General features: G+C 32.9%; 4 protein-coding genes across 17 annotated transcripts; 2 read left to right on the forward strand and 2 right to left on the reverse strand.

The window, feature by feature from the left end:
* The first annotated feature begins 19,122 nt into the window (after nt 1–19,122).
* Nucleotides 19,123–26,437, forward strand: LOC107887219 (uncharacterized). 2 transcript variants are annotated; one of them, XR_005904474.1, is made up of 9 exons: nt 19,213–19,576; nt 19,653–19,719; nt 19,807–19,846; nt 20,004–20,136; nt 25,237–25,308; nt 25,426–25,500; nt 25,630–25,691; nt 25,780–25,934; nt 26,169–26,437. XR_005904474.1 is itself a non-coding variant. In XM_016811397.2 (8 exons), exons 1-8 carry the CDS (start codon nt 19,292–19,294, stop codon nt 25,844–25,846), a joined length of 801 nt encoding a protein of 266 aa, XP_016666886.1. In that variant the 5' UTR covers nt 19,123–19,291; the 3' UTR covers nt 25,847–26,160. The 2 variants fall into 2 exon arrangements, 1 of the variants encoding a protein (XP_016666886.1); XM_016811397.2 differs by lacking the exon at nt 26,169–26,437 and having other exon boundaries at nt 19,123–19,576; nt 25,780–26,160.
* A 743-nt stretch (nt 26,438–27,180) lies between these two features.
* Nucleotides 27,181–32,992, forward strand: LOC107887211 (phospholipase D zeta 2). 2 transcript variants are annotated; one of them, XM_016811387.2, is made up of 19 exons: nt 27,181–27,686; nt 27,786–27,901; nt 28,002–28,143; nt 28,267–28,434; nt 28,559–28,732; nt 28,878–29,120; nt 29,207–29,323; nt 29,417–29,556; nt 29,704–29,853; nt 30,062–30,218; nt 30,312–30,836; nt 30,959–31,069; nt 31,167–31,313; nt 31,393–31,590; nt 31,700–31,801; nt 32,117–32,248; nt 32,389–32,454; nt 32,529–32,590; nt 32,681–32,992. In XM_016811387.2, exons 1-19 carry the CDS (start codon nt 27,360–27,362, stop codon nt 32,928–32,930), a joined length of 3,327 nt encoding a protein of 1,108 aa, XP_016666876.1. In that variant the 5' UTR covers nt 27,181–27,359; the 3' UTR covers nt 32,931–32,992. The 2 variants fall into 2 exon arrangements, with proteins under 2 accessions (XP_016666876.1, XP_040935826.1); XM_041079892.1 differs by having other exon boundaries at nt 27,185–27,686; nt 32,529–32,992.
* A 5,945-nt stretch (nt 32,993–38,937) lies between these two features.
* LOC107887186 (probable protein phosphatase 2C 73) lies at nt 38,938–41,496 on the reverse strand. Of its 12 annotated transcripts, none has more exons than XM_016811380.2 (6): nt 41,192–41,496; nt 40,172–40,484; nt 39,782–40,090; nt 39,594–39,711; nt 39,280–39,503; nt 38,938–39,173 (listed from the first exon to the last, which is right to left on the reverse strand). In XM_016811380.2, the coding sequence occupies exons 2-6, from the start codon at nt 40,412–40,414 to the stop codon at nt 38,985–38,987; spliced, it is 1,083 nt and encodes a 360-aa protein (XP_016666869.1). In that variant the 5' UTR covers nt 40,415–40,484; nt 41,192–41,496; the 3' UTR covers nt 38,938–38,984. The 12 variants fall into 12 exon arrangements, with proteins under 12 accessions (XP_016666869.1, XP_016666842.1, XP_040935827.1 ...); XM_016811353.2 differs by having other exon boundaries at nt 39,280–39,506; nt 41,192–41,495; XM_041079893.1 differs by having other exon boundaries at nt 41,173–41,494.
* Nucleotides 41,497–59,807: 18,311 nt separating this feature from the next.
* LOC107887178 (CST complex subunit TEN1) lies at nt 59,808–63,975 on the reverse strand. The gene is made up of 3 exons (XM_016811343.2): nt 63,561–63,975; nt 61,023–61,176; nt 59,808–60,926 (listed from the first exon to the last, which is right to left on the reverse strand). The coding sequence occupies exons 1-3, from the start codon at nt 63,662–63,664 to the stop codon at nt 60,807–60,809; spliced, it is 378 nt and encodes a 125-aa protein (XP_016666832.2). The 5' UTR covers nt 63,665–63,975; the 3' UTR covers nt 59,808–60,806.
* Nucleotides 63,976–72,089: the final 8,114 nt, after the last annotated feature.

The raw sequence follows: 72,089 nt of genomic DNA on the forward strand, positions 1-72,089 counted from the left end.
TCAATTTAGTCCCTAAAATCGAGACAAGCATAACTTTCAAACTAAAGCTTTGGATTAAAATTTGATTCCATATATACAATTAAGGACCTCTACTTTTTATTCCTACCTCAATTTCATAATGGTTTTTCATTTTATTCAATTTGATCCCTAATGTACGAAACTAACAACTAAGTTTTACAATTTAGTCATTTTCTTAATCTAAGCTTAATTTCTAACAATTTCTCATTAATTTAATTCAATTATCAATAATGAAAACTTTCAAAACTATAATAGTTTTGCAAATTAGTACATGAGCTAGCTAAATCAAGTTTCCATGACGTCAAATCTATAAAAGTTACAAGAAAATGACTTGATTGCACTTACATATTTAATAGTCGAAAGCTTGAAACTAAAAAAATGGTGTTTTCCTTTTTCTTTTCTTCTTTGGCCGATTGGATAAGATGAGTCTTTTATCTCTCCTTCTACCAATTGCTATTTATACTATGATTTTACTTTAATTAAAGTTAACCTTAATTATTTAAGCTTAATCACTAATTAAACTAAGTAAATGACACCATCCATCACCGCCCACTAACATCCTTTTAGAAATGGTTTAATAACCATTTTGGCTCTTTGAATAATTACAATTCAAGTTCCCAAGCCATATCCTAATTAAAAACCTATAGTGATTAAACTTTTACAATTTATTCATTGGGTCTCAATTAAATGCAATTTCAGCTAAATCACCTAGTCATTTTCAATTCAACAATATATTAACCCCGTAAATATTTACAGACTCGATTTATGAAAACGATGTTCTAAAACCGTAATTTTCGACACTAGTGGAAACTAAGTTGTTACAGTTTTAATCCATAGACAAATAAAATGTATATATTCTCACCATGTTGATTTTATAGAGAATATTTTTCCATATACTAACCTTGATCTTCATTTTACTCGTCCTTCTGAAGAGTCTTTTTATGAGTGGGCTCCTCGCTATATTTTTCCTATGACATCCACTTTTTCATTTTTAGCATAAGTATCTCATGCACATCCATCTAATGAGTTTTCAACTATTAATGATTTTCTTGGTACAGTCCCTCAATCAAATGACTTAGATAACCATCAAGTTTCAGATTTAGGAAAACAATCCCTTGTATTATCTATTGTGCCCCAAGATAATCCCTATATATTGCCTTTACCTTAACACCATAAAGCCCCTTCTTACTCCACTGAAAATTTATCCTCTAATCTTTCCCATAAGCTTGCAAGCCAAACTAAGATAAGTGGAACCACGAATAGTTACTCAAGCATTGAAAAGTGAGAAATGGCATCTAGCTATGGCTTAGGGGATTAATGCACTAAAATCTCAAGGTACTTGGTATCTTGTTCCTAGAAAAATGCCTAACAATATTGTTGGTTCTAAATAGATTTTTAGGATCAAATATAATCTCGATCATACAGTTAATAAATATAAGGTTTGACTTGTTGCTCAAGGGTTTAGTCAAGGTCATGGCATTGACTATATTGAAAGTTTTACTCAGGTGGCTAAACATATATACAATTGTAAGAGTTGTTCTTTATTTGGTAGTTTCTAATGATTGGCCATTTCATCAAATATATGTTAATAATGTGTTCTTGCATGGAACCTTAATTGAAGATGTTTTTATGTCACACCCCATCATGTTTGCAAACTTTATAAGTCACTTTATGGTCTTAAACAAGCTCTATGTGCTTAGTATTCAAATTGTGAGATTATCTCATATCATTAAAGTTTACTCTTGCTACCTCTGATAATTGTCTTTTTATTTACTAGGGGGATAATGTGACTATGTAGTTCTTTATTGATGACTTGGTTGTTACTAGTAATAATTTTGATGCCTTAAATCAATTTTTCATTACTTCTGGCCATCGATTTTCTATTAAGGATATTGGTGAGCTTTATTACTTTCTTAGAGTATAAGTTTCAAAACATAAATATGGTCTATTTTTTTCTCAAGGTAAATATATTAAAGATATTATTGAAAAAGTTAATATGCAAGGAGATAATCTTGTTACAACACCTTTAGCCACTAATAATAATTCTTCCTGAAGATAGTGCATACCTTGATGATCCTAAAGAGTATCGTACAAATCTTGGTTGTTTTCATTATCTTGAACTTACAAAACCAGATATTGTTTTTGCTTGAATAAATTGACTCAATTTTCACATTGACCAATGGTAAATCATTGGGAAACAATTAAAAGGATAATTTGATATCTTTATGGTACTCTAGATCATGGTGTGTTTCTTCACCGATCTTTATGCATTTTTTAGATGTTGATTAGGTAGGTAATAAGATGGTCACACATCTACTATTGTGAACATTGTTTTTCTAGGAAAAGAATCCAATCTCTTAGAGCTCTAAAAAGTATGTTTTGTTGCTCGATCTTAATATAATCTAAGTATCATTCTTTAGTATCCACGGCAGCTAAGTTATGTTAGATTCAAAATCTACTTCAAGAGCTATCAATTTTGTCCTCTTTTCAAATTTTTATCTACTATGACAATTTTGATGCAACTTATTTGTGTACAATTCTCAAGTTCCATTCTCGAATGAAGCATGTTGCAGTGAATTATCATGTTGTGCGAATATTGGTCCAAGAATAGAAGTTCCGTGTTACTCATATATCTACTAAACATCAATTTATTGATTAGCTTACCAAGGCAGTTTCACGTTTCTATTTTGAACAATTGTGAGTCAAGATTGGTGTATCTAGGAGATCACAATCTCAGTATGGCATATTAGTAGAGTTTATCTTTATCTATTTGTAATACCCTTAACTTGTATCCATACCAGAACAGGGTTACGGAGTATTACCGGAATAAACAAATCAAATACAAACATTTCATATTCTTTAACTTTCATGTCAGATAATATTCATAAAGTCCCATATATTAGTCCTCAACGCCCAAAACATACATTAGAAACAAGTTAGGACTAAACCAGGTACTCAGAAAACTTTTCGTGAAATTCCAAAATTTTTCCTAGATGCAAAGTACACACACCCGTGTGGTTAGGTCGAGAAATGCCCGTGTCTCTGGCCATGTGGGTACTCGAAATAGGGCAAACGGCCATGTCCATACCCGTGTAACTCTCTGACTTAGGTTACACGGCCAAGTCACACGCCCGTGTGCTAGGCCATGTGTAGGTGCAGGGGTCACACAACCAAGCCACACGCGTTGTGCCAGGCCGTATGAAAAATCCTGAGCATTCTGTTTTGAAATTTTTAAGATATAGCGAACACACGGACAAGATACACACCCATGTGCTAGGCTGTGTGTTGCACACGGCTGAGACACATGCCCGTGTCTCTGCCCGTGTGAACAAAATAAGGCCATTTCCTAGCCATATTTCTCACCCCTTTATAGCTTCAACCTAAACACATCAAATAGCACATATATAATCCGTAACCATGCAACCAAAACAAGCCAAATACATTTCTTAAACATATTATATTACCTCATTCATCCAAGTATTCAACCTTACCAAATTGATCAATAATATATAACTCATTTATATTAACTATACCAAATCAAACCATACCTATTAGTTAATTATCATTTAAACATACCAAAACACATACCAATTACAAGCCATACTAATGGCTTGTTTCAATTATACATTTACATGCCATTATTGGCCAAATTTAGCTTATACATGTCATTATAACCTAAAATTTAATTTATTTTTTATACCGAAACGAGCTATTGGATAAATTGGTAGTATGAGATATCTTCACCAAGCTTCCAACCCAACGAGCTTCCGAAGTACTATAAAACAGGAGAAATAAAACAGAGTAAACATTTAATGCTTAGTAATTAATGTATATTTATATTCAATTCAATTAATGTATATTTACATTTGCCAAACATTTAATGCTTAGTATAAAACATTTAATGCTTAGTAATTAATGCTTAGTAATGACGGATCATATTCAATTCAATTCAATTCACATCCTAGGAAAAATTACCATTTTGGCCTTATACTTTTAATTAATGACGATTTCATCCCTAGGCTTGGAAAATAAAATTCATGCAATCTAATCCTTATTCTAATCCTAGCTGATTTTTACATATAACATTTGCAGCCCATTTAATTCATAAAATTTAAAATTTTTCCATATTTTTACATCTTTACAATTTAGTCTCTAAATCACAATTTCATCAAAATTCATTTTACAAAAGTTGTTTATCTATCAACAACCTTTCATTTTCTACCATAAATTTCATAACTAATGCATATTCATCATTGAAAAAACCCTAGTAATTTGATAACTTTACAAATTAATCCCCGAGATATCTAAATTAAGCTATTACGATCTCGGAAACATAAAAATCATTAAAAACGAGACAATGATGTTTTCCCAATTAAGCCAAGTAAGCTTGCTTGAGTTCTCTTCTCTTAGCTAGGGTTCCCATAAAAAAATTTGGGAAAGATGATAGTTTCATTAGTTAATTAACTTATCATCTTTTATTATTTCAACTTTCCAATTTAGTCCTTTTCTTTATCAAATTTTCTATGGATAAATCATCATACTTACTTCTCTTAACGGTCTATTTTTCGTATAAGAACCTCTAATTTTGAATTCCAAAGCTATTTGATCCCTTTAGCTACTAGAATTCAACTTTTGCATTTTATGCAATTTGGTCTTTTACATTTAATTAAACATGAAATCGGTAAAATTTTCTTAATGTAATTTTTATACGATATTCCTATCATACGATAGACCAATAAAAATTTTAAAATAATTTTTCTTACGGGCTTGGATTTGTGGTCCCGAAACTACTGTTTTAATTTCACTAAAAACGGGTTGTTACAACTCTTCCTGTTAAAGAATTTTCGTCCTCGAAAATCTTACCAATAAAGAGGTTCTGATATTGTTTTCTCATTGTTTCCTCCGATTCCCAGGTAGCTTTTTCTATGCCGTGTCGTTGCCAAAGAACCTTTACTAAAGCTACCTTTTTTATTTCTTACCTCTTTCGTCTCACGTGCCAAAATTTTGATCGGTTCCTCATATAAGTCATGCCAGGCTGAATCTCAACTTTTGTCAGATAAATAACATGTGAAGGATCTAATTGATACTATCACAACATAAACACATGAAAAGCATTATGAATTCTGTCAAGCTCTAGTGGTAATGCTAACCAGTACGCAACAGGTCTGATTTTTTTAGTAATTTCATATGGTCCAATGAACCGTGGGCTAAGTTTTTCTTTACGACCAACCTAAGAACTTTCTTCCAATGCGATACTTTCAAGAATACCTTGTCACCAACTTGAAATTCTATCTCTTTTTATTTAAGATCAGCATAAGATTTTTAATGATCAGAAGCTGCTTTCAAGCTATCCTGAATCACTTTCAACTTTTCTTTATTCTTACGGATCAAATCAATTCCGTGTATCTTTTTCTCATTGAACTTAGTCCAATAAAATGGAGTTCTAAATTTACGACCATACAAATCCTCGTATGGTGCCATTTTAATGCTGGAATAATAGTTGTTATTATATGCAAATTCAACTAAAGACAGATACTTTTCCTAGTTACCTTCGAATTCTAGCACGCAGCACTGAAGCATATCTTCTAGAATCTGTATCACACGTTTGAATTGACCATCAGTCTGAGAATGGAATACGATACTGAAATGTAATTGTATACCTAGAGCTTCTTGTAACTTATTCCAGAATCGAGATGTAAACTGAGGATCTCTATCAGAAATAATGGCAACTGGTACAGCATGTAATCTAACAATCTCAGAGACATATAAACTCAGCCAATCTATCTAGGGAGAAATGCATACATACCAAAATAAAGTGTGTCGGCTTCTTCAAACGATCGACGATTACCCAAATGGCATCTTTCTTTTTTGAAGATAGGGGTAACCCCGATACAAAGTCCATAATAACTCTTTCCTATTTCCACTCCGGTATCGTGACTGGTTGTAATAATCCTAAAGATGCCTGATGTTCAGCTTTGACTTGCTGACATATCAAACATATAGATACAAATTCAGAAATATCACATTTCATCCCCGACTACCAATACATCTTTTTTAAATCATTATACATTTTAATACTCCCTAGATGAATAGACATAGTACTACTGTGAGCTTCATGCAAAATTTTCTGTATAAGCTCCAAATTCTTCGGTACATAAACTCTACCTCTGAATAACAGATAGTCATCAGGTCCAATCTAAAATTCTGAATCAAAAGTCGATTCACATTGTACTCGTTTAACTTGTGACTCATTATCACTTTTTTTGAGCTCTACAGATCTACTGTAGAAATGTCAACTTAGCTTTTAACTCAGCTAAGATTGAACCATCATCTGAAAATGACAATAGGGTATTCATTGCTCGTAAGTCAGAGCATCTACCACCACATTTGCTTTTCCCAGATGATAATCAATAACCAAATCATAGTCTTTCAACAATTCAAGCCACATGCGATTTCTTAAATTTAAATCTTTTTGTGACATTAGATACTTAAAACTTTTATGATGTGTGAATATATGACATTTTTCAACAATCAAGTAATGTCGTCAAATTTTCAGAGCAAAGACAATAGTTGCTAATTCAAGATCATGTATCGGTTAATTCTTTTCATGCGGCTTTAGTTGTCTCGAAGTATAGGCTATTACTTTACCTTTTTGCATCAAAACACAGCCTAAGCCATTCAATGATGCAACACTGAATATTACAAATTCCTTACTCGATTCAGGCTAAACCAAAACGAGTGCTTCAGTCAACAGGACTTTCAATCGGTCAAAACTTTGTTGACATTTATCAGTCCATTCAAATTTCACATCTTTTTGCAACAACCGTGTCATCAGAGAAGTTATCATCAAAAATATTTTTACAAATCTTCAATAGTAATCGGCTAATCCAAGAAAACTTCTGACTTCAGACACGTTTTTTGGTGGTTTCCATTTAAAAATTGTTGAAATTTTATTCGGATCCACTTTAATGCCTTCAGCGAATACTATATGTCCAAGAAAACCAAGTTTTCGAAGCCAAAATTCACATTTTCTAAATTTGGCATACAATTGTTTCTCACGTAGAGCTTGCAAAATAATTTTTAAATGATCAGCATGTTTATTTTCATCTTGGGAATATACTAGGATATCATCAATGAATACCACCACAAATCTATCTAGATACGGTCTGAAAATCCTGTTCATCAGATCTATAAATACTGCATGTGCATTTGTCAAGCCAAACGACATCACAAGGAATTCATAATGCTTGTACCTGGTTCTAAAGGCTGTTTTTGGTACATCTGAGTCTTTCACTCGTAATTGATAGTAGCCAGAATGGAAATCAATATTTAAAAACACGGTAGCACTTTTTAACTGATCAAATAGATCATCAATACGAGGGAGTGAATACTTATTTTTAATTGTGACTTTGTTGAGTTAACGGTAGTCAATGCATAATCTCAATGGTCTGTCATTTTTCTTAACAAACAGAACTTGTGCACCACAAGGTGAGAAACTAGGTCGAGCAAAGCCTCTGTCAGTCAGTTCTTGCAACTACGCTTTTAACTCTTTTAATTCAGTAGGAGCCATTTTGTAGGGTGTTATAGATACCGATGTTGTTCCCGATACAAGATCTGTAGAAAATTCTACTTCTCTGGCCGGCGGTAACCTAGGTAACTGCTTTGAAAATACATCCAGATACTCACAGACTACTAGCACTAACTTAATCTTTGACTCAGATACTTTAGTATCCAACACATAAGCAAGATAAGCATCATAACCCTTTCTGACATATTTCTATGTTGACATGGCTGATATCACATTAGATAACCCATTCAAATTATCAGATTCAATACATATCATTTAACCATTCAAGCATTTCAACACAATATATTTTTGTTTGCAATTTAATATGGCCTCATACTGAATTAACCAATCCATACCTAAAATCACATCAAATTCATCAAATGGAAATAACATTAAATCAGCCGAAAAATAGAAACCTCGTATTATTAGTGGACAACTCCTACAAATTTTATCCACCATCACATACTGGCTCAGGGGGTTCGATACTTTAACCACGAATTCAGTGGACTCTTAGACACTAAATTTGTGCAAATGTATGAATGTGTCAAACCAGGATCAATTAAATCAATTATATCAACATCAAAAAGAGAAAAAGTACCAGTAATAACATCGGGTGCAGAGGCATCCTCACGTGCACGAATAGCATATGTTATTGTCGGTGTTCTTGCTTCAGATTTGACAGTTGAATTTTTTATCGTACCTCGACTACCACTGACATTGTCGAGATTACGAAGTGGTCTACCTCTTGTAGGGGAGTTGCTCAGCTTTGAAGTCTGTATAATATATTTCTCAGGCTTTTTCGGGCAGTCTCTGAGATAGTGGTCAAAAGAACCACATCTAAAACATGCTCCACTTCTCATGCGGCACTCACTAAAATGGAATTTATTACAGTGCTTGCACCTAGGTTTGGTGTTTCTTACACTGCCTACAATTGCTACAGACGTAGCTTGAGATCTCGAATTAGAGCGTTGAATCCTTCTGTCTCTCCCAGAAAACCCCGTAGAGGTGGCAGAACGGTCATGATATCTTTTTTATTTCTTTGAAACTGACTGTTATGACTTCCCCGTAAATATTTTACTTGTAGTTCTGGCTTCCATCTCAGCTTATTTCTTTACTTTACTAAGCTCTTCGGCTTTGTATGCCCGGTCAACTAGTGCAACAAATTCTTTTAGCTCAAGAATCCCAGCTAGCAATTTTATATCTTCATTTAAACCCTCTTCAAACAGCTTACACATAGCAATTTCACTCGGGACACATTCTCTGGCATATTTACTCAGTTTGACAAACTCTCTTTCATACCCAGATACAGTCATATTCTCCTTTTTAAGCACTAAACATTCCTTCTATTTCTGATCCAGGAATCTCTGACTGATATACTTCTTTTTGAATTCAGTTTGAAAAAATTCTCATGTAACCCTTTCTTTTGGTACAACAAAAATCAAGGTATTCCACCATTGATAAGCCAAATCTTTTAACAGAAATACAACACGTTTCAGACATTTGACCACTATGTAAGATAATTCATCCAGAACCTTGATAGTATTTTCCAAACAGAATTCAGACCATTCAGGATCATCTTCAGCTATAACTCTGAATTCTTTTGCCCCATATTTACGGATTTTATCAATAGGAGGCTTACCAGTTCTAATAAGTTCTATACCTTGAAGCGTTTCGGGAATCGGTGGATGAATAGGAGGGGGAGGTTGTTGTACAGTTGGATCTATTCTTAAAAATTCTGTAAACCACTCATTCATCATTTGTAAGAAGGCTTCTTTTACCTCTCCTCCTTGGCCTTCAGATACGGGCCTTCTACTACTAGATGCTACCATTTGTACTGTAGCTTGAGCATTGCTCTCAGCTTCTTCGTATTCAACTCGATTGGATGACATTACTATATGAAAAATATGTTTAAAATGGTCAGGAGATATCACACTATCAGAGGTTACATAATGGCATGTATAGCTATACTCGTATACGCTACGTTAGTCTGAGAATCAGCTAAACTGTAGCTATGACACCAATAAATATAACATCCCTAACCTGTATCTGTCGCCAAAACAGGGTTACCGAGCATTACCAAAATAAATAGATCAAATACAGACATTTCATATTCTTTAACATTCATGTCAAATAATATTCATAAAGTCTCATATATGAGCCCTAGAGGCCCAAAACATACATTAGAAACAAATCGGGACTAAACTGGGTACTCAAAAAAATTTTCGTGAAATTTTAAAATTTTTCCTAGATGCAGGGTACACAAGCCCGTGTAGTTAAGCCGTGTGGGTATTCGAAATGGGACACACGACCATGTCCTAACTCGTGTCCATACCTCTGTAACTCTCTGACTTAGGTCACACGGCCAAGTCACACGCCCATGTGCTAGGCCATGTGTAGGTGCAGGGGTCACATGGCCAAGCCACAAGCCCGTGTGCCAAACCATATGAAAAATCCTGAGCATTTTGTTTTAAAATTTTTAAGATGCAAGGGACACACGGCCAAGACACACGACTATGTGCTAGACCGTGTGTCACACACGACTGAGACACACGCTCGTGTCTCTGCCCGTATGGACAAAATAAGGACATTTCCTAGCCATATTTCTCGCCCCTTTTTAGCTTCAACCTAAACATATCAAATAGCACATATATAAGCTATAACCAAGCAATCAAAACAAGCCAAATACATGTCTTAAACATATTATATTACCTCATTCATCCAAGTATTCAATCTTATCAAACTGATCAATAATATGTAACTCATTTGTATTAACTATACCAAATCAAACCATGCCTATTAGTTAGCTATCATGTAAACATACCAAAACACATATAAATTACAAGCCATACTAATGGCTTGTTTCAATTATACATTTACATGCCATCATTGGCCAAATTTAGCTTATACTTGTCATTATAACTTAAAACTTAATTTAATTTTTATACCAAAATAAGCTGTTGGATAAATTAATAGTGTGAGATATCTCCACCAAGCTTCCAAACCAACAAGCTTCCGAAGTACTATAAAACAGGAGAAATAAAACAGAGTAAGCATTTAATGCTTAGTAAGTTTGTATAACAGGAAATGAACTTACCATTCATTTACATTTTAAGGTAAGCATACAAAAATTGCATTCAAGCAATTTGGCTTCATCAAACATGTTAGTCATGTATTTCGTGTGAATATCAAGAGTCAGGGATGAGCTCATCAAATATTAAATTTCCATGTGTTTTCAGGTGTATACAGGTAGTATCTCATTTAGAATTCATCTTATCAGAACTTTGTCCATTGAACCATTTGAATATCAATGGATACACGGTAATACTGTAACATCCTGAAATAAGGCCTAGTCAGAATAGTGGTTACAAGACCACAAATCTAAAGTAGAAATATTTATTTTATGACTATTTTAGAGTCCATGATATGTTTGAGTGATTGTGTGCAAATTGTGTTAAGTAAATTTTATTGATAAAGTGCCCAATTTTATTATTGGGATTAAATAGCATTAATTGCAAAATATGAGTTCTAGAATATAAGTACTTGTTTGAAATGGGGGTTTAAACTAGAGATGTTTAAATGGAAAATAGAACATCAAATTTTGGTATGGACAAAACTAAACATGGAAGGGTAAATTGAAGGGTTAGCAACAAGAGCATTTTGGTTATTTGGGTGTTTAAAGGCATAAAAGACAAAAAAAAAAGCCCAAAAATCTGCTCATCTTCTTCATATGGCTACCAAATTTACATGGCTCCATGGCTAGGGTTTCAAGCTTTTCAAAGCTCAATTGTAAGTGCATTTGAGCCCCGTTTTTAATGTTCTTCGTATTTTTGAGATCCTAAAAGCTTAACCTTTCTATTTCTACCATTTATTTGCATGAAAAATGAAGTTTAAAAAAATTGACCCATGCTGGATAATTGTGGATTTTGATGTTTAATGGTAGAATAAGGATGCTTGAGGTTAGGAGAATGATTTTTGTTAAGTGATTTTCGTTGAAAATGGTTAAAACGGGTTAATTAGTAAAGGTTGCTAATGTTTATAAAAGCATGAAATAGTGAGAATTTGAGGTTTCCATAGAAGAGAAAAATGTTCAGAATGTCTTAAATCTTATATAGAAATCTAATAAATTTCAATTTCTGAGCCTTGGGGTAAATTCGTAATTATGCAAAAGTTTAGGGGTAAAAATGTGATTTTTTCCAAAATATGTTTTAGGTCTGAAATGATTAGTGCATTAATCAAATGAGTGAATTTCATCATTTTAAATCAAGAAAATTGAGATTTGGGCTTAAATCGACAAAGTACGTGGTTGAAGACAAAAAGAGAATAATTAGCCAAAATTTCATTTGAGGTAAGTCCGTATGATTAAATGAGCATGATATTTATGCTATTGTTATTATACTTGAAAATCTATCTTGTCATGATTGTATTAAAGTTTATGTTGATGATATTGTATAGGAGAAAGTGATGTCAAATGTAAATGATATTTATGTGTTGATTGAATGCTTGGAGATTTGATGGAATATGATATTCAGTTGAAACGACTAAGTTGTATGTAAATAATACAATTACATTGTTATTATTATGTGCTGAATTGATAAAGCATGAAATGCTTGATTGTGGAAATGAGAATGCATAATGATAATTGAGATAGTAGAATTCCCTTTTGAACCATAGGGAATAAATTGGATATTCATGCCATGACGTATGGGTTATTGTGAGCTAGTGTAAGACCATGTCTGGGACATGGCATCGGCATTGAGACAAGTGCTAGTGTAAGACATGTCTGAGACATGCATCGGCCTCGAGATGTAAGCTAGTGTAAGACATGTCTGGGACATGCATCGGCTACGAGATGTGTCAGTGTAAAACCATGTTTGGGACATGGCATCGGCACAGATATGTGAGAGCTAGTGTAAGACCATCTCTGGGACATGGCATCAGTCTTGATTTCGATAGTCAGTGTAAGACTATGTCTGGGACATGGCATCGACTTGATGGATGAGCCAGTGTAAGACCATGTCTGGGACATGGCATCGACATTATACCCTATGTTTGAGGCTTAGTGAATATTCGATAGCTTTCTGAATGGTTCAATGATGAGAGTTATGGTTTAAGCTAAACGAGAAAGGTTATGACCATATTGTGAGTGGTACAGGTACTTACATGAAATTGATGAGATGTGAATTTAATTCATGTTATATGATTAGTAAGAAATGAAAATGAGCATGTTGAGTAACACAGGTATGTATGCCAAGCTCATGAGAAATGATTTCAGTTTATGATGCACCTTTAGTGAAGATGTAACTAGGTAATTCATGCTTATAAGAATTATTTTGTGATGACCTTGTGATTATAGGTCTATACTTATGATGTATGAATATGTAACCTTACCAACATGGTGAAAGTGAATTAATACGGTGTGATAAACTTAGTATCGTTAATTTACACTAAAATAGTTTTGGACAGCAGCCATAGTCCGACTTTTAAAATCCACCAAAAACTGTGGAATTTGAGTTATAGGCTTAATGAAATATAAAATTAAAGCCTAATTAGTCTAATTTCACATAGAAGAAATGGTGTAAGCAAAAGAGTTTCATATTATGAAATATTTAAATTGTTGTGACACTGAGTCAGAATGAATTCGAAATCCCCTATTCTTATTTGAGAAAATCATTTAAAATTGTAAAAAAATATTTATGAGTTATGATTTATATTTTATAATTCATAATGAGTCTATTTTCAAGAGAAACAGACAGGAATATCATCTGAATCTCCCATTATGAGATAATTAATTTTTAGTGAAGAAGGGTCAGAACTGTCAGATAGCGAAAAAGGGTAACTTTAAGGAATAAAATGTACTAATTGGCTAAACCAAAAATTTTAAAAATTTTATGGTAAAAATATACATGAGTCTAGTTTTAGGAAAATTAGTGGAACTTAATTTGGATTTCCGTAACTCTAGATATAAATAATTTAGTGACTGTGACTTGAGAAAACAGCTTGACTAGAACATGAGTAAAAATGCAAATAGGGTTGCATAACCATGAAAAGCAAGTTGATAAGTTACTTATTATTTTCATACGGTCTTACTAAGCTATAAAGCTTACTCCCTTCCTTTCCTTTCCTTTAGTGTTTTCAGGTTAGTTCGGAGTTGGAGATCATCGGAGGCAGCATCACACTATCAAGTCGCTACTTTTGGAAAAAATGAAGTATATATATTGGAAATTTTCAAGTGAGTGGCATGTATAGGGATCTAGTTGATTGACATGCATTATTTTGCTTTGGCCAAATGTGTTGGTTTATATTGAGTTATATGCATATGGCCATGAGATGTGGCTCATATTGATTATGGCTTGTAAGCCTAGTTATTTATGTTATGTCTAATGTTTATAATGTGATTATGTTTGTTTGTCATGCATGGTTAGTAATATGACATGTGTGTTAGATGTATGCTCTATGACCAATTGAGGTAGTCATAGCCATGTAGTAATTGCACTTTATATACACAACGTGATAATGATTGAACATGAGTGTTTGATGGACAAGTTGGTCACCATAGTATAATGGTGAAAATGGTCATCAAAATGACTAGCTTTATGAATGTGAAGTAAGGAACCTAAACTTGGTATTGCATGAGTAGATGCATTACTTGTAAGAGGACTTGTTAATGTTAAGGATATATCTTAATAAAGAGTGTTTAATCACTAAAATGATGCCATGAATTGCGATTTTGATGTGCATAAGGTTGTAAGAGATTATAGGCAACATAAAGGCTTGGAAAATAGCCTAAGTGTTGGCCACACGGGCTGAGACACGGCCGTGTATCTCAACCGTGTGAGGGACACGACCTAGAGACACGGGCGTGTGGCCCGGCCGTATGGTTCAATCTGTATGCTGACATCATAGTCAGAAAGTTACATGGCCTAAGGACACGGGTGTGCCTTTGGCACACAGGCGTATCCTTATGTCCACACGGGCGTATGACCCTATACCATGGGAAAATTTTCTAAGTTTTCCTGAAACTTCTCAAAGTTCTCAGTTTAGTCTCAAATCAATCCCAATATATGTTTTGGGCTTCGTAGACCCAAATAAGGGATGACATGCATGTGTTTAAAAAGTTTTGAATTAAAAGAAATTTTATGGCTCGGTTTTTGAATGTTTGTGAACGAGTAAGTCCGGTAATGCTTCGTACCTTGTCTCGGCGTAGGGCATGGATACGGGGTGTTACAAATACATATGAAGTGTATGAATCTATAATCTGTCAATTCATATTCGGGAGTGCTCATTAAAGCACATAACTGAGAAGCCCTCTCTAGAGCCATATAACAAGAAGCTCATGTGAGCCATGTAATGGGAAGCCTATCCAGGCTGTATAATAGGAAGCTCATAAGAGCCAATAATGGGTAGCTCTGAAGAGCCATTAATCGAGAAGCTCTAGATAGCCATATATCAGGAAGTTCAAGCGAGCTCTATCAGGAAAATCCAGAGAGCCATTAATTAGGAAGATCACAAAAAGCTTTTAATCGGGAAGCTCACGATGAGCCATATAACAGGACACTCATAAGAGCTGTGGTGTGTCTACAACACATGTAGAATTACAACCAATCAGAATGCTTCGAAGAGCTATTAACGGGGAGCTCGCAAGAACCATATAACGGGAAGCTCGAGAGGGCCAAATATCAAGATGCTCATGAGAGCTAATAACGGGATGCTCTTTTGAGCTGTAGTGTGTCTACAACATATGCAGGACCACAACCAATTAGGAAACCCTGTATCCAATCGAATTTCATGTGTTCAAACAAGATTTTATCCTTATCGATCCTTGTCGAAGATGTGAATACTTTCATACATGGTAATCATACATTTCACAATCATAACATTCAATTCAAAAATATAAATATACAATTTAGTTACACGAACTTACCTTGACAATGTTCGTGAACTTGTATGCTACTAATCCGTTACTTTTTCTTTACCTCGATCTAGCTCCATATTTGGTCTACCCGGATCTATACCAGTAAATTTAGCTCAATTTAATACAATTCATATTCAATTCAATTCAATTCACATCCTAAGTAAAATTACCATTTTGCCCCTATACTTTTTAATTAATGACAATTTTATCCCTAGGCTCGGAAAATAAAAATCATGCAATTTAATCCTTATTCCAATCCTAGCCAATTTTTACATAACATTTTCATCCCCTGTAATTCATAAAATTTAGAAATTTTCCATGAATTTTACATCTTTACAATTTAGTCCCTAAATCACAATTTCATCAAAATTCACTTTACAAAAGTTGTTTATCTATCAACAACCTTTTATTTTCTACCATAAATTTCATAATTCATGCATATTCATCCTTGGCAAAACCCTATTACTTTAATAACTTTACAAATTAATCCCCGAGATAGCTAAATTAAGCTATTACGATCTCGAAAACATAAAAATCATTAAAAACAAGACAAGGATGCTTACCCAATTAAGCCAAGTAAGCTTGCTTGATTTCTCTTCTCTTAGCTAGGGTTTCCATAAAAAAACTTGGGAAAGATGATGAAAAAGATGATATTTTCATTATTTAATTAACTTATCATCTTTTATTATTTCAACTTTCCAATTTAGTCTTTTTCCTTATCAAATTTTCATGGATGAATCATCATAATTACTTCTCTTAATGGTTTATTTTCCATATAAGGACCTCTAATTTTGAATTCCATAGCTATTTGATCCCTTTAGCTACTAGAATTCAACTTCTGCATTTTATGCAAATTGGTCTTTTCCATTTAATTAAAAATGAAATCGGTAAAATTTTCTTAACGTGATTTTTATACGATATTCCTATCATACGATAGACCAATAAAAATTTTAAAATAATTTTTCTTACGGACTCGAATTTGCAGTCCCGAAACTACTATTCTAATTTAACTAAAAACGGGTTGTTACACTCTTTCACTTTGATTTTTTTTTATCTTTTTTATCTTTTATCTTAGAATTTTCTAATTTAATGTATTTACTTAATGTATAAATACCATTGCAATATCATTAATGTTTGATGAGTTTTTACCCCTTTAATAAACTCTTTCACCAACAACATCTTAATTAGAAGTGTTCGTAGGCCGGACTGAAATCTGATTTCAAAAATTTTGCATCACCTTAAAATTTTATATATTTTAATAATTAAATTTAAAAAATGAAATTTAAATTCGAACCAAAACGAACCGAATCAACAAAAATTATCCAAATCGGCCCAAGTCGGCAGAACAAGCCACCCAACCTTGAACAGCTATAATCTTGATTTAGTTACAAGACATTTGTAGTGGTGTCATATGTGAAATTGGATACATATGCTATATGCATTATAATACAAAGCTGCAAAGCCTAAAAAATTTGGAAGCAAAAATCAATTTTAGTTCATCCTTGGTCCCTTCATGCAAGCTATTCTGCTGGCAAGTAACCAACTGGCTTTGTCTTTGATTTTCATATACCAAAGAATTAGAAAATAATAAAATATATTTGGTGGCCTAAAATTATGGTGCCGTCGTTGATTCCCTTAAAGTGGAGGCTGGCGGTGGATGACTACTATCTTAGCTCATATATCTGGTTCATGTTACATGCATCTACGTCAATATTTTTAATCAAGTTGGTTCCCTTTACTTGTTATTATTTAGACCAATGATTTGACATTGAATGTCAACTGAGGGACATGTTCCATTTTCGTCGGCCGTAAGTCCTTAAGGCATATGGTCCATCTTTATCAACAACAAATTCCACACAATATCAATTCAAATTTGGGCTGGTTTTATATAATCTAAGAGAAGATTGTTTCTAAGACACAACCATGATTTCATTGAAAATATTTGTATAAAAATTTATGTTAAAATCAAATAAAGCTTTGATTGATTCATTGATTGTGGATTTACATTGGGTTTTAACTGTTAGGTTTTATATAAAATATAAAAAATACAAAAATACCTTTATAATAATTGTTACTTTTTAAATAGGAGGGTTTTGTGTTCGATTAAATATTAACTTGGTTGGAGCCAGTGTTGAGACGCATTTATCCTCATAGTTAAAAGTTAGAAAGGGTTACGAGTAGTTCTAAGTATTGTATCAACTTAGAAACTTTCAGATATTTTCACAATTGAATTAGATGTTCAAATAAAAAAATAGAATGGTTTTGTAATTATTTTGATATTTTTAAAATTAATAATTTAACTTAAATCTATTTAATTTTATAATTTTATCCTAATTATTGTATTTTTTATGCGATGCCTAAGACTGTCCATAACTCCTCCTCAACCCATAAATAGCACGATAATGCACTCCAACACCCTATATTAACAACAATACCTATATAAATCAAGTTAAAACTCAATCAACCTAACCATTAAAATTTACCCTATATAAAATACTTATACCTTCATCATCAAAGAATATATTGCATGGGAATAAAAACATCCAAAATTTTAAAATATAAAATAGTTACCGAGGTAGCAGATGTCAAGATTTAAACTTCACCTCCAAATAATTTCGCAATTTTGAAATTTAATTTTTTATTTTTAATTTCAATAATTTAACCATTTTATTTTTTACTTAATAATTGAATTCCATATGATAACATTCTTGTGGACTTCATTAAATTAGATTAAGTGATATTTTTAAAATGTTAAAAATAAATAAATAAAATTGTTACATCTACAGTTATAAAATTTTCGATTTTAAATATGAGATTGTAAGATTTTTTCACAATGGTTCAAAGTAATACACAACTTTCATAGAGTGAAGGCTTTTTTTTTTTTTGTCTTTAAAAATGCAACATAATTTAATGGAAGTTTTTTTTAATGTTATCAATTGATTAATAGTAAAATTAAAAAATTCTTAAAATTAGAGATGATAATGGAGTGGAACGAAGATAGATAATGTTAAATTTATTATCGCTCCACAATTAATATACTCTGCTCCACCACCCGCCTCACTTTAGTATGGATATATAATCTTGAAAATCACTATCACCTCTATATATGTTGGATGTATCTATTCCCGCCCCACCTTGCTCTGCTTCGCTTCAATTTAATTTTGCTACTTTTCTTTAATTTTTTCAATATTTTTAAAATCAAGTAAATATTTAAACATAATTCTTCAAAAAAAATATTTAAACATAAAATATATGATTTTTTCTATATTATTATTACATTTTGACCCTTTTAACAGTTTATATATACAATGATAAAATAATAATTTTATATAATGGAATAAGTCGGGGTAAAACAAGCAATTACTATAACATCTCCACATCCACTATCCAAAAGAAAGAATCCACACTACCCGTCTTGCATCCACTTTTCAAACAAAAATCCACTCCATTTAAAAGGGGTCAATTCAGAATTAACTGGTGGATTCAAATTTTGCCATTCCTACTTAAAATGAATAAATTCTTAAAATTAAAAAAAAAAAACTAAAGTTGAAGTATGGTAACTATACCTCTTGAGCCGAAGCCCAGAATCGCTTTATTTATTTTTCATGTTTAGCCCAACAATCTTAACTACTATTGGTCCATAGCCTAAAAGCAAATAATTTTTCAACCTTCCGTTACCTTTGGCGCCTTATCTGTCAATCCCCTTATAACCCACTAAGCTAAAACTCACTGCTTTCCATTTGAAAGTTTTGTTCTTTGCTACCAAATCTTAAAGCTTTTGCTTTTTAACATCCATGGCTTTAACTCTTAACTTAAAACCCACCATTTCTGTATCCTCTTCTTCATTTCATCACCATCCTTCTTCTTTCTCTCCCTTTTTTTCTCTCAAAACCCAGACCAAGCCTTTCTCTTTCACCACAAGAATCCATAATCTCCAATACCCATCTCTCAGTCTCACATTCTCCAGGAGGTTCTTCATTCTTCCTTCAGTTTCTGGAATCTGGGATGCTTTAACTGGCAATAACAATCCCAAAGATGCTGTAATTGCTATAAGACGTGGAATGTTACTATTTAGGCAGGTAAGCTGAATCTTTTCATTTGATTCTGTTTGGTATTTTTGTTGTATATGATTTGTAATGATTTTTTGTTTTAAAGGGTGATGTGCCAGGTTCTGTAGTGGAGTTTGACAAGGCAATTGAGTTAGATCCCCGACAAAAGGCATGTAAGTTCCTGAATTAAGATTGTCCCTTCATTTGTCTTTTAAAAATACCTTTCTGTAGTAATGTGGTTTTTACAATGTTTATTATAGATCTTTGGCAAAGGGGATTATCATTGTACTATCTTGATAGGTAAATAGTTCTATATCTTTTAATCTTTTGATGGTTAATTGAGTTGTAATTGAGCTTGATGGCATTGACAACTCAATTAAGCTTAGGTTCTTTCTTTAGGTTTTATTGCAAGAAGATCAATGATAATTCTCATACTTATGGTTTTGGTTCTCTTTAGGTTTGAAGAAGCTGCAGAGCAGTTTAGAATAGATGTTGCTGAGAACCCTAATGATACTGAGGAATCAATATGGTGCTTTCTCTGTGAAGCTCAATTATATGGAGTCGATGAGGCAAGGCAACGCTTTCTAGAGGTAAGTGATATAATAGATATGGCTAACAAGATAGTAAGTAAGCCAACATAGGCTCACCTTATAATGAATGACCTCTCTAATGAGTTGAGAATGTTTAAATACACAAGTGAGCAAGTTTGTTAGATAAAATGGCAGCAACAACCAAACAATGAAACACTAAGAGCATAAGCTCTTCAAACAGCAAGCAGAAAAACACAAAGCATCAAGAGCATAAGCTCTCGGTTGACAAGCAAAAGGAAAAAAAAATATGTTTGATTGAAACCGAATGATAATACCATTTTCATTTCATTTCAAAATATAGAGTTACAAAAGTGGAATGTTTACCTAACAATTTCCACTAAATTTGGCAACTTGCCAATTAATAATTAAAAAGATGAAAGCATTATAGCTATCATTATGAAAGCATATTAGCTATTATTATGAAACCAAGTTGCATATCAACTTGTTTCAATTATAGCTATCATTACAAATATTAAAAATAAACAAAATAAACAAAATAAACAAAATGCACCAAGTTGCTCCTTTGTTGCTTTACAGTCCATGTTCAACACTCCTCCTTGGACTGTAGGCAACAAACACCAATTGATTTCCTTAGAAATTCAAACCTGATTGTGCCAAGAGGCTTTGTCAAAATGTCAGCCAATTGATCTTGTGAGCTGCAATGTATTAGACTCACTTCTTTGGATTGGACAACTTCTCGAACAAAGTAAAACTTGAGCTTAAAATGTTTGGTTTTGCCATGAAAAACAGGATTTTTAGAGATGGCAACTGCTGACTGGTTATCCACCAAAATTTCAGTAGGCTCGAGCTGTTCTTCATTCAAATCACATAGCAACTTCCTAAGCCAAATGGCTTGATTCACTGCTGCAGCTGCTGCTATGTATTCGGCTTCAGCAGTAGACTGAGCAACAGTTTGTTGCTTCTTTGAACTCCAACTGAAAACTCCCGAACCAAGTGTAAAGAAGTAGCCTGAAGTACTTCTCATATCATCAACTGATCCACCCCAGTCACTATCTAAGTAGCCAGTTAATTTCAGCTCACTTCCTTTCTTGAACATTACACCAAACTTCAAAGTACCTTTGACATACCTGAGTATTCTCTTTGCTGCTTTCAAATGAGTTGTATTGCAACTGTGCATGAATCTAGACAGTAGACTAACTGAATGCATAAGGTCAGGTCTGGTTGCTGTCAAGTAAAGTAAACATCCAATCAGGCTTCTATACTCCTTTTCATCTACCTTTTCTTCATTTCCAAAGCTGCTTAGTTTCTCTCCCACAGCTAATGGTGTGCTCACTGGTTTGTTGTTTTCCATATGAAACTTAGTGAGAATTTTCAAGGCAAATGCATGCTGGCTAATAAAAATGCCTTGATCAGACTGGTCTACTTCCATACCAAGGAAGTAAGTCATGATTCCCAAGTCTGTCATGTCAAACATGTCTTGCATATTCTTCTTGAACTCCTGAATCAAATCGACCCTGCTTCCAGCCACTAATAGATCATCTACATATATTGAGACAATCAGCAAAGTCTCATCTTTGGACTTCTTTATAAACAAAGTTGGCTCACTCAAACTTTTCTCGAAATTGAGCTTAGACAGGTAAGCATCTATCCTGTCATACCAGGCTCGAGAAGCCTGTTTTAGTCCATAGAGTGCCTTCTTCAGCTTGTAAACCTTGTCCTCCTTTCCTTGGACTTTAAATCCATCAGGCTGTTCAACATAAATCTCCTCTTTAAGGAAGCCATTCAGGAAAGCTGACTTGACATCAAGCTGATAGACCTTCCACTGTTTCTGTGCAGCCAAAGCAAACAGGAGCTTTATGGTGTCCAGCCTTGCTACTGGAGCAAATGTCTCCTCAAAATCAATGCCAAACTGTTGATTGTACCCTTTCACCACAAGCCTTGCCTTGTGCTTGTTCAAAGAGCCATCAGCATTGAATTTGGTCCTGAAAACCCATTTGACACCTATGACCTTCTTCTGATCAGGTCTGTCTACCAGATCCCAAATGTCATTCTTATGGATCATGTCGATTTCAGCCTCCATAGCCTTCTTCCAGCTCCTGCTTCTTGCAGCTTCTTCATAGCTTGAAGGCTCAACAATGGCCACATTGCATCTTTGGTAGATATCAGCAATAGACCTGGTCCCTCTCACAGGAGTATCATCTACATTGGCATTACTGACTTCATTTTCTGCCAATTCCAGATTGTTGTCAATCTGCTCTTCTTCAAACTGACTTGTGTTAGAGCCATCTAGACTCCAAAGCCTTCCTTCATCGAATTTGACATCCCTGCTTACCAAAATCTTCTTGGTTGAAGGATCAAATACTCTGTAGCCCTTCTTGCAGCTACTGTAGCCAACAAATATACCAGGAACTGATCTCTTCTCAAGCTTGGTTCTTCTTTCTGCAGGGACAAGTACAAAACACATGCAACCAAACACTTTTAAATGGGAAACTGTTGGTTTAAGATCATACCATGCTTCAAAAGGATTTTTATCATTTAAAGCATGTGTTGGCAGCCTATTGAGCAGGTACACTGAGGTGTTGACACCTTCAGCCCAAAAAATGTTTGGAAGCTTGCTTTGAAACAACAAACACCTGGTCATGTTCATCACTGTTCTGTTCTTCCTTTCACATACTCCATTTTGCTGAGGAGTATACACTGTGGTCAATTGATGATGAATCTCAGCCTGCTCACATAGTTTCTGAAATCTTTCAGACAAGTATTCAGAACCATTGTCTGTCCTCAAGGCCTTAATCCTGTAGCCTTTTTGATTTTCTGCCAATGCCTTGAACTTTCCAAAAACTTCAAACACTTCTGACTTTTGTTTCATGAAATAAATCCAGCAAAATCTGGTCAGATCATCAATAAACAGTATAAAATACTTACTGCCATTCAGTGAAGGAGTCTTCATTGGTCCACAGACATCTGAGTGCACCAATTCAAGTCTTTCTCGAGCCCTCCATGCTTGGTTTACTGGAAAAGGCAACCTGGCCTGTTTACCAAGCTGACATACTTCACAAACAGACTCATTTGCATCAACCTTAATCATGTCCTCTGTCAAACTCATCTTGTGCAGCAAATTGAGTGACCTGAAATTGACATGGCCAAATCTTCTATGCCACAGATCAGCATTGTTAACTGAACTTGTATAGGCTCTTCTCTCAAGTTGGCTCACATCCAACATAAAACACCTATCTGCCATGGGTGCTGAAACAACTTCTCTACCAAGAATATCATTAATAATACAAGAATCATTCTTGAAAACTAGAGAGTAGCCTTTCTTAACCAGCTGACCTACACTAAGTAGATTTTGATCTATTTCAGGTACATAAAGCACATCTGAAATAACCTTGTTACCTGAACTAGTGTTGATCACAACATCACCTCTGCCTTTAGCTTCAATCAGATTCTCATTGCCTATTCTGACCTTTGAAGCAAAACTCCTGTCAAGATCCTTGAACAGGCTCTCATTTGATGCCATGTGATGTGAGCAGCCACTATCCACAAGCCAACTGCATTTGGATTTGCTTGTGGTTGTAGAACATGAGGCAGTGAAGACATGCTCCTCCTGAGCTTGAAGATCTTCAGCAGTCTTGGCTTGTACTGGCAGAGTTTGTGACTTTTCTTGATTTCTACAAATCTTTTCATGATGACCATACTGCTTGCAGCTCTTGCATTGGATGTCTGGTTTGTTCCAGCAATACTTCTCCAAATGGTTAGTCTTCTTGCAGTGAACGCATGGTGGAAACCTCCTTCTACCGACATCTTTCTTTGATCTTTCCCTCTTTTCAAACCAAGGCTTCTTAGCTTTCTGACTTGAGCTGGAGCCTTCTCTGACCTTTGCTTGAAAAGCACCTTCAGGACTTTCCTCCTGCCTACTTGCTCTTCTCTGCTCAAGTGCATAAAGTGAGTTAACCAACTCAGACAAAGAAATGGTTGTGAGATCTCTCGAGTCCTCCAATGAGGAGATTTTTGACTCAAACCTTTCAGGTAAGGTGGTAATAACCTTCTCAACAACCCTGCTGTCACTGAAATCTTCTCCAAGGAGTCTAATATTATTGACAGTAGCCATAATCCTATCAGAATATTGCTTGATAGTTTCTGACTCCTTCATCTTCAAATTTTCAAACTCCCTTCTAAGATTAATTACTTGTTGCTGCCTTGTCTTGTCTGATCCCATGAACTCCTCTTTCAGCTTGTCCCAAGCTTGTTTGGGTGAGTCACAGGCCATGATGCGAGTAAAAATTACATCAGACACTCCATTCTGTAGGCAGGCCATGGCTTTATGCTTCTTGGCTCGCTCCTCACCATGTTGCTTGATCTGAGCAATGGTTGGATTTGCTCTCAATGGTAGTGGCTCGACATCATTTTCAACTGCACTCCACAGATCAAGTGCTTGGAGGTAAGTTTTCATTTTAACTATCCAAATGTGGTAGTTTTCTCCAGCAAAAATTGGTAGTGGAGGAGGTGCAAAGCTCATGTTGCTGAAACTGATTTTGCAGAAGCAAAACTGACTTTGTTTTGAAAACTAAAACAAAACCACAAAGGTCCTCAAAGATAGGATGCTCTGATACCATTTGTTAGATAAAATGGCAGCAACAACCAAACAATGAAACACTAAGAGCATAAGCTCTTCAAACAGCAAGCAGAAAAACACAAAGCATCAAGAGCATAAGCTCTCGGTTGACAAGCAAAAGAAAAAAAAAATATGTTTGATTGAAACCGAATGATAATACCATTTTCATTTCATTTCAAAATATAGAGTTACAAAAGTGGAATGTTTACCTAACAATTTCCACTAAATTTGGCAACTTGCCAATTAATAATTAAAAAGATGAAAGCATTATAACTATCATTATGAAAGCATATTAGCTATTATTATGAAACCAAGTTGCATATCAACTTGTTTCAATTATAGCTATCATTACAAATATTAAAAATAAACAAAATAAACAAAATGCACCAAGTTGCTCTTTTGTTGCTTTACAGTCCATGTTCAACAAAGTTTGCTTTTTTTTTTATGAAGAACAGTTTTAACTTTGCATTTTAAGTGAGCTGACAACTACAAGTTGTCTTAATCTGGTTACTATCTAAATGTAGGTTGGAAGAGATCCACGGCCTGTCATGCAGGAAGCTTATAACTTGTTTAAAGATGGAGGTGATCCAGAAAAGGTATTGATTGAATTGAACACCCCTCCCTTGCAGTAATGTCCATGTAAACATGTATCCAAATATGCAGTTTGGTTTTACTTTAATGTTTCTGAATGAATAATTAATTTTGCTGTGTAGCTTGTTGCTGCTTTCACCAATGGACCACAGTACTTCTATGCTTCTTTATATGCAGGACTTTACTATGAATCTCAGGTTTGTTCTGGTCCTTCAGTTGTTACTACATCCATTAGCTTTGTAATGTATGTGTCACACTCGGTCAGGGTGAGCGATGGATGTATTTGATGTTTCTTGAATTGTTGTGTACTGCTTTTCACTTTGCAGAAGAAAGCAGATGCAGCCAAAGTTCATATACTTTCCGCATGCAACTCTCCTTATGGACAAAGGTTTGAACTAAGAATGTATTCACATTTAGGACCACTGCTACTAATAGCAATACAACATCATTACAAATTGCCCCTATTTCTTTTTCAGGTCTGATGACTACATGGCTTCCCTTGCCAAAGTTCACTGTCTTTGTCGAAATTGGACCTCTGAGTGAAGTTCCTCGCTCAAGCTTAGTAAAATGAATTTAAAAGCTGGTTTCAGAGAAAAAAGTTGAATAAATCACCGCAATAACACTCCATATGGTGAGTTGGAGTCTGAGATAACATGTGAATGTTGAATAGCTTATACACTATTATTTTAGACATTCTCAGCATGCAGTGTTCTTGAGTACCAAAGAAGAGAAATCTAGAAAAGAATGTAAACTGATGAACCCTTGTTAAGTTTCTGCAACTTGGTGTTGAATAGCGATTTGTTAAATTCTGACTCGTTAACGATCTGTATATCAATACAAGAAAAACTTGGTTTGTCTATTGCAGCTTCAGTTTTTGGCTCTAGCAACCACGAAAATTGGAAGAACGGATGCAAAGTTCGGGTCTAAACTCCATTATTGCTATACTTCAGGAAACTAATTTGCAGAAGCAAGGATTTGATTAAGCCTTAACCCAAACTTAAGATGCAAAGTTGTGATATTTTGAAGATTCTAAAATGTTTTTAGATTGTTTGTACCTCTAAATAGGCTCCAAGTTAGTGTACAATGGATAGTTGACAAAAGAGCAAGCTTTAACACCTGTTGACAGTGACAAAATAGTTCCTTTTTGAAGTTTCAAGTACAACTCTGGGTGATTTCACCTTTGTTTCTTAATCTAAAAAATACCCACTTGATGAATCCTTTAAAGGTAATTCATAAATTTGGAATTTTTCTATGTTTGAAAGTTTTCATAATGATAATAAGCTCTATAAAGTTGATAGAAATATTCAATGAAACAACCAATTGGTTGAGTATCTTGCAAATCCAGGTGACTTAGCCGTACACGACAAAAATGTAACTATAATTATCAATAAATTATCTCTTTTTTTTATTAATATTTTCTTGTTGGAATAAAGAATCAACTAAAACAAATTCTTGATAGATACCAATCAATTAATCAACTTGTTAAAAAAAAAAACACTAGTTTTAAGCATAAAAGGTATCTCAAATCTCAAACATGTGCCCCTTTTTAGCATATTCTTTTATTGGTAGCACATAGAAGAAAGGATATTCTTAAAAGCGATTCTATAACAGCATATGCCGTATTGAATTAGCACTTTATGAACGTAAAAGATAAAAATATGTCATGACATCATAATCCATTTCACTAAAATTAGCCCATAATTTAATTTGCTCAGGCTTCTAAGGTTATGTCTGTAAGGAACAAATTTGCTTAGAAGGTAAAATACGTAAAAAAAGGAACAGGCAACTGGATTTAATACATGACACATAGCTACAGAACCTGTTTTGTCACCAATATCAGCAAATAAATTACATGCAATCTCAAATCATTATAGCCCTATTTTCCAGTAAATATAATCTCAAAAAGTTTGGTATATTATTAACTGAAGGACACTATATAAATTATTGCTCTTGTTTTTGTTCTGTCTGCAAGTTTTTTCATCTAAAACAAAACACATAGGAAGTATAAGTGGGACATGCCAATTCGAATTGTTGGGATTTTGGCAAGGAGTTTTCAATGTCTTCAGAGAGACTCATTGCAGAAAATGTTATGCGGTCTGATGAACCAAGGTATGGTTCAACAGCGACATTGGCATGGTCTGGTTCCTTCGTACGCTGTGGTGAAAACGATTCCATCTTCGAAGAACTTCCAAAGGCAACCATTGTATCTGTTTCGAGGCCTGATACAGGAGATATGAGTCCCATGCTTCTATCTTACACCATTGAAGTTCAATATAAACAGTTCAAGTGGAGATTATTGAAGAAGGCTTCACAAGTTCTATATCTACACTTTGCGTTGAAGAAGCGTGCGCTTATTGAGGAATTTCACGAAAAACAAGAACAGGTTTTCCCTTTTCCCTTGCACTTTATGCTATTTTCTATGCTTGCAGACTTGGTCATAAATTTTCTTTGAGCTTTTCATTGCATTATTCTTATGGCATAGGTTAAAGAATGGCTTCAAAGCTTAGGGATAGTTGACCAGGTTGCGGTCGTGCAAGATGATGATGAACCTGATGATGGAGCCTTCCCGTTACACAACGAAGGAAGCTCGAGAAATAGGTGAGTGTATACTGTTTTCTATGGATTGTGCTCTGTAGGAGAACCCTCCTCTACCATTGCTTGCTGTTTTTAGTTCTTAATTATTTGATCCTTAATGCAGAAATGTTCCATCTATTGCTGCTTTGCCAATTCTTCGCCCCACATTAGGAAGGCAGCAAACTGTTTGTGACAAAGCCAAAGTGGCAATGCAAGGTTATTTGAATCATTTCCTGGGAAACTTAGACATAGTGAACTCTAGAGAGGTGAGCATATAATATTTTCTTTTGTGAGTCAATATTTGATTCATTTTCTTATTCAAAGCCTAGCTTGTTGGACTATTCACTTGTATGCCCTGCATCATTGAAACTAGTGGTTCCAAACTTCAGGTATGCAAATTTTTGGAGGTATCTAAGTTTTCGTTTTCACGGGAATACGGCCCAAAGTTAAAAGAAGGATATGTTATGGTGAAGCGTCTATCGAAAGTCACCGGAGATGATGATGTCGGATGCTTTCCATGCCAATGGTTTAGCTGCTGGAGTAACAACTGGAGAAAGGTAGTTGAATTTCCAATCTGCGAATATGCAGAAGAAACATTAAATTTATACCAATGCTCAATAACCATGTACAGTCTGCAGTATTTTCATAACTATTGTTGTTTCTCATTGTTAATGCATGTAGGTATGGGCGGTTATGAAACCGGGATTCTTGGCCTTGTTGGAAGATCCTTTTGACACAAAGCTTTTAGACATTATTGTTTTTGATGTACTACCAACCTCGAATGATGATGTGAAGTCTCAGGTCTATTTAGCAGAACAGATAAAAGAACATAACCCTCTGTACTATGCATTTAGGGTAAGCTATATCGATGCATCTGAAACATAAATGTGTTTTCCAGTTATTTCTACGACTTGTGGATGAAATCAAGTTTCTTTTCTATCAACATTAGCTAAATGAAAGTTCCCTTTACGTTAAAATCTAACAATGGAAATGTGAAAAGGTCTCTTGTGGAAGTTGGAGCATGGACTTGAGAGTCACGAGTAATGGTAAAGCTAAACAATGGGTTGCTGCCATTAATGATGCAGGCGTAGGGGCCCCTGAGGGCTGGTGTTATCCTCACCGTTTCAGTTCCTTTGCTCCTCCAAGAGGTTTGAATGAAGATGGCAGTCAATCTCAATGGTATGTTGATGGTAAAGCTGCATTTGAAGCCATTGCTTCTTCGATAGAGAAGGCAAAATCAGAGGTTCATAGCTTCCTATGCCTATTGTTTGTATATGTCAATCCCCATTTAGTCTTCGAATTCAATGATCTGAATCTTTTTTTATGCAGATATTCATTACTGGCTGGTGGCTCTGCCCAGAGCTATATCTGAGGCGCCCTTTTGAAAGTAATCCTTCTTCTCGGCTCGATGCACTACTAGAATCAAAAGCTAAGCAAGGAGTTCAGGTGCAAACAGTTCGCTCTCTGTTCAATCCATAAATATAATATCACTATCATATTGATTGCTCTTCATTATATGAACTAAAATTAACCATGCAGATTTACGTTCTTCTCTACAAGGAGGTTTCCATTGCTTTGAAAATCAATAGTTTGTATAGCAAGAAACTGCTTCATAACATTCACGAGAACATAAAGGTGCTGCGTTATCCTGACCATTTGTCGACAGGCATATATTTATGGTATGCAGCTTAGAGATGAAAACTCAATCCACATTTCCGATACAAACACCAATCATCTGCATTTTATTGACATCGAATTAAATAGAGAATTACATCTTATGTTATTTGTTTTGTGTTCAATTATTGTTTTGCTATGGTTAAATGCAGGTCCCATCATGAGAAACTTGTTATTATTGATTACCAGATATGCTTTATTGGAGGTTTAGATTTGTGCTTTGGACGGTATGACACGGCTGAACATAGAGTTGGTGATTGCACTCCCGTTACATGGCCCGGGAAGGACTATTATAATCCCAGGTATATTTCTTTTATGGATAGTACTGACACTGATTTAACTAAGCATCTCCAGAGCTGATTAATAATGAGGATTATATGTGCAAACTAGCTTTGCATGCTGATAAACATTTGTATTCAATTATTCCATCAACTTATCAAGTTGAAAGAAATGTTAGGCTACTTCAGAAAGTTTGACATTATTTGTGTATTCTTTGATGGTTCTGTTTAGAGAATCTGAACCTAATTCTTGGGAGGAATCAATGAAAGATGAACTGGATCGAGGAAAATATCCTCGTATGCCATGGCACGATGTCCATTGTGCTCTATGGGGACCACCTTGTCGAGATGTTGCTAGGCACTTTGTTCAACGTTGGAATCATGCCAAGGTTACTCTTTCTTCACTTCGGGCTCTTTGAGCACATGTTTCTTGTCTTGGCCAAAGTTTACGTTTCCGACGCATGTAAGTTGTTTGTTTTCAGAGAAATAAAGCCGTACATGAGCAAAAAATTCCATTACTTATGCCTCAACACCACATGGTCCTCCCTCATTACATGGGAAATAGTGAGATTGACATTGAATGTAAGGGAGATGTCAATCAGAGAGAACTCAGCAGACAAGAATCTTTTTCCTCACCATCGCCCTTCGAAGACATCCCGTTGCTTTTGCCCCAAGAATCCGATGGACTTGCTGTTTCTAATGGAGACCAAAAGTCAAATGGTCTGTGCAGTAGGTTCAATCCTTCGTCTCAGAAACATGGAGATGATGCGAGATCCTCATCTTCTCAAGAGTTTGAAGTTGACTCCTTAGGTTCAGATGCACAAATTACGGGTACCGCAGACGACCATTATTGCATGGATCCTCAAAGGGTCCTGGAAGCGAATGAAATGCCACAATCATATATGGAAATTCCTGATGAATGGTGGGAAACAACTGTTACTGACTATAATGAAGCTTCTATAGGTGAATATGGAGAGATCGGTCCTCGTATACCATGTCATTGTCAGGTTAGCTTTGCTCTTGAAAGCCAATAAAACTTTATTGGGCTGTCGTACGTGAGTCTACACAGCTCTTTTATTCGGATTTTCATCTTTCTTAAAATACACGTGTTTGATATCTTTGTCTACAGGTTATCAGAAGCGTCAGCCAGTGGTCTGCAGGAACGAGTCAAACTGAAGATAGTATTCATAGTGCTTACTGTTCCTTAATTGAGAACGCAGAACATTTTATTTACATTGAGGTAACATAAGTTGCAGTAAATTGAAGTCCATGGTTAACTGAGTTGTCAGTTTTTTATACTAACTATTTTGCTGTTTCTATTGGTTGATTGCTTGTAGAATCAATTTTTTATATCAGGTCTTGCTGAAGACGAAATTATACAGAACCGAGTTTCAGAAGCATTGTACAGACGGATTCTGCGAGCGCACAAAGAAGAAAAATGTTTTCGAGTAATTGTAGTTATACCACTCTTACCAGGCTTCCAGGTATGATTCTTTGTATGAGATCCTGATTTCTAGTTTCAAATCTGAGATGCTTAGCCATTTCTTTCTTGGTGATCAACAGGGAGGTCTCGATGACTTTGGTGCTGCAACTGTTAGAGCCTTAGTTGACTGGCAATATCGAACAATTTCGAGAGAGAAAACTTCGATATTGCATCATCTGAAAACAAAACTTGGACCTAAAACATGGGATTACATTTCCTTTTATGGTCTGAGATCATACGGTAGACTTTCTGATAGCTGTCCTATCGCTACAAGTCAGGTATTCTTCTTGTATTACATGTTTTCACCTTTATATGCCTTTTGACATTTGAATTTGTAATGAAAAAAGTTCAAAATATTTTATTGAACATATTCTCATTTTGATACAGGTTTACGTGCATAGCAAGTTGATGATTATAGATGATCGTCTTGCTGTGATTGGTTCGTCTAATATTAATGACAGGAGTTTGCTTGGATCAAGGGACTCCGAGGTACTTTACGTTTCTCTTTTGATTTTCAAGAGACTCACACCTTGTAACATAAGATGTTCAATATCGGGAAAAGTAGTTTTCCGTAACACATAGGTTGAGGATGACTGTGATAACATCAAAGGCAGAAGTTATATTACCTCATTATAGAATCATCAATCATCACTAGGCTACCAATTCCTTTGAACGGGTTTTGAGGGTTCACTCCAAGCTCATATTTGCTCATTATATTCTTACATTAATGGACAAATTTATATGCAGCTCTAATCTGCTGTTGAGAAAGCTGTCTTGTAATTGACAATTGATTGCCTGTTGTAGATTGGAGTAGTGATTGAAGACAAGGAGTTTCTTGAATCATCTATGAACGGAGAGCCTTGGAAGTCCGGAAAGTTTGCGCATAGCTTGCGGTGCTCGCTGTGGTGTGAGCACCTTGGCCTTCATCCAGGAGAGGTTGGTTCAAAGGATCAATATTAACACTGCCTTATATCAGCATAATTTCTGGTTCATGCATATATCATCATTGATGAACCAGCAAAATTATGGTTCCTATACAATGTAGTTAATCCATTAAAATCTCTTACTTCCTTCAGATCAGTAAGATCAATGATCCTGTGTTGGAACAAACTTACCGAAAACTATGGGTAGCAACCGCAGAGGTAAGATAATAGGTTCCATAGGTACTTCTCCTACTTCATTTGCTGTTGACTAATGTTGCATTAAAATCTGACAGACTAACAGCAAGATTTTCCAAGATGTCTTTGCCTGCATCCCAAATGATCTAATACTCTCGAGGTACATTCTGACAGAGATATCATCTCGTTTTTTGTTCTATAACATTGATAAATTTCTTTCTCAAATGATATGTTTCCACTTTAAACACAGAGCTGCTTTAAGACAAGACATGGCCAATTGGAAAGACAAGCTTGGGCACACCACCATTGATTTAGGTGTTGCACCAGAGAGACTAGAAACTGTAGACAATGAAGAAATTAAAACTGAAGATCCTATGGAAAGACTGAAAATGGTTAAGGGACATCTTGTTGTATTTCCTTTGAAGTTCATGTCTCAAGAAGATTTGAGACCTGTATTTAATGAGCGTGAGTTCTATGCTTCTCCTCAAGTGTTTCACTGATTACATATATATGTCTATGTATATAACAATTAGACGGAAAAAAATTGCAATTTTTTTCCTAATCATTCAGCTGATTGATTCTCTTCAAATTAAATAAAATGATAAAATAAGTTTAAACTAAACCAAGGGAATCGGTCCTGTATAAAACACATATTTTCGATATGCCTCCCTCAAGTTAGGGGGTGAGTAACAACACTTGCAAAATTTTATAGATCTTTGGTAAGAGAATTAGCAAGTTGATCTACAACAAGAATGTGGACAACTTCAAGATTCCTACGCTTGATGTGAGTATAAAAAATGAAATTCAATTTCCAAATGTTTCATCTTGCTGTAGTGAAATATACGTCGGCACCAAAAAGTAGCACCAAGATTGTTTGAGAGGCTAAGCAAGAGGAACTTGCAGGTCTTTCAGGAGATCCATTACCCAAAAAGCCTTATAGCACTAGCAATAGCAAATTATTCTGCGTTAGTTAGTCATTGAGCCATTGTTGATTGTTTCTTAGAAGACCAAAATAAAGCAGATAGCTAATGGTAGATATCCTATCACTATGATCTCCTGTCCAATCCTCATCAGAATAGATAGAGATTGGGATCAAGAAGATGCAAAATATGGGGGGCATGACTAGTAGTGTGTGTTAAGCAATAAAGCACTCATTTCACTGCTTTCCAAAAACAGAGGGACTATGCATAAACTGAGGCAATTTCTTTGTGACCAAAACTTACATCAAGTACTGAAGTTTACCTAACACTCTCCAAAATTCAATAGCATCAACAGGATGACTACCATCATTGAGAACTAGAGAAGCTATCAGCTCCTTTGTTTTCATCCTGGTTTCATGCAGAAGTTCACGAATGTACTTGACCTGAGTGAGAAAAAACCCATTTGTTGTTAGTACTACTTCAATACCCAAAAAAAGAACTTGAGAATACTAAGGTCTTTGAGAGCAAACTTGAGAGAGAGTGTGGTGATTATCTACTTGACAACTACACTTTGATTTCTGGTCAGTATTATATCATTAACATTAATAAGTAGTTAAATTAGAGTACTATATTCACTATAAACAGATAAGGAAACTAATTAATTCCTTGTACCATTGTTGTGGAGCTTGTTTAAGCCCATAAATAATCTTTTTCGATCTGCATGCATTAGTAGAATTCTTAGAATCTTCAAATCTCGATGGTTGTCGCATAAACACATCTTTCTCAAGCTTGCCTTGCATAACAGAATTATCAATATCAATTTGATACAGAGACCAACCATTTGGAACTGCAAAAGATAAAACAAAATGAACAATGCCAAACTTGACAATTAGGCGAAAAGTTAAAGTGGGTAATCAAACCCTCCTTTCTTTGTGCATCCTTTGACTACAAGCCTGGCCTTGTAGCAATCAATGGTTCCGTCTAGTTTAGTCTTCACTTAAAAAATCCATTTACAATCAACAACGTTCAAATACAGATGGTTAAGAATTAGTTGAGGTGGATTCACAAGCACAGGATACAGAGTTATATCTAGAGAAGCTAGTGAATTTGAAGTTAATGCGTAAAAATTCCTTACGTAAGATATCATCTCACGAGGACCATACTGGTTATTAACTACTTAATTTTATCTTATATCAAGAAACTCAATTTTTAGTTACTCTTTAAATTAAACTAAAAAAATTATAAAAATTTTATTAAACTAAAATCATGAAAATTATTACTTTCTCAATCAATTTTTAAGGTCTTGAAACTTTATATTCACCTATTTCAATTAATCAATTATCTTTCGTTTCATTGTTCAATCTATGTAGTTACTAACTTAAAACTCAATAGCATTAACTAGACCATTCCAGTATCTAACTAAGTTAATCCCCCTTGTCTAATAGTTATATTCCTATGCTAGGCAAGTTGAGTAAAGTCACTACGAACAAACCTATTGGGTTGATTGAGGCATAAGATATATTTCTATTTTAGTCGCAAATTAACTTGTTCGTCGGCACTACTAAAGTTAATCCTAATCCATTCCGTCTAGATTTAAACCTCAATTTTTTCTCTTTCGAGACAAATCAAAGTTATCATATTAATACAACTTGGTGGCCAGACAAACATATTAAATAAGCATGAGGCTGAATAAATAAGTAACAATGATTGAAACAATTGAAAAGAGAATAAATTAATTAATTAAAAATAGGATTCATCATCATTCCAAGAAAATAGAGTTTAGTTTATGTTGATTTGAGAAAACATCATAATAAGAAAATCAAAACAAACTTGCATCAAGAGAAAGTAAAAAGAAACAATCTAGAAAGAAGAAAAAATTATCAAACTAATGTTGAGCGCTCTGAATCTCTTTTTCTTCTCGTCTTTGTAAATTTGAAGTTCCCCTTGACGTGAGAGAATTTTTCTTAGCCTCCAAATTGATTTCTCTCTCTTTTTCCCCTCTTCTTTCCTTAAATCATGTCACCCCTTATTATTTTTAGGGTTTTAATTGCTCTACTCCACTGAGTGCAAAATTGTAATGGAGCAGATTGCTTGTTTGAAAATTCTGAATTAAATATTGTTCAATCAATTATCTTGAATATTGAATATTGAAAATCACTAGTTTCTCAATCAATTTTTGAAGTCTTGGAAATTTATCTTCACCTATTTTAGTTAATCAATTGTAGTGGAACAGATTGCTTGTTTGAAAATTCTGAATTGAATATTGTGCTCCACTGCACTAAAATCCGATAGAGCAAAAGACATTTCTTCACTCTTTTTTTTACTCCATGCTCCAAGTCTTTTATTCTTCATTCGAAACTTACAATGTAGAAGAAAAAATAGAAAGTAAATCTAAGTTAATTCTAAAAATGATAAAAACCAAATAAATCATAATTAATTTGAAAATATATATAATGCACTAAAAACTAATCTAAATGTTAAAACTACTTCCTAAAACACTATAATAGTTATACTAAAACAACTCTAAAGATGAGAGTTATAAAAAGTAGAAGGAATAAGGTGAATAGAGTGCCGAAGCTTAGTTTAAATATTGGATAATATATCAAAAAAATGTATTATTATTATTTTGATATATTAAAAATTAAGGTTATGTCACTTATTTATTGATCAAGAGTTGTTACTATTTATATTGATGAGTTATATTTCTTGTTACTAAAAACTATTAGCTTTACATGTACTTCGATTTTGTACAATTTTAGACATGAAATTTTTATTTGGCCAAATTCTCATAAATTATTAACACAACTATTGATAATTTCATGCTCATATATTACATACACATATGATTATATTTATCCAATATAAAAATAAATTGATATATTTATTTCCTTAAATGTGCATGATTGAATCAAAATTAAAGTTTCATATAGATATTTGAACCACAATCAAAGTTTCATGTATATAATTGCATCAAATTAAAGTTCATGTATTAAATTGCACATTGAATCAAAGTTCATGTATAATTTTGGGATTTATCCCTTTTACTTATTATTAACAAAAAGTTATGATTAGTAATATGTAATGAATAATTGTGTTCATTCTTAGTAGATATACCTATTCAAATAGACAACTATTGAATAGTTATGTCTCTATGAAGAGATAATAGAAATTCTATAAATAGGAGAGGAATTTCAACTACATGATTTACTAAGATATACCAAGAATTCAGAAACAAAAATTTCTATATTCTCCTCCATCTTCTGATATTCAAAGATTATTCTATAAAAATTAATTACTCTAGGAGTTCTTTATAGAATTTGATACTCTTGTAGATTATTTTCGCTAGTACAAAACATAGATAATGGCTAATCCAAGTCCATTTATATGCGTTCATTTAAATTTTTTTTAAAAATATGTTATTTTTATTTAGGCCAAATGCTCAAATCGGGATGAAATCTTTCGGGTTGCTCGCATAAGTAAAAAACCCTTCAAAATGATCAAATAAGGGTTAAGTTTTTTTTCAATTAGCTCAAATAAGGGCTTTTAACACTTCACCTAAATTTGTAGTACAAAATTAGGTGATACACACATGACAGTTGAGTCACATATTAGTTAAAAATATACTTTGAAATCTAATAAATGACGTTTGAAAAACTTTTATTTAAGCATTTTAAAAAATGTTGGACCCTTATTTTACCAATTTAAGATGTTTGACCCTTACATGAGCTGTTATATTACCATTTTTGAAAGATTTAACTCTTATACGAGTAACTCATAAAAAAAATTGGTCTTAATTTAGCCATTTATTTTTTCATTTAATATCTAGTAATTTTATACATTTTTTGAACAATTTAAGTTTTTTTTATCATTACATTATAGTATTACATATTTAATTTTAATGACATAAATTGAATAAATTATCAAACTTAAATGAATAATATGATTATTTTAACATATATACAATTGACAGCACATTATTTTTTTTCATTTAACTGTATATAAATATTTCTTTTTAATAAAATGTCGAAAATTATTTATAGCCTCTACCCAATCCTTAAATAAGCTTGAATTTATGTCCTCTCATATTATCAATAATGTTAATGCTAACTGAGCTAAAACTCAATCGGCTAATGTATATAAACACTTACATGTGTATGATTGTAGAGTTAAGATTATGGGTTTAAGGTGATGATAGGTGTTTTAACATTGTTAAATCCATAGTGGATCTTGTAATTATGGAATCAACCTTTTTACCTTATCCTATCATATTAGATATTTGCCTTGTTTTTAAAGCAAAATACACTAATCTAAAGTAGATTATATACATACACTAAGTGGCCATGCTAAAAAAAATAATATGAGATTATGTATATAGTATATGTATATATATGCTCATATATATAAGGTTTAAGTTTGATTCGAATTTCAGTATCATCTTAAATTTTACTGATATTTATAAATGATTAATATGATTATTTTTCTTTAATTTTTTAAAAGTATTTTTATTTATTTAGGATTAATTATATCAACATTCTTAAATTATGGTTTATAGTTTAAATCAATTTTTAAATTTTAAAATATTTTAATTGAGTCCTTAAAGTATCGTATTGTATTAACCTAGTCGTCATCTTGGCAGCTAAACACAAGTTCAAATATGACATGAAGTATATAAAATATTGTAATATTACTTTTGTTAGCACATTAATTTTTTCTCATATTATTGCATTAGTTTTGTAAGCCACTCGTGCTGTAAGTACACACATTTAAAATTTAATCCATATCTAAGTTGATATTCAATGCCTAAACTATCAACTAGACTAATGAGTGGACATAATTGATATGATATTGATATTTTGATAATTCAATTAGAACGTGTTGAAATAAAGAACCAAATTAGAATCTAGCCATAGTTTGAGGAATCTAATTGAATTAATTGTTTTATTTATTATCTAGTAAATTTATATACTTTTATTTTATTAATTTAAAAAAAACAATTTAACAAATTTTTAAAATATTTATATTTTATACTATATATTTCATTTTTATATGGTATAAATGGAAAAGTATATAAGAGTAAGCATGATATAAAATTGAAAATTATATCTTAAACGGGTTTCATTTATTTGTCTATATTCATTCTTTGAGTTTAATATTTTAAACTAATTTTTTTTTAAATGCTAAGTGAATCTTTAGCTTAAACAGAACGCCCAACTCTAATACATAACTACTACATGATATTTGTACTTTTCAGTTTGAATGTATATGAACATTTATGAACATGATTAAGGCCAATAAAACTTTGGTTAAAATTGATGATAAATTTATGATTCGAGAATTTTTATGTTTGAAATTTAAATCCCACATCGGTTGATATTTATATATAAAGGATTATAAAGATGTCCATTATGTGTAAATTAAGATTATCCTTCTTCTTTTTTCCGTTTTGAAAGATTATCCTTAAGTGGGTTGTTGCATTGTTTAATCCATAGTGGATCTTATAATTAAGGAATAAATCCTTTTGCCTTATCCTGTTTTTTTTAATAATCAAATCCATTAATATAAACTAAGATTATTGTACGTAACCATGTGGCCATAAACTTCAACATCAATTACCATGTACATTTACATAACCTTTCACGTTATAGATAATGGAATTGAATGGAAGAATAGGCAAATGGCGGAAATATCATCCATTGCAATGCCTTTCCTCTTCTTTTTCCATGCCCGGGCTGCACTCTCGACCAGATGCTTTGCGGCTTTTGCCTTGTCCGGTGTCGAAGATACTATCCGAATCGCTTCTTCGTTCGAAATAACATCCCATACCTGCAGCAACCAAGTGTCGAAAATTGTTAGCTTAATTTAAGCACGCTTCGAGTGTCTCCACTTTCGAATTCGAGTAACAAGATTCGGTCGCGTTTTTATCACATACGCCATCGGTTGCGAGAACAACAAACTGGTCTCTACTGGTTATATGTCTTTGCGTGACTTCGGGGACGGAAATAAGTCCATAATCCTTAATGCAGTAATCTCCGAAAGCTCGAGACATAGCTAGTCCTGGCGACTCCTCATCGGGCAGCCAAACCCTGTGAACCCCTGGCTCATCATGCAAACAGAATACCCGACCTTTGCATTGAGTTATCCGCTCAGCCTCCTCTGCTAGCAAGACCAAACCGAAAAGCATAAGAATTCATAACTGTTTCGATGTATCGTTTACGATATTCAAGTGTATGGCAAAGTACTCACGAGGTAAATTCGGCTTGAAATCGACAGTGAGCTGAATGGGAACCAAATTTCCATCATCTGAAGTTGTAGCCAAAACAGCCCGAGAGTCACCAATGTTGGCTACATATATGAGGTCACCCTGGCCAATATAAATGTCATATAAGTTCAACAATTGGTATGTCATTACAAGAATTAAAAGCTTCAGTTACCTGTCTAACAATTGTCAAGGCAGTCGTTCCGCTATAAAGGGAATCGATCTTCCTACAATGCTCAAGCTCACGATCGACAATGGCGCAAGTCTGCAGATAAGAATGCTTCCATATATGAAACCTGTGATGCTTTTTATCTGATTCTAAATCGAAATCCGGGTCGAGCGATGCCTGAGCTAGAGTCTCTTGCCAATTACAAAGCAAGGACGACGGCATCGATTCTCGGACCCTTTTCGCAACAAAATGACCCCACGGTCCGTGACCATCGAAGATGCCGCAAAACAGCATGTCTGCTTGACATCCAAATTCCTATTCCAAGTAAACAGAATCCATTAAAATGATATGCAATCAATATGTTAAGTAAAATGCTAATGGGGTAATGGCTTTTACCTCCCATACAATAGTACAATCCTGGTTCACTCCTTTTCTGCCCCTTTTGGAGAAAACTGAGGCAAAATTGTTGGAACCATCAATGTTTACAAAACCAGATGACCTTAAAATCAGGTCATTTTTCTTGGCATCCTTTGCCATGGCCTCTGCAGCTTCTCTTCCATCACCATTCCCTGGATTTTTCCCTCTTCTTATAGAAAATGACCTTGCTAATCCATTGAACATGGAGGAAAACTGACTCATTCTCTCTACAATTCAATACCCACTATCACAAAATTAGATACTGTTTCCTTTATGTAGCTTTAAATTTTGCCTGTTCACATTAAATATAGAATATTCATTATGACAAGGAATTCCAATAACACCACATCACATAAACTGGTTGCTGGGAAAATGATACTGGGAAAAAATAGAACTTGAAATTGCTGTCTTTTTAGTATGTTGAAGGGACCAACAAGTTGGAACTTGAATAGTAAGACAGGAAATCTAGAGTTGACTAGAAGTTCATGTTAGTTGAAATTTTCCCTTTATAGTAACGGCAAAAAGAAAACACTAAAAGGAAATAGAATCTTGGATTTTCCTTAGCTAATTATAGGGACCTTCTGTTTGGTTTTCCAGAAAATCAAAGAAAACACCAGAAAAAAGAATTTAAGATCCTATGTGCAATACTACTCATTTCACTGTTGAACTTGTTTCTGTTCTTGAAGTCTCAACAAACTATCAAGTTATCTCAAATTCAATATAAAAAGTATTCATTAAAATGAATCAAAAGTTTATCTTTAAGGGGGAAAAATCCAAAATTTTAACAAGACCAACTTTTTTTTTCAGTTCTTGGGAAAGTACTTGTAAGAAAATTCCAAAACAAAAGCTGTAAATGAAAAAAAAAAAAAGAAGAAAAGACAGCTCAATTTAGCTCAAATCTACTCGAAACAAAGCAAAAATAAAACCCAAAAACCATCTTTGTTGTCATCCACTCTCTGAGAAATATGAAACAAACATACATAGATGATGTAATAAAACCTCAGGAGTAAATGGTTTGCCGGGAAGCAGACGCAAGCAGCCGGAAAGTGTTGACGTGATCCTTACAAGAAAAGCTGAGAAACCGAGAAGGAGAAGATGAACATGGATCAGAAAAACAGCCCATAGCAGTATTCTCCTTTGGTTTGGTTTGTTTGGGTCTGGCTTTTAAAAGCTCTTTTTTATCTATGGAGAAGAAAACAAAGAAAAAGAAAGACAAGCTTTTTACATGTATTTTCATGCAGATACCAAAACAAATCCTGCTACAGTAAACTTTTTTTTATTAATTTAACACTTTAATTAACGTTAAATGAAGACAACTCAATCCTTCTTCTCTTAAAACAAAATGGTTCATTGTGGTATAATTAATTAAAGACCTAATTTTAATTAATTAACTCATTTAACAAGGATTTGAATATTTAGATGTTAGGTAATTAAAATAGCACGAGCTTATATAAATATATGAGAATGTGAATCATGGAAGTTAAGTGAGATAGTAAGAATTTTTTTTATTTTAATTAATAATAGAGAATTCAATTCTCGTCCTGAATATGAAGTAACTTTAAAATTTATAATTAATACTTATTTTCTTAACTGCCTACAAAATATGATTTATTAAAATATTATATATTAAAAAACCCAAATGATTGGTAAAATAAAATAACTTTTTTTTCTATTTTTCTTGTTCTAAATTAAACAATATATGATTACAGATAATAACAGTTGACTTTTGTGTGTACATATATGAATATATGTATATATACATGAAATGGAATGTCCTCTTTTTTCTATTCTAGAATTTACACATATACTTATTAAAATATATCTTTATTTTAGAATAGACAAATTATTGTAGTCCACAGTTGTACACGTGGCCAATTTGTAACCATTTGGTTCTTCCACAGACCAAAACAGTCCTCCAACATTAAACTATCATTATGATATTTTCAACAAAAGAAGAAACCAATTTCTTGAAATAAATATATATATATTTAATTGAAAACAATTAAAAATAATTATATATTTTTAGAAAGATACAGACCAGGTCCTAAGTATTACTTAATATTCTTAAAGCAAGATGGGGATGTCTTTATATAACATACCATAATGACAAATTCAAAAATATTACGCTATTTTAAAGAATATTCATATTAATAATGAAATACACTTAAATTATAATATAGATTTAATTATTTTTTATTAAAAATATAATTTAATTAAATTTTAAATTTAAGGGTTAAAATGATAAAATAAATAATTAAAATCAAGATGACATAAAAAAAACATTAGAGATTAAATTAATTATTATGTCATTTGAAAATGCAATATTCGACCTTACATTTAACCGATTACTTTATTAAATTATTTTTAATTTAAATTAAACTATAAAAGCAAACATATAAAGAGAAAGAAAAAAAAATAAAATCATTTCTTACAATTAAATTAAATAAATTTTGAAATATTTAATATACATACACCTAAAGAAAAATAAAAAGAGAGAGTATAAAACAGAAATATGATTATGAGAAAATTTTTAAAAATAAACTTACATATATTAATTAAAATAAATATTATATTTAAGAGATACTTGTATTAAAATATGATGTAATTTATAAATTTATTTAATAATAATCAAAATAATTTATTGAATAAAAAAATAATATAAAATAATAAGTAAATCAATAAAGGATATTTTTATTTTTATTCAAAAATTTAATAAATAAAATTTAAGAGATAATTTTTTTTTGTGACAATAAAACATTACCTAACTAATTACATAGAAACATTGTGAAAAGAAAAAGCACCCTTAGACTTGTCCATTACAAGAATTGTCCATTACAAGAAAGCTTGAACCATCGTGGAGGAAAATAAAAAAACCTGCTAATCTTCTTTTTCGACCAAAGCTTGTTTAGTTAAGCAATCTGTAATTTGATTCTGTTCTCTCAAGATGTAACGCAAACACCCCTGGTTTTCTTGTGCCAAAATACTTTGAATTCGTCTAATCAATGCTAAGTTCGATTCGATGAAAACAAGTCATCAAAACATCATTTTAATCCAAATTATAAGCATACCAAATCCAAATCAATTTGCCTAGTTCGCGAGCACTTAAACATAGAATTAAATTCATATGCACTTATCTAGATTTAGCTCAATTTACCATGCCATAATATGACTTCAAAAACAAACACATATTTATATGTATAAAACCAACCAATATTAAACTTATAATCTCATTTACATTCAATCCACAAAATAACTATTATTTAGACACCCTAGGTACATGCCGACACAAAAGAGTAATCATCACCACATTTGAGTTCAGGAGCATTGTATCGACGATCAAAATTGAAGTACCTAATCTGCACACGGAAAACAAAACCTTACGCTGAGTAAAACACAGTGGTATTTCTATAATCCGGATATTTAAAGACAAGATAATATAGTATGCATATTTTAATTATAAGCACATTTGAATATTTAAGACCACATTTATTCATACAATGGCATTAGCCATTCAAAATTCAATTCATAAATACATCATTTCATACCATTCTCAAATCTCATCACTTGCTATATAATAGCTTGTCACAATTTAATATATATATCATTTAAACAATAATATTATTCAATCCATATCCAGTTCATGAATATGTAATTTATGTGTCTCATTTTCATATTTCAATTCACTATCCCATTTTCATTCGCATACAATATCATCCAATATCAATCATAGTACTATTTTATTTAATTACCCCTATTAACACGACTCGGACTCGGACGGATACATAGATCCAACCAATACACCAGTTTGGCGCCTAGTGCCTCATCGAATAAATCCGAAGTAATAACTGCACCCAGTGTTATATAAAATTGACACCCAGTTTCTCATCAGTTAAACCGAAGTAAAGTGGCACCCAGTGCCTCATCAACTCGAAGTCGGAAAAATCTCTGAACTCTTCTGATTCTATGGCATGCCATCTATATCTGACTCAGCCTGATACAGTTAATAAAGTTTAATTTCACTTTTCAAATACAACCAATATTCAATTATCATATTTGCACATATATTATCATTTCAATTCAAATAATCAATATATTCATAATATATATATATCAATTCAATTCATTCAATCAACTTTTATTTCAATTTAATGTCAAAGTGCCAAATACTCATCTCAGCACTTACGATATGCATTAAATCAAAAAATACAATAATTAATAACTAGTTTCAGATTATAGAAATACAAACCAGGAATTCTGAGCTATTCCACGTTAACTTTATCTTTCTCTTTTTTAGTTGAGGATTCCGGTACGGCGTTAGCTACGGAATTAAAACAATTAAAATTCATCAATACAACACAATTCAATTTCATATTGAATATTTCAATTTTTATTCATTATTTGCCTAAATTCCAATTTAGTCCCTAAACCAAGACTAATTTTTATTCTTCACAATTAACTCTATATTTTCATACAATTTTTACTTTAAACTAAATTTAACTCCTTATTTTCACCTAAATCTCTAAATTTTAAAATTTTCACAATTTAGTCCTTATTACTCAAAATTTACAATTCATTCTATTAATCTTTTTTCATTTCTAACTTAAAAATCTATCAATTTAACCCCTAATACTAAAATTATTCAACATTAACAATACTTAAAACTCAATAATTGCTAAAATTTTGACATGGGTCGGGTAGTATTTAACACCGGGATTCCAAAAACATAAAAATTAAAAGAAAAATGGACTGAATTGACTAACCAATTGAACTTGGAAACTTTGAAACCTCTAAGCCTTGCGTTTTTTCTTTCTTTTCGTTTGGCTTCTTTCTTTCTTTTTTTTAATTATTGTTTATTATAATTATATAATATCTATACTTAATACTTAAGATTTTATATTATAGTATATATATATTAAATTTGCAAATATCTTACCTAATGCCGCCTCATTAAAGAACAATAGCATAATTGTTTTTTTAGTCCCTTTAATTATTCTTTAATCTATAATTTAACTTTCACCCTATATGCAATTTAGTCCTTATACCTAATTACTCTTAATTCATGCAAATTCACTTAACCAAACTATACAACTAACTTCATAAATATTTTTAATAAATATTTACGAATCTGATTTACGAAAACGGAGTCCCAAAAATGCACTTTTCGACACCCCTGACATCGGGCCGTTACAATTCTCCCCTCTAATTAAATTTTGTCCCCGAAATTTAACTGAAAAAGGTAGGGGTACTGAGATCTCATACTCTTCCAGTTCCCAAGTCGCTTCTTCAACACTATGACTACACTACAACACTTTCACTAACACAACTCGCTTATTACGCAATTCTTTCACCTTACATGCCAAAATCTCAATAGGTTCTTCTTCGTATGACAAATCAAGTTGAATTTCATTATCTTCTATCGAAATAACATGAGATGGATTTGATCGATATCTTCTAAACATTGAAACGTGAAAAACATCATGAATTTTCTATTGTTCCGCAGGCAAAACTAAACGATACACAACTGGTCTCACTCTTTTCATGATTTCATATAGTCCAATAAAACGATGATTCAATTTCCCTTTTCGACCAAATTTCAAAATTTTCTTCCAAGGCGAAACTTTAAGAAATACCTTATCGTCAACAGAATATTTAATATATTGACGTTTCAAATCTGCATATGATTTCTTGTCTTTAATCTATCTCGAATTTTCTTAACAATGTCTTCTGTTTCTTGAATTAATTTTGACCCGATCATTCTTCTTTCACTCAATTCCATCCAAGAAATAGGTGATTGACACTTACGACCATATAAGGCTTCATATAGAACCATTTGAATACTCGATTGAAAACTATTGTTGTATACAAATTCAGCCAAAGGTAAGTAACGCTCCTAACTTGATTCAAAATCAATAACACAAGTACGAAGCATGTCTTCCAAAATCTGAATAACACACTCAGATTGTCTGTCAGTCTGTGGGTGAAAGTTGTGCTAAAATTAAGTCACGTACCAAGAGATTCGTGTAACTGTTTCCAAAATCTCGAAGTGAATTGTGGATCTTAATCAGAAATTATCGACATAGGGACACCTTACAATCTTACTATTTCTTGAATATAAACTTCAGTAAGCTTTTGAAGTGACCAATTTGTCTTAACTGCAATGAAATAATCCAATTTCATAAATCGATCAACAATCACTCATACAGTATTTTTCTTACTTACTGATAAAGGTAACCCCGTTACAAAATCCATTGTAATACAATCTCATTTCTATTCAGGAATAAAAATAGGCTGAAGTAATCCGGTGGGAACCTGATGTTCTGCCTTAACTCGTTGACAAGTTAAACATTTAGCCACATACTCGACCACACCTCTTTTCATTTCTAAACACCAATAAGATTCTCAAAAATCGCGATACATTTTTGTTCTTCCAAGATGCAAAGCAAAAGGACTATCATGAGCTTCGCGAAGTATTAACTCTTTTAATTCAGAAACATCTGGAACGCAGATTCGGTTATGAAATCTCAAGCAACCACAATTATCAATGCTGAAATTTTCTAATATACCGTTTTGAACCATTTCTCTTTTCTTCGCCAACTTGGCATCATTTAAATGCGCTGACTTGATCCGATCAAACATCACCGGTTTGATTTTTAGTTTAGGTAATAGGCTTTGACCGTCATTGATATTGAGCTGAACAAACATTGCTCACAATTCAATTGTTGCTTTTCTACTCAACGCATCAGCTACAACATTAGGTTTACCAGGGTGGTAATCAATAACACAATCAAAATCTTTCAGAAACTCTACCCAACGACGCTGTCTCAAATTCAAATCCTTTTGATATAGAAGGTATTTGAGACTCTTATGATTGGTATAAATATAACATTTTTCACCGTACAGATAGTGTCTCTAGATCTTTAGAGCAAAAACTATAGCAGCTAGCTCTAAATCATGTGTTGGATAATTGTGTTCATGCATTTTTAGCTGACAAGATGCATAAGCAATCACTTTCCCATCTTGCATCAAAACACAACCAATGCCACTTAAGGAAGCATCACTATAAATGACAAAATCTTTTTTCGATTCTGGTAAAGTCAAAACCAGCACTTCAGTTAACATCTGTTTCAGTTTCTCAACACTTTTTTTTACATTGGTCATCCCAAACAAATTGAACATTCTCATACTGCAACTTTGTCATCGACAAAGCTATCTTCGAAAATCCATTTACAAATCTTTAATAATAATCAGCTAGTCCAAGAAAATTGTGAACCTCTGACACATTCCTCGGTGCTTTCCAGTGAACAATTGCCTCGATATTTTTTGAATTAACTCTAATTCCATCTACCGAGATAATATGACCCAAAAATACAACCTCTAATAACCAAAATTCACACCTACTAAATTTTTCATATAACTATTTTTCTTGTAACACTTGCAAAACAATTCTGAGGTGTTGCTTATGCTTGGATTCAGATTTCGAACAAATCAAAATATCATCAAGAAAAACTACCACAAATTGATCCAAATAAAGTTGAAAAATTTGGTTCATGAGATCCATAAATGCTACCAGAGCGTTCGTTAAGCCAAAAGGCATCACCAAAAATAATAATGACCATGTCGTGTATGAAATGCCGAATTCGATACATCATTTTCTTTCACTTTCAACTGATAGTAATCTCAAGTCGATCTTTGAAAAGATAGAAGCTTCTTTTAGTTGATCAAATAAGTCATTAATACGGAGTAGAGGATATCGATTCTTAATCGTCAACTTATTCAATTGTTAATAGTCAATACAAAGCCGCATCGAACCATCTTTCTTTTTAACAAAAAGTACTGAAGCTCTCCAAAGCGATATACTAAGGCGTATAAAATCACGATCCAATAAGCCTTGCAACTGTACTTTTAATTCTTTTAACTCCGTAGGTGACATACAATAGGGGACATTGACACTGGAGCCGTACCAGGAAACACTTCAATTGAAAACTCAACCTCTCGATCTGGTGGTAATATTGGTAATTCATCGGAAAACACATTAGGAAATTCACAAATAGTTTAAATTTTACTGCACTGGCTATCAACAGAATTCGAATTGATAACATAGGCTAGAAAAGCTTTACAACCTTGATTAAGAAGTTTATTAGCTCGAATTGCTAAAATGATACGAATTGAACCACTTGTTCGAATACTATTCACCTCAATCTTATCACCGCTTTCACTCTGAACAATAAACTTCTTTTTACAGCAATCCAAAATCACCCCTGCTATGTAAGCCAATCCATATTCAAAATCATATAAAAATCACCAAATAGCATTATTAATAAATCAACAGGGAAGGTTATATTCTACATCATTGACAAACATCTTCTACAATACAGATTGTCCCAATGAACTAGACACCACTATTGATACTATAGACGTCTCAGGTTTTAAACTTCTGGACTCAACCAATTTAGTATTAACATATCAATGCAAAGATCCCGGATCTATCAAAGTATAAACAGGTTTTGAATGTAATAAAAATATATCTGTCACAACATCATTAGCATCACCATCTTCACGAGTCCATACAACATAAGATCAAGCTAGCGTTCTGGCCTCCGATTGTTGAGTAACAACATCATTTCCCTTTCTAGCACCACTTCTCGAAAATGAACCACTTCGACTTGACCGCGACCTTTAGGAGCAGGTATAAATCTCTGAGAAGTAATAGGTGTAACTTTCTCATTCTTCGGACACTCTCTAACAAAATGTTCTGTAGATCCAGAATGAAAACAACCTCGAGTTAATTTCCAGCATTCACCACGGTGCTTTTTCCCATAGTGCTTACAATTCAGAATATTAGTATCCCTAGATGGACCTCGCACACTACTCGTAGACACAGTCAGTTGTCTATCACAATTTCTAGCAGTTCTATCTGACTTAAAATTTGATCTCCAGCTACCACGAAATTCTTTTGATCTCTTCAGTTGTGAATTTTAACTTGCAGCTCTAGGATGCTTTCGAACAGTACGAGTATTCTCAGTCTTCTTGTCAAAACCCAAGACTTGCTCTACCATTCTTGCCCATTCAACTAAATCTGCAAACTCAGTAATTTTGTGTGATACCAACTGTACTCACAACTCATCACGTAAACCACGCAGAAATCATTTGCAACTGTCAATTTCAGTCGGCACAAATTCAACAGCATGCCTACTAAGTCGCGAAAACTCTCGTTCATAATCAACCAAAGACATTTCACCTTGTTTCAGCATCAAAAACACTTGTTTTCTGTTTTCAATATACAATTCACCCACATATTTCTTTTGAAATTCCTTTTGGAAGAATTCTCAATTTACCTGATTTGCAGATACATGACGCGTCACTGACTGCCACCAGGTATATGCTTCTCCTTGCAGTAGAGAAACAAAACATATTACACTTTCATGCGGGTTGCATTCAAGTTACTGCAAGATGCGTTTAGTGGGTTTAGTCCAAACTTCAGTTGCAGAAAGATCAACTCTTTTCAATCCTAAGAATCCAGTTGTACCGTATTTACACAATTCTTTAATTGGAGCTCGACAAATAGTAGGTGCAGATATTGTAGCGGATATGGTTCCTGCCACTCGCTGAAGAGCATCAGCAATAGCTCTGAGTAACTGTGAATCATCTATTTCCTCAATATTACCTCGTTCAATGTTAGGTTGTTGAGTATTAACTGGATTAACACTTGGTATTTCCGATTCGGTTCCATCTAACTCATTAGAGACATCATCTCCGGTATAAATCTCTTGATCAACATCATCATTATAATCATCCGACATTTTCAACTATAAAACAAAAATAAATATATCAGCATCCAAATCCCAACTCAATTCGACTCAATTATGGTATGTACCTCTGGACTCAATTTTGAGCTCGATTTAGTCCAAGAATCGGCTAAACTTGCAAAGCTCTGATATCACTAAATGTAACACCCCTAACCCATATCCATCGTCAGAATAGAGTTTCAAGTCATTACCAAAGTTTATCGATCAAACAGGCAGAATTCTCAAACATTTCATATCATCAAAACAAGTCATCAAAACATCTTTTTAATCAGAATTATGAACATATCAAATCCAAATCAATTTGCCTAGTTCATGAGCACTTAAACATAGAATTAAATTCACATGCACCCATCTAGATTTAGTTCAATTTACCATGCCATAATATGACTTCAAAAACAAACACATATTTATATGTATAAAACCAACCAATATTAAACTTATAATCTCATTTACATTCAATCCACAAAATAACTATTATTTAGACACCCTAGGTACATGCCAACACAAAAGAGTAATCATCACCACGTTTGAGTTCGGAAGCGTTGTTGGATGCTGAATTGGCGATCAAAATTGAAGTACTTAATCTGTGCACGGAAAACAAAACTGTACACTGAGTAAAACTCAGTGGTACTTCTATAATCCGAATATTTAAAAACAAGATAATATAATATACATATTTTAATTATAAGCATATTTGAATATTTAATACCACATTTATTCATACAATAGCATTAGCCATTCAAAATTCAATTCATAAATACATCATTTCATACCATTCTCAAAACTCATCACTTGCTATATAATAGCTTTTCACAATTTAATATATATATCATTTAAACAATAATATTATTCAATCTATATCCAATTCATGAATACGTAATTCATGTGTCTCATTTTTATGTTTCAATTCACTATCCCATTTTCATTCACATACAATATCATCCAATATCAATCATAGTACTAATTTATTTAATTACCCCTATTAACACAACTCGGACTTGGACGGATATACGGATCCAACCAATACATCAGTTTGGCACCTAGTGCTTTATCGAATAAATCTAAAGTAATAACTACACCCAGTGCTATATAAATTTGACATCCAGTGTCTCATTGGTTACACCAAAGTTAATTGGCACCCAGTTTCTAAACCGAGACTAATATTGAATAAATTTTTATTCAATATTTACCTAAATTTCAAATTAGTCCCTAAATCGAGACTAATTTTTATTATTCACAATTAATTATATATTTTCATACAATTTCCACTTTAAACTAAATTTAATTTCCTATTTTCACTTAAATCCCTAAATTTTGAGTTTTTCATAATTTAGTCCTTATTACTCAAAATTTACAATTCATTCTACAATTTAGTCATTTTTCATTTCTAACTTAAAAATCTATCAATTTAATCCTTAATACTAAAATTATTCAACATTAACAACACTTAAAAACTCAATAATTGCTAAAATTTTGACATGGGTCAGGTAGTACTTAACGCCGGGATTCAAAAAGTATAAAAATTACAAGAAAAATGGATTAAATTGACTAACCAATTGAACTTGGAAACTTTAAAACCCCTAAGCCTTACGTTTCTTCTTTCTTTTCCTTTTTCTTTTTCTTCCTTTCTTTTTGTTTCATTTGGCTTCTTTCTTTTTCTTTTTTTTATTACTTGTTTTATTATAATTATATAATATATACTTAAGATTTTATATTATAATATATTAAATTTACAAATATCTTACCTAATGTCACCTCATTAAAGAACAATGGCATAATTGTTTCTTTAGTCCCTTTAATTATTCTTTAGTCTATAATTTAACTTTCACACTATATGCAATTTAGTCCTTATACCTAATTACTCTTAATTCATGTAAATTCACTTAACCAAAACATAATTCTGTTTTACGAAAATAGAGTCTCGAAAATACACTTTCCGACACCCCTAACTATCGGGTCGTTACAAGTATCCCAAAAAGGCATGCCTAGTTAGCTCCTCCCTTAGAAGTCGTATTATTATCCTGCACATTAGAAACAATCCAATCTTGTATACTATTAGAGAAAAAATTCGTCAGGCGATTACATGGGATAGTCAGGCGATTACATGGGATAACCTGGTTCCAAACTTCCTTAGCTAATGTACAATCCCTAAGAATATGCAAAATGTATTCCGAGTGATATCCATAAATAGGACAGAAGGGATCAACCGCTAGGCCTCTTCTGACCCTTTCCATTTTACTGAGAAGTCTTTTTTTGTAAAACAGTCTAGATAAAGAAATGAACCCTTTGAGGACCTAGAATCTTCCATACACTTTTCCGTTTCTCATTTCTCAGGTTCCAATCACCTCCCTTCAAAATTTTATAGGCAGTTTTAACTGAGAAAACTCTTGATGAAGTGTGGCACCAATAGATTTTAACAAGCCCCTTAGAAGGATGTGGATGTGGAATGTCCTTAATACGCTAAATCATATCATCCGATAACCAAACCCAGAATAAATTAAGATTCCATGAACTTTCTTAGCGATCATCTCATTAAGAAAACAATTTGAATCAAAATTAACTTTAGCAGAGATATGCCTAAACAATGGCCCTACACTTGGAATCCAATTATCTATGGTCCCTGAGTCAAAACCCTATTGTAATCTTCATTGTCCTGAAACTTAACCAAAAAATAACCGTTTGCTATGTCTATGAGATGGAATGGTTTTGCAGGTTTCCACTAAGGATACGATTGTGAAGAGCATTATAGCCAATGCTTCACCGTAAGAGCTTGAGAACGATCGTCAATTCCATCTCTTTGAAGAGGATTTCTTTAATACGGCCTGAGAAGGCAACAGTTGGGATCCCGCTCACCATGGTCATACTTACATCTCCTTCCAGTAACTCAAATTCACTTTCACTTCCCTCGTTAGAGACATTACAATCCAAGCCAGAAATAAATGCTCTTCCCCCCTAAAAGCTTGTCATTCCACGACAAATTCGGAGTTGGATTTGAGTCTACAGCCATAGCAGCAACCTCCCCGTCAAATCCTTCATTAAATCTCACCTTCTTAGTGTTCTGATCCCAATCAGGACGAGGATCACCATCACCACTGTTACCAAAATTTTGCATAATTTGAGAGGTCCTACTTCTTCTAAGAGTTAATATATTTTTCATCAAATCCAAGAGGTAAGTGAATATTTTTCAAACCATAAATTTTAAAAATAAATAACAAAATACCCCTCCTTTTTCTTGTAATATTACTTGTTTATATTACATTTAAATTTTTAATTGAGTTGGTGTCACAATTCAGTTAAACACCAAATCAATTAAAAAGAGAATAAAAAATCAAATTTGAAAAAAATTATAAGAATATTTATGTTTTTCAATAATTTTATATTTTTTTTTAAAATTAAATAACATAAACTATAATTTTTTTAAAAAATATATTCAAAACGGATGAATGGTTAAATTCAGAGATTTAAAAACCTTTGATCGTATGCTTAATCCTTTATGTTGGTGTTGATTTTATATATTTTTAAAATATTTTTTTCCTCATCCATGATTAGAAGTGTTTATGAGTTGAGTCGGACCAAAACTTAATTTCAAAAAATTCAAACCTAAACTTGAATCTAATTTGATCCAAATCACCCAAAAATCCACATGATTGTGAGTAAATAATAAAATATTGAAATATATACTCTTATATTAATATTTATATATTTTTATAATTAAATTTAAATAAAAATATTTAACACCATTCAATTTAAATTTAAATCAAGCCAAATAAATTCAAAAATAAAATTTTTATCCAAATTGGGTTCAAATAAGATGAAATAGACCACCCTAGTCTACTATGAAGTCACATATGACGTTGGATACATGTCGGTAAAATGCACTAAAACCTCTCTGATCCGACATATGGGAAACAGAAGGTTTGAATAATTGAATCCTCGTCCTGTTGGAATAATGGAGTTTTTGTGACAAAGAAATAACGATTGACATTCATGTTACAACAGTCTCTATCAAATATATATCAATTTAATTGCCTTTTCATCGGTTTTTTTTAACTACAATTTATGCTATAGAAGTAAATTATTGCCATATATATAGTTATACTGTTAGTAAATTATATAATTCGACTCTACGGGGTGAGTATAAGATTAAAATTTGATAATTCATGTTAGTATTAATATTATTGTTAGTACGAAAGAATGTAGATTTGAGTTTGTTAAAGCGCATATATCATCTTATATAAGAGTTGAAATGAGTTATGAGTAGTTTTAAATATTGTATAATTTAAGAACTTTGAAATGCTTTTACAATTGAATTTGATTTTTAAAAAATAATTGAGTTTTTCTAAAGAAACTTCGAAGAAAAAAAACATTGATAATTTTTAATTGACTAGTTGTTAATGTTACATGCATTGCATTTGATTTTATGTGTTTAATTAAATCTTTTATTTTCTATTTACAATAATTAGCATAAAGTAATATTTCTTATTTGAACTATTGAATATAATTAAAATATATTAATTTATCAATCTAAATAATAGAGTTTCATTTTATGCAGTTAATACAAAGTAATATTCTTCAAAATAATAACTATTTAAGATAGAGTTCTATTTAGAGTTGTCCATGGGCCGGGGTCAAGCCAAGTAAAAAAAATTAAGCCTGTTTTATATGCATGGGTCTGGTTTGACTCAAAAAATGGGTCTAAAATTTTGTCTAAGTATGACTTGGATAAATATGTTAAAACCCGAGCTTGACTCAGCCCACTTGTATTAAAAAAATTATATTATTTTTATATAAAAATAAATTTTAAAAATATAATACATCAAATACACTAAAAACATTAAAAGAAATATTTTCCAACAAATGGAAAAAAATTTAAAAATATTTTTAAATAACACTAAGATAAATGCAATTTAACAAGCAAATACATTTAAAATAATAACAAAATTAATAATAAAACAATAGTTACACAATATTAAACAATAACAATAAAATTAATAGCTATATAATAGCGAAATTATAGCAAAACAATGAAAAAATATTTTTAAAAATTCGGGTTAAGTTGAGCCTGGGCCAAAAAAAGTTTGTCTGAGGCTTGGCCTATTTAGAAAATATGTCTTATTTTTTTTATTCAAACCCATTTAGGAGCCTATATTTTTGCTCAAACCCTCTAACTTTTCAAGCAGGCTTTCGAATCGAGTCGGGTGGCTTGACCCATGGACAAGTCTAAGTTCTATTCAAGTAATAACTTTAATTTAAAATTATCACAACTTTTTTAACTAATAGTTATTTTTAAATGTGTAATTATCATAACTTTTATTAGATTATAATAATTTTTATATGTTAATTTAGTAATATGATGAAAAATAAATAATACCTTGATAGTTTAAAAGTTTTTCCAAACTCGTAATTTATATATATATATTATGTAACTAATTAATAGTGATAATTTAATTAAGAATTGAATTTTTAACTAAATAAGGTTTAAAATTAGTAATTCTTTTTTATGAAAATTTAGAAGAAAAAAAAAGCATAATTATCCTAAGTTAATTTTCTTTTAAGATTTTATTGGTTTTATTGTATTTTTATCTGCAGATTTGTTGTCGTGAATCATGGAGTGGGTATGATTCAACTCATGATATTGAAAGTGATATTATATATAAGTTTTAAATGATATAAATTAAATGTGTTGCTTTATATAGAATATAACTAAAAATTGGATAACTTGAAAAGAAATCAATCCTTCCCAACCATTGGTTTTGGGTGAATGATGATGATGATGATGGGATTTTGGTCCATCAAGATTATAAGCACGGCTAATGATAATCATGATTAATTATGATTCAAACAAAATAATCATCCTCATTATGTCACAATATTCAAGGAAAATAATCATCATCATTATCATTAAATCTTCATAACCCACCCCTTAATTTAAGTATATATGCATGTCATTAATTTTAAAAAAAATCCTATAATTTTATTCATCAAATCATATTAAAAAATCTAGAACTCAAAAAATCGTATTAAAAACTGATAAAATGATTTTCTTTATTTTAAATAATTCCATATCTTTAAAAAATCATGTTTTGTTTTATTTTCATTTTTTTAATTATTTTGTCTAACTTCTTAATTTTTATGGTTTTTTAATAATTATTCATTTATATTATTTTTAATATAATTTTATTACCAATTCAATCAATTTATTTTCTTTATAAAATAATTAATTGATTTTAAAAAAAAAAACCAAAATTCAACTGTTCAAACTTTGATTAGTTTTATCTAACAAAGTGCATATTATATATATATATAATTATTGCACACGCATTTTGTAGATAAAACAAAATTATAAAAAAAAACCATATGAAATATAAATGTAATTTTAGTTGAAATAATAAAATTGAAATAGTAAAAAAATTTAAAATTCATAATGTGTATGTCGGTTGAGTCTTAACTTAATTAGTATTGGTATTGTTGTCAATATAAGAAAACGTGGGTTCGAGTGTTCTAAAGTGCATTATCCTTTTATTTATGTGTTAAGAAGAGACTACGGATAGTTTTAGGCATTATGTCAAAAAGAACAAATATTATCATAATTTATAATAAAATGTTAAAAAAAACTCATTAGGTATATTTTTTTAAATTTTATATAAAATAAAAATATTTTTAAAATAATATTTATTATTTTATAAAAATAATAATTTTTTAAAAAATTTCAAAACTAAATTAAAATCCTATTGATAAATAATATAAACTAAATCAAACGTGGCGAGGACCCACTATAAGACACCAGGCTGAAGTCGGTGGCAAATGGTAAAGCCGTTCTATCATTAACGGATCATTGGGGATTTAAGTGGTCCGACCACCTATCCAACTAATCACAAATCGACACCTAATTATCTCAACAATCTCCTGTGGTGGGCGCCGCACTGGATTGCGACATGCAAACGGCACAGCTTTGCTTTTTCCCACTTTTTACCCTTCCCCCACTCAAAAATCAAAACATTTCCACAAATCACATTTGTGGACTTAAAACCACTACTTTAAAAAGTCTTTTTTCTTAATATTTTTTTAATATCATAAATAGAGTTTTAATATTATTATATTTATATAATTTTTTATCAGACTTTCTTATGTATTATCATTTTAAGTTTTACAGTGTATCAAATAATTATCCTTTGTTTGAATAAAATTATTTTAAATTTGTTTAATTAAATAGAATAAATTTTAGATTAAAGGTTGAAAAGATAATCTACAAATTAAATCTACAAATATCACTCAATAATACTACCGACAAAATAATATTAGTAAAAATAAAGAATAACGAACACAAATATTTTATATGAAAAACCCTCGAAAGGGAAAAACTATAGGCAAAAGAGACTTCGGGTTTTCACTAAATAAGTAAATAAACAAGAGTATAATATGAAGAAAATAAATTTAAATGTACTAAACATACATTATCTAAAACCCCATAAGGTATACCTAAAAAGAAAATTTATATACGATTACATCTTATCACCCTAAAAAAAATCCTTATTGATTGACCTTACAAAACATAAATATAATGACCCCTTTAAATAAACTTATATCAGCTCACCTACGAATTTAAAAACTCAAGCTCAACTTAAAAAATGGTTGAATTCAATATGACTATTGAATACAAAAAAATTTCAATATATATATATTTGTATTGAAAATGCCCAAAATTGTGTTCACCCCATTTTGTTAAGATACAAAAATCTGTATGAAAGCGAATGACAAGGTAATCTCCACATCGCTGTCTAATATGACATGTGAGAGTGGACCCTAATAGTGACCATGTAAAATCTACGAGACTGACAAATCCCAATTCGGCAGCTAGTTAAGTTACTAACTCAAAACAATTATCAACAGAGGGGAAAAAATGTTCATAGGATAAATGTCTAGAATGCATCAAAATGCCCTTTTGGGTCACTCTAGTAAATGGAAACTCAAGATGCTGTTAGGAATCACAAAATAAGTCCAACCCAATGGGTATTAGTCTGACCCTACTATATAAGGGCAGATTTTTTCTTTGTGAAAACTAGGTCGGGTGGGTTTAGATTAAATCTACCCTCCTACCCCTAAAACTTTACCAAAATTTCTCTCTTTTAACGCTTCAAGTCCTTATAGTACACATTTTGACAGACTTTTTACTATAATTTGAACCATCTATATTTATATTTTTAAGGTTTAATGATAAATTTAACCACTAATATTTGTATGGTTTGTTAATATGGTCTTAATAGTATTTTTAAGCCTTTTTTTACCATCAATTTTTGCTCTTTTTTTCAAATTGTTTCTTTTAACATATTTGATCAAAGTATTATTGAAAAAGTTAACGGGATGATATAAAATTTCATATGTGAAATGTTTTTAATGAGATGTAATTTATTACTTAAATAATCCTATAAGAAAATTACATGTGAAAAATAATGAAATAAATAAATAATACATGAAATTAAAAAGCAACTCTTAATTTAAAGAAAATAAATATAATTATCTAAAAAACATTTAACTCAATAGAAAAACCTCTCAGTAAACAAACGTATTAAATATTGAAATCTTGGATTTATTCATTAAACCTATTAGAAAAGTAATTTGAAAAGAAATCAAACGCTGATGGCAAAAAAATGCTAAAAAAATACAATTAGGATAATTTTGACAAAATATGCAAACGTTAGTGGCTAAATTTATCTTTAAGCTTATTTTTAATCATGAGATAACTTATTTTCCACTAATTTTGTCAAATATCTTCAGGTGATTTATTTTTTAAAATTTGTGATGATGTAACATATGTCACGATCCACAGATCAAAGTCCATGATGAATGCGCAAAGAAAGACCCATAGATATTAATTGATGAAATGAGACTCAAGCTTAGTTTAGCCTTACTTCTCAAAAGTGATTTTGCAAAGCATTTTTTTGTCCCCAAAGTACTTTTGAAAAACTCAAAAGCATCTTGTTTAGCAATGCTTTTAGCTCAAAAGTGTTTTTTGTCCTAAAAGTGCTTCTTAGAAGCAATATTAAATTGACCCTCATTCAATCTAATTGAACTGACACAACTTATGAAACATGTAAAGAAACCCATTTACTTAAAATCTTGGTAGCCCAGTGAAGCATTTACAGAAAATTAGGGTTATCTTAGTAAATATGGAAAGTAATATTAGAAAATTTGTAATCTAATAAGATTTAATTTTGTAATCTTCAGCCAATCCCTTAAGAATCTTAGTTGTAGATAGGTTTTAACCTCGAACATCAATGTAACTCAATTTGTATCGTTGATTTTGGGAAAGCTTAACTATAAATAGAAGCCTTCCCCTTTATTTGTAATCATCCTAGGATACTCGATTGTAATTCTTTATAGTAATTGAATACTATTGAGAGCATTTACTCAAGCACTTGATGTGTTTTTACTTTCTTTCTATTTTTTTGTTCTTTCATTGCTATTTTGTTTTGAGTTGCATCCGTTTTAATTTTTGGTGCCTAAGGCTGATTTAAACTAACTTAGATGGATTTGAAATCAAGAAATCGCTTAAGACCGCATGGGTTGCGAGACTAAAATACTAATCCCATCATACATACACCTTATCACCTTTGATATTTTTGTACAATTGGACGAACTTTTTTTTGTTAAACTGTATAAAAAATGTCAAGATGCACATGAACATATTTTTGTACAATTGGATAAACTTTTTTTGTTATAGCATCTTAACTATTTTTTATATATTCTAAAGAGAAATTTTTTATAAGATTTTATAATAAATATCTTATTTAATCTTGTGATAATTAATATAACATAAAGAAATTATGTAATATTTCGGGATAGGTCAAGTTGCAGGAGAGTTTTCCATTTCTCGGAGTTGGGTTCGGGTGTTAAAGCTTTAGATACGAATAGATTCACGACATGGTTAAAGCAGAAGGCATAAAAGTCGAGTCAAGGCAGGAGGCATAAAAGTCGAGTCGGGGCGAGCAAAAAACCACACTCTCATGGCAATCTCTAAGATTTGACCTAAGAAGATTTAACCAAGGTTTAATTCAGTTCTGAAATCATCAAAATAAGCACATAAGTCATGCTTTTGATTGCTTTATCTACTAGAATACATCACTAAAGGCCAAATGACAACAAACAAGATGACAGAAGATATTTTCTCTATAAAAATGCAGAATAAAACCAATCCATGTGTTGTGTGGCCAACAAAGAAAAACCATGTTTTGCATCAATCATCGATAGATCCTGACAGCATCACTACTGTAAGAGCAACCCAAATTTGATGTGCCAGCTTACCTGGTTGTACTAAAATATGATCATGTTTGTTCCAAAGAAGCAACAAAAGAACAAGATTAGTGCACCACACTATGCTAGCCTCTGTGCTACAGTGAAATGCTATTTAACTCTCAAGTGCTAGTCCATTAAAAAAGGGTTACTTGAGGAAAGTCAACCTAATAAGATGCTTTGGACAATTGGAATAGTGCTAGAATAGCTCTAAAGTTCAACTGGATAACAAAATTATCCGTGCTGTACATAGGTTTACCAAAGTAATCCGTCACAAACAAGCATTGAAGGATATGAAGAAAAGACGCCTAGAGACATAGTATAAAGCTAAAATAAGACTTCAGATGAATTACTTTGTTGGGCGGTTGATGAAAATGTTATTCAATTCGATGGCATAACAATTAGAAGAACCAAAAATAAAATTTTTCTCCTATTTCTGACAGACATAGTAAGTTCAGAAGTAGTTTACTTCAGTACCTTGAAATCACTAGCTAGTCCATTCAAATCTAAAACTTCATTTAAGTAGTTGCATTTTTCATGTGTTTGGCTTGGAACTGTCTTAATTGCTGCAAAGACTGATAATAGAGATCAAGGTCAATACCATCAACATTCCTACCAGTACGTGCTTGCAGGATTGCCTGAAATAAATCATAACCAGGACATATTATTAGCCTTAGATGGGGGAGACAACGAGCAAAGAAAAACAAATTTAACCTGAGCGTATAGGAATTTACCTCATTGTTGGGTAGAATATTGAGTTCACCAATGAATTGGAATATGGAGCCAATTCGGAAGCTAAGTTCCCTCAAGTGCTGAGTATCTACCTTTAGGGTGGCACCTTGATCAGCAATAACAGCTATGGCAGTCTCCACGGAATACTCTTGCAGCCTAGGGACAAATGAAGATATGTAAGTTCTCTTGTGACATTCCTTTCTTAATATGGATATGACATCACATCATAAAGATCAACCAACTAACAAATAAAAATAATACACTGGTGGTGCAATAATCCAGCAAATAAATCAAGAAAACCAGTACATAATTGGTAAGGCGTTAAATAATTGTTTAAAATCATTGATATATTTCTGGCAATTAATCTCAGTTGTACCTAAACCATCTCCAATGCTAAAAATTAACAAAAAAGACACCGTTTTACCCCAAATCATTGGCATCAGCCATAGACATCTCCTGGGCCAAAGGGCAATCTAGCTGGACAAAAAGAAATTAGATATTACCCATTTTACCACCCTTTAAGAAAAAAGTAACCAATGCTTTTTCTAGCATTACTATTCCCCACTCATCCCTTCATATCCCCATGCAAGATGATCTCCAAACTTGAGAATATTTTACAGCAATAACAGTTGAGAGAAAGAACATCATATGATTTGATATCTCAATAAGAGTAATACTGATGCATGTCAGCTCTTTCAAGCTTTGGTTTTAGGCATTAATTTCGTAGAGAAGAAAGTCTTGAGTTATAACATAACACATGAATATGCTTACTCATGGGGCATCAATCTTTTCTGTTAAGCTGCATAGTGTATAATTAGAGTTTGCTTCCAATAATTTTCTTTTTTAAAAGGACAATCTCCAAACCAGAAGTTTGAATGATCTGAAATAAACCTTTTGGATATAAGGATTATCATCCAAGATCACAACTAATTTCAGGCAGATGGTATGATAAAAGAACCAGAGAATAATACTATTTAAGAAATCACAGCCAATAACACCCAACAAGCAAGTACTTAAAACAAATAATGGGCCATAACACACAGCATGCTACTAGAAAACCTTATTAAATATTCTCTATACATGTTCATTTCCTGTTTTATTCTTTTCTTTCCTTTTACCAGCCTTTCATAGGTAATCTTTTTCTTTTATCTGGGGTGCACAACTAGAGGCATTCTTGCATCAATTCTTTTAACTAAAATCCATCATGAACTTTATCATTTCCCATCCTTTCAATTGTTATTTCCAAACAACCAAGGACACAACTTCCACCAACATCATACTGACTCAATTGACATTTCCAACCAACAAATACTGCACCATAGTCACCACCAATATCTAGCTGCCTTACATGTTCATGCTGAGATTCTGTGTCTCTAACACCACCATACTTTACCACCTCCACCTCCAGTAACCAGTGAAAAAAATCAAAGGTCCAGTATCATTTGGAATCCCGTCACTGCATCTCCTGCACAATTAGTTTGTCTTTATTGATTCTCAGTTTCTCATGCATTGTATTTTCAGCAACGCTTATTCATGAAACTATGCAGCAAGTGCAGATTTGATTTGCAGCTGATATGCAACTAGTGATCATAAATTCTAACTTAATCATTCAAAAATGATACATCCTAATCTCAAAGTGCTTTAGCAATAAATTCACCCGTGTTTTCATCTGAATCCCCACCTTCATCAACAGCCTTTTTTAGCCAAATTCTTCCAATTGATTTAATTATTTTTAATCTCTTTGCCTTTTTCTCCTGTTAATAAATCCTTAATATCTCTCTTCTTATAAAACCTTTCTCATTAGGACAAACTCTAATTCCAATTCCCCAAATATTCCCTCCATGCTTTGCATTAGTGCCTTGGTCAGTCCATTGATGCATTGCCACTTTGCCAGCACTGGAACTCCTTCCTTACTCAATGCTTCAATAATGAAATTAAAGCCACAATGGTAAGCAGCCTATTGGTTAAGGAGACAACACCTCAAACCACCATTTCCACAGCCACAACCAAATCAGCAAAAAGCATGCAACCCACACCGCTCTGACAAGCAAAGTGTTACCAAGCCAGCATTGTCACTATATTTAGACCTCCAGGAGCACCTTCATCGCACTATCACATGATTCAACCAGTTTAACAACTAATCATTCAACATCTAGTGATTCTAGTCTACCCTCCCTCAACCTTCCTCCTTTCTGTTACCTTGGTCCTTACTTCTCTCAACTAGGTAACAACAGCTAATTCAATTATAACGACAATAGAACAAAACAACGTGAAAGGTTACTAGTATTATTTTGCCAACTAAGGGTGGGTTTGGATGGGCGATTGGATGCGGTGCGGTGCGTTTAGTTTACTTTTTGTCTCACGCTACAGTATCACTACAGTATCTAATCTCACTGCCACCGCTATTTTTACACTAATCGCAGTTAAACGCACCGCCCATCCAAACTCACCCTAAGAGAAAATTGGAACAGATAATAAAATTTTAGAGAAAATGTAGAGTAAAAAAAGACAGATAAAAGTTTGTAGAGCGGAATCCTTACTTTCCGGTTACTCTAAGTGAAGCTCCTTCCTTAAAAAACTCAGATGATGGTTGAAGCTCTGGTAAAGGAACCAATGCCCCTGATTTAATTGCATTGGACGCCATTAAACTACTACCACCTCCACTCTATTGAAACAAATTTGAATTCTGTAAGATCAATAAAATTCTATGATCGTTGAGCAAAACCCAAAATAAATAATGGCGGGCTTTTCTTTTTTCTTTGCTGCTTAAACAACTGGAGGAAAATTTGTGTAAACGGACGAACAAAAAAAAATATCAAAGTTCTCCGGGGCAAATGATCGAACAATGTATGTGCATGCAGCCCAGTAATAACAAAGAAACTAAATTTACGAACCTAAACCAACCTAGCCTAGGAACTTGAGCCCAGTATTGTTTGCTTATTCTTGCCCACAAAATAATCTTTGAAGCCCACCCAATTTCTGAAAAAAAAAAACAAGTTTCCAATTATTAATCAAGTGAATCTCTTTTTCTTTTTAACTGTACACCCAACAACAAGAGAAGAAAATCTCTTTCAACCGGTGAAAATAAAAAATTTACCATATTAAATTTTTTTTTATAAAAAATATCAATATGAAATTTCCATAATTTAGTGACACCAACACAAGAATTTTATTAATAATATACCCTTTTTTCTGTGTTTTTATTTTTTTATTTATAGTTTGAATTTTTACGATTCATTTTTAGGGTTCGTGAATGTTCTTTTTAACAAAATTATCTTTAAATTCAAAGTAAAAAATCTAATAACTAAATTTAAACTAAATTTTATTTCAAGTTCAGTAGAATTCTAAAGGTTTAACTTCCTATTTTTATTATTTAAAAGAATGGTGTAGTTTATTTAAAAGTTTTCTTTTATTAAGTTAAAAGTTGAATTTTAATTGATGGATTAAAAATAAGGTGTGGGCAGTCATTAGGTTGGAAGACTCCTCAAAAAAAATATTCCTTCATATTTAAAATAATTATATTGTTGTGGCACGTTTTAGGGTTTGTCTGCATTGTGGCACGAGTATAGTTTTCAGGGATTTTCTAGGGTTCAGTGACATTAAAAATTAGGTTTCGGATCTGGGGGAGAATATGGCTGAAGTGAACGTGGTGGGGGCAGATCTAGCAAATCTCCAAACTATGGAAGAGGAAGATGAGCCTTTGGTATTGAACGGGGATGCGGTTTCTACTGATTTAAACTATGAGTTATGTCTGGTAGGGAGGGTACTTACCGAAAGTATTTTTAATTTTCCATCGTTAAAAAATACGATGGCAGATCTGTGGTATCCTTTACAAGGGGTTTCGATTACAGAGATGGAGGACATGCAAATTCTTTTTAGATTTTATAGTGAAGTTGATTTGAAACGGGTGGTGGATGGCATGCCATGGTTTTTTAACCGACATTTAATAGTATTCCATAGAGTACAAAAGGGGGAGATTCCATCAGCGGTTCCATTGTGGACCACGATATTCTGGGTGCAGGTTCATAATTTACTGCCGGGATTCTTTACAGAAGGCATGGCGCGACAACTGGGGAATTTTATTGGGATGTTTTATGAGTATGATGCAGCATTGATTACGAAGGGGTGACTAAATACATGCGGATACATGTTCTATTGGATGTGCAGAGCCCACTCAAAAGGAAGAAAAAGATAAGTATAGGGAGAAATCAATGCATATATGTGTTATTCCAGTACGAAAAATTACCATTGTTTTGTTTCTTATGTGGGCGGCTTGGGCATGGGGAGAATTTTTGTCCTATTCGACTAGCCCTGAGTGATCAACAAGTGGAGTTTGGATGGGATATTTCACTAAGGGCAACACCAATGAGGGGAAGGCAAGTGGTAAGTAGATGGCTAAGGGATGATACTAATGAAGGAAGATGGACACGTATGGAGTTAGAGGGGGAACCGAGGACAAGAAGATTTGAAGATGATGTGACGAACTAGAAAGATAATTGGGAGGGTTTGGGGGTAGAGGGGCGAGCTAGGAGACATACAAAGAAATCAATAGAGTGGAGGAGGGACGACGAGATGGGAATGCTTGAGGAGAGGGGGGTGGATGCCGAATTGAAAGACATGGCTATGGATTATGTGGACGGAAAGAAAAGGCAAAGACACAACACATAAGGAAGTTGTATTGACATTAGTTGGGGATCGGTGGAGGAATGATTAAATAATGCATTATCGGCGGCTGCTTTTAAGCAGGCCGACCGAGCACAATGAAAATCCTCAGTTGGAATGTTCATGGTTTGGGGCAGCCACAAGCTATAAATCATCTCAAAAATAAATTGAGATGCATTCAGCCCCAAATTTTGTTTCCAATGGAAACAAATGTTAATAGGAAGTGTATAGAGATAATAAGGAAGAAATGCGGTTTTGAGCATGGTATTGATATTGATGCGGAGGGGACTAAATGAGGTTTTTCATTAGGATAGAGAGATGGAATGAATTTAACGTTAAAAAGTTATTCAAAATCGCACATAGATGTAGAAGTGGAGGAAGATGATGAATCAATAGTATGGAGATTTACAGGGTTTTACGGAGCACTTGTGGAGAAATCGAAAAGAGTCATGGAATTTGTTGCGACAGCTGAAGCATAGGAACGATAAGGCGTGGCTAGTATTGGGGGACTTCAACGAAATTATATTTGCACACGAAAAACAAGGGGGCGTATAAGAGAGGAAAGACAGATGAATGCTTTTAGAATGGCTCTTGAAGAATGTGATTTGAATGATTTGGGGTTTTCTTGGCAGTGGTGCACTTGGGCAAGAGGTAGAGTGGCTGGGAATAATATTAGGGAACAGTTGGACAGAGGGGTTGTTAACCAAGAATGGTGGAGTCTTTTCAATACTTATTCGGTACAACACTTACAACATGGCTTATCAGATCATTGCCCGGTGTTAGTTGATACGAGAGGGGATGCGAGCCTACAAGCAATTGATGGGCAAAGGCAATTTAGATTTAACACCGATTAGTTGTTGAGTGGAGAAATAGAGGAGCAAGTCAAATAGGGATGGTTGTCAAAAGATGAGGACATTTTGATGAAGCTCAAAGAATTGGGGGTACGTTTAAGTAATTGGGTGAAGAAAGGAAGAGGGGCTAGGGAACATCGTTCAAAGGTGTTGAATAGTAGATTGCTAAATTTGAGTGCCAAATATATCAACGATGAAGTATTAGCAGAGATGATGGAGATTGGATTGGAGATGAATCTGGAAGCTGATAGGGAAGAGCTTTTCTGGGAACAAAGGGTGAGAGTGAATTGGTTGTACATGAAAGATAAAAATACGGCTTTCTTTCACAGATGGGCTTCGTATCGGCAGAAAAAAATAGAATTAAAGGGCTTGAGGATAACTCTGGTAGATGGGTGACTGAGGCTAATGAGATCTCTAAAACAGCAACAGATTATTTTAAAAATCTATTTTCATCAAGTGCAGTTAGTAGAAGTGATAATTTAAGCACGAAAATACTTCCTTGTATTATGGAGGAAATCAATGAAAATTTGATAAAGGAATTTCAAGCATAAGAGATTTTGGAAGTAATAAAATCTATTACCCCGCTAAAAGCTTCAGGGATCGATGGGTTTCCTGCGGTCTTCTTTCAAAAATATTAGAATATCGTGGGGGAGGATGTTACTAGGTATTGTTTGCAGGTCCTCAATGGTCAAAGGAGTATGGAGGAGGTGAATCAGACGAGTATAGTCCTAATTCCAAAGGTGACTTTACCGAAAACTATGGGTCAGTTTCGTCCCATTAGTATTTGTAAGGTGATTTATAAGATAATTCCAAAGGTGATAGTCAACAGATTTCGTCTTATTCTGCACAGTTGTATCGATGAGAGTCAAGGGGCATTTGTGCCAGGAAGGCAGATCACAGATAATATATTGGTGGCGTATGAGATTCTACACCCATTTAAGAAAAGAAGAGGGGGTTCGAATAAAGGTTTTGCTTTAAAACTCGACATGAGTAAAACAAACGACCGGATTGAATGGTGCTTTGTTGAAAGAATGATGCAGCGACTGGGATTTTGTAGAGAATGGATTACACTTATAATGAGGTGTATAACTAGTGTCAAGTATACAGTGGTGACTAATGGGAAAAATGGGGAAGAATTTCGACCTGTAAGAGGATTAAGGCAAGGAGACCCGCTGAGCCCGTACTTATTTCTTATTTGTGCGGAAGCATTTTCACGAATACTTGATAAAGCGAAGCGCGATGGAAGGATTTTTGGGGCTAGGATTGGTAGAAGCAATATTTCAATAACGCATCTATTCTTTACTGATGATAGCGTGCTGTTCGGGGAGGTATCAACTGAGGGTGCTAATCAAATGAAAATTATAATTAACGAGTACGAAGCAATATCTGGACAATAGGATAATTTTGACAAATCATTGATTTATTTTAGTGGAAATGTCGAACAAGAAGTCCAGGAACGGGTTGGGGCATTTTGGGAGTGCGAATTTCTAATAATCCGGAGAGATATTTAAGGCTCCCTACAATAGTGGGCAGAAGGAAAAAATAGGCGTTCTCTGAGATGAAAGATCATTTTGCCAAATTGATCAACAATTGGAGTGTTCGGGTTTTGTCGTCTGAAAGAAAGGAGGTATTTATCAAATTCATTTTACAGGCTATTCCAATATATATGATGCAATGCTTTAAATTACCGGTTTCATTTTGCCAAGATCTTGAAAATATTATAAGCAAATTTTGGTAGCGCAACTCTAAGAATAATGGAGGCATTCATTGGTGTAAGTGGAGTGATATGTGTATTCCTAAATCAAAGGGTAAGTTGGGTTTTAAAAACCTGTCTATGTTTAATACGACCCTTTTAGCAGAGCAGGGTTGGAAGATCATTATGCAACCGGATTGTTTATTTGCACGAGTAATGAAAGCAAAGTACTTCCCACAAGGGGAGTTTTTGAGTGTAAGAATAGGTTTTTACCCTTCGTTTACCTGGCGTAGCGTCTGGGGAGCCCGACAACTACTGGAAGAGGGGATTGGCTGGAGAATCGGGAATGGTCAGGGCATCAATATTTGGAATGATGCATGGATCCTGGGAGCTGGAAATGGCAGAGTTCGATGTCAGCAAATCGATATAAGGTGTTCTAAGGTGTCAGATTTAATTGATAGAGATTCTGTTACCTGGAAACAAAAGGAAATCCGATCTTTATTTGGGGAAGAACAAACGCAGAGAATTATCGCAATTCCACTGGCGAACAGTGAGTCACGAGATGCCTTAGTTTGGAGGGGGATAATATAGGGGTATATACAGCAAAAAATGGATACAAATGAAGCAATACAATAGAAGTTTCCAATACACAGCAAAATCCTTTGGCTAAGTTTTACAAAAGACTTTGGGTCATTAAGGTGCCAAGTAAGATCAGAGTCCACTTGTGGAGAGTGGCCAAGGAGTATGTGCCAGTTCTGTATAATCTGAGAATCTGCAAACTGGTGAATAACACGTTGTGCCCAGTGTGCAAAAGAGAGGAGGAGACAGTGAGCCATATCTTCCAAGATTGTTCTTTTACTCGACAAGTCTCATGGGAGCTAGGATGTAGTTCCTCAACATGCAACAGGGAAACAAATTGAAACTTTTGGTTAGTGTCAGTATTTGAACATCTTACGAAGAGGAGTGTACAAAAAGAACTATTCTTTTATGGGCTATTTGGCATAACAGAAACAAAGTGTATCATGAGGGATGTAGGGCTCAAGTGTATGAAACCGTGTGATTTATTAATGCATATTATGCTGAAATTGTACACATGAGTGAAGTGTTGAAAAGCAGAAATGAGATTTGCAATAAAACATGGCAGCCACCCAGAGGAGACAGAATAAAAATCAATTTTGATGAAGCTTTCAATAAGAGTAAACATAAATCGGTTTCTAGAATCATCGCGAGAAACAATGATGGAGAGGTTATGGATTCATGCACTTACCCAAGTGTGAATATGGTAGATCCGACTACGGCCGATGCTAGAGAGTGTTTACAGGCAGTCAACATGGCAGAAGAACTGGGATTTCAAGAGGTATATGTTGAGGGCGACGCGTTGACAGTTATTCAGAAAATAAACCTGGAATCAGAGGACAGATCTTATATCCGAGGTTATATCCAAGAAATAAAAAGAAAAGCAGGTAGTTTTAGAAGCATAAAGTTTTTGCACATACAGAGAGAGGGTTGTCGAGACCATTTTTAAATCGAGTTTTAGAAAATGGGAATCGTCTTTAAGAGAAACAAAAACGGGAGTCGCCACCAATCTTTTTAGGTGTGATTGGATTACCTCTAAAACATTTTGTTTTAAAATCATTAGTTTTGGTCTACGAAATCAATAAAATGGGTTCGGGAGTCGGTTACGAACGAGGAAGGGTTAGCACCCTCGTAACGCCCAAAAATTGGTACCTAATTGACTATCAAATGTCTTTAATGTCGGAAGTTTAAAATTTTTAAGATGCAATCCTCTTTAGAATATTTTAATTTTGAAAATTAGGGTTCACTTTTATCAAATGAATCAAAATATTACATCCAATAAGTTAGGAAGCAATATTTTTAAGACATTCGAAGCTAAGTTAGCCCTTTTTGAAAATCCTTATCTCAAAACGGCAAAACGCCATATCCAGTAAGTTAGGACACAACGCTTTGAAACTCCAAGACAGTTGCTCGTATTTTGAAATCCTTAAAAACTTAGAAGGGAGCTTGACTATTCGAACTCAACGAGAAAAGTCTCAACCCAGTAAGTTAGGGCATTACCTTTCTTGAAGTTTCCAAATACCAAGCATTGCCTTTTTATTTTTGAAAACTTTTGAATCTCGCTTTTAATTAATGCATGAAGAACCATATATATACATTATAACATGTAAGATAACATATTACAATAATAGGTAGCTAAAACATGCATTTAAATAATATGATAGCAATAATATAAAGGTCCTATACTAGATACATACATAAATATAGCAAATTTTAGTTACATAACAACATACATATTAAGATATACATAGCATATATTGAAGATGAATAAGCAAAATATACGAACATACAAAGTAATAATTAATTTAAAAAATGATGCATGATATACAATTAAACATATAAATACATATACAAAACAAATGTGATAATATATAAAAAATAATAATAATGTAGTAACATATATATATCAAACAAACAACACTTAATAATATTATGAAACTAGCATTTAATATATAAATGATATAAAATATAACAATATATAAAAGATTTAATACATATTAAAATATAAAATAAGGTGAGTAATTATTTAAAAAAATATACATATATAATTAAAATACAATATTTACTAATGCATGATAATAATATAGATAATATATATGTAATAAAAAACTTAAATAAATATAATGAAATATAATATGAAATGTGTATAATAATAATAATGTAACAAATATTTTACATATAAAAATATAATAAAATAAATAATATAATAAAAATATATAACATAAAATAAATTTTTTATATATAATGTTACAAATAATATAAATAAAATAATATATTATTATATACATAACTAATGTTATTAAAAATATATATAAAGTATTTTAAATAAATTAAATTAAAGGTATATAAGGATTAAAATTAAATTTAATTAAGGAATTTAGGGTTAATCACAAATAAATAAAGAAAACTGGGCCAAATTGGAACACGGACTAAAGCCGAAGGACTCACTGGGCAATTTGCCCTAATTCCAAAACAACACCGTTTCTCCAAATACAATTTTAAAGTCACTATAAGGATTAAATTGAAACAAAATTAGAACATTAGAGCTAAATTAAAAAATATATATAAGATGAAATTTAAAAAAAATTAAAAAGACGAGAGGACCAATTGGGCAATTAACCCACTTTACGAAAACACGCGGATCCTCCCCGGTAATAGGGTCAACACGCGGATCCTGAGCCTTGAAACGACGCCGTTTTATGCTTATTGAGTTAAACTAAAACGACATCGTTTCATTTGGGCTATATAAGCCAAATTCTGAGCTTTAAAATCATTTTTGCACCTGGTTAGAAAAAAAAAAGAGAAATCCTCTGAAAGAAGACTTGGGACCGGTCTCGGAGTACCATCGTGCCTCCGTCCAGGGGTTTGCACGCGCTCACGCGCCCCTGACTACACCGCCACATACGGTGGTCGGAAACCGAAAAATTTCCTTTTTTCGACGCGAATCAGAATGGTATGTTTTCCTTTTCTTTTTTATTGTTCGCAATATATAATTAAAAAATATTCACCTTTGTGTATCTTGATCGACTGTGGTACTTTTTCTGTATATATATGTAGAAATAAACTTTTTATTGAATCTGTGTGTGTATTCCCCCCAAAAACCCGTCTCTTACATCCTTTCGATTCGGGCTTTTTATAGCCACTGAAAAAGAAAAAGAAAAATATTTATAATCTTTGATTTATTTCCTGCCAAATTTGTTTCGTTTCTGTCATTTTCTTTCCATTTTTGCAGGTGTTCAAGGAGAGTATACCACCGGCGTTGATTTGCGCGTCGATTACGGCATAAG

This window comes from Gossypium hirsutum, chromosome A11 (assembly GCF_007990345.1).
Source record: "Gossypium hirsutum isolate 1008001.06 chromosome A11, Gossypium_hirsutum_v2.1, whole genome shotgun sequence".
In the NCBI taxonomy this organism is placed as follows: Eukaryota; Viridiplantae; Streptophyta; class Magnoliopsida; order Malvales; family Malvaceae; genus Gossypium; species Gossypium hirsutum.

Bases quoted from the DNA above. Each gene is read 5' to 3' on its own strand.
- LOC107887219 (XM_016811397.2), top strand. From the start codon at position 19,292: ATGGCTTTAACTCTTAACTTAAAACCCACCATTTCTGTATCCTCTTCT. The intron at 25,309-25,425 runs GTATTGATTGAA...TTTGCTGTGTAG, and splicing joins ATGGAGGTGATCCAGAAAAG to CTTGTTGCTGCTTTCACCAA. The intron at 25,692-25,779 runs GTTTGAACTAAG...TTTCTTTTTCAG, and splicing joins AACTCTCCTTATGGACAAAG to GTCTGATGACTACATGGCTT.
- LOC107887211 (XM_041079892.1), top strand. From the start codon at position 27,360: ATGTCTTCAGAGAGACTCATTGCAGAAAATGTTATGCGGTCTGATGAA. The intron at 28,733-28,877 runs GTAAGCTATATC...AAATGTGAAAAG, and splicing joins CTCTGTACTATGCATTTAGG to GTCTCTTGTGGAAGTTGGAG. The intron at 30,219-30,311 runs GTTACTCTTTCT...GTTTGTTTTCAG, and splicing joins AACGTTGGAATCATGCCAAG to AGAAATAAAGCCGTACATGA.
- LOC107887186 (XM_016811353.2), bottom strand. From the start codon at position 40,414: ATGAGTCAGTTTTCCTCCATGTTCAATGGATTAGCAAGGTCATTTTCT. The intron at 39,712-39,781 runs GTAACTGAAGCT...TATATTGGCCAG, and splicing joins CCTTGACAATTGTTAGACAG to GGTGACCTCATATATGTAGC. The intron at 39,174-39,279 runs GTATGTGATAAA...TGGTTGCTGCAG, and splicing joins TTGTTCTCGCAACCGATGGC to GTATGGGATGTTATTTCGAA.
- LOC107887178 (XM_016811343.2), bottom strand. From the start codon at position 63,664: ATGGCGTCCAATGCAATTAAATCAGGGGCATTGGTTCCTTTACCAGAG. The intron at 61,177-63,560 runs GTAAGGATTCCG...ATTTGTCCCTAG, and splicing joins TCACTTAGAGTAACCGGAAA to GCTGCAAGAGTATTCCGTGG. The intron at 60,927-61,022 runs GTAAATTCCTAT...GATTTATTTCAG, and splicing joins ATATTCTACCCAACAATGAG to GCAATCCTGCAAGCACGTAC.